The sequence below is a fragment of the Watersipora subatra genome, chromosome 8 (genome assembly GCF_963576615.1).
Source record: "Watersipora subatra chromosome 8, tzWatSuba1.1, whole genome shotgun sequence".
Taxonomy (NCBI): domain Eukaryota; kingdom Metazoa; phylum Bryozoa; class Gymnolaemata; order Cheilostomatida; family Watersiporidae; genus Watersipora; species Watersipora subatra.
This window is the reverse complement of record NC_088715.1, coordinates 34,544,279-34,616,367: the sequence shown is the minus strand read 5'-3', so window position 1 is coordinate 34,616,367 and position 72,089 is coordinate 34,544,279.

Genomic DNA, 72,089 nt, shown 5'->3' with positions numbered 1-72,089 from the left:
TCTTCACCAGACATATATGTGGCTGAACAAAGAAACCTAACAGCCAATATGGAGTCGCTAATCATGGCATCCCAGGAGCATGTGCTCTCAACAAGGTAACTCTAAACAAAAATCTATCACACTAAAGACGATCGTAGATGCAGACTGTGCAAAGATGCACCTGAGACCATCCAACACATCATTAGTGGATGCAAGCAGCTAGCAGAAAACGCATACGCTGAGCAGCATAACCTTGTCGCAGGTGTTGTGTATAGAAGTCTATGTGATGAGTACGGCCTTAATAAACCACAACACTGGTGGGAAGCACCTGATAAGGTGAATGAAAAGGACCGCGCTAAGATCCTCTGAGACTCCTACATCCGGACTGACAAGCATGTCCTAACAAACCAACCAGATATAGTGGTGGTGGAAAAGGAAAACAAGATGGCTACTATAATAGATACAGCAATACCCAATTACTACAATATAGCCAGCAAAGAAAAAAGAAAAGGTAGAGAAATATCTCCCTCATGGAGAAGAGATTGAAAAATGCTGGAATGCAAGAACAACTGTAATCCCAGTAGTCATTGTGGCACTAGACACAATAACACCGGCGCGTAAAATGTGGCTATCTCAAATACCAACTGCAATCAACCCAGGTGAGTTGAAAAAGTGCACTATTGAGAACAGTTAAGATCTTGAGGCGAGTGCTCAAACTCCCAGGTCTTTAGTAGGAGACCCGAGTTAGAGAGCATAAATTACCACCCATACGGGGTATCTGGGGTGAGGAAACTTTTTTTTATATTATATATGTATTATATATATATATAATATTGGTACCAGAGTGAGCTGTAGAGTGCTTGAAGCATATGCTGAGCTATCTGTAAAATTGAAGAGATATTATAAAATGGTAAAATGATTTTATAACTTAAAGTTTCATGTTTAAAACAGCCTTCAGATCTAATCTTCAGAGATATATATATATATATATATAGATATATATATTGATATATATAATATATATATATTGATATATATTTGATGTATAATATTACATATATTGAAATATTTATATGTACATTTATATAAATATATATGTATTATTAATATATATAATACATATATACATAGATGCATATATATATTATTAATATATTAATATATAGGCATATATTATAATATATGCATATAACATAAGATAGAGCAGTATAAACTAGTAAATAGGTAGTTAGTGTAATTATCTTTTTCCAGGTACTGTCAGTTTCTTGCTTGTGCAGTCATCAGGTTGTAGACTTCATCTGAAACAAACTGATAATTTTTAAATAACCCACTCTGTCACGTAATTGGTGGATTATGTCGTGCTCTGTTTGGTTTCCTACTAAAATTACAGAGAAGATAATTCTTAGAATGAGGGCAGGATAAAGCAATTTCTGTTTATTAAGGGTTGTATTACAACACCTAATAAAAGAAATAAAAGAACAGAAGTTACTTCATCCTGTCTTTGTTCTAAAAGTTATATTTTCTATAATTTAGTAGTAAACCAATCAGAGCATGACAGAATCCACCAATAAAGTGAAAGAGGGAATGTTTGAAAAATCACCATCTTTGTCCGGTTGGATTCTACAGCCTGATGATTGTGTGAGCAAGAAACTGTCAGTAGCTAAAAGATAAGTGAACTATTTTATTTTCTAATTTATATTGCTCCATCGTATGTTGAGCACTCTGACTTTGGTTCTAGGGATGAACAGTTTTATTATTCACTTCTTCATATTAGTAATTTTATTTATTTATTTTCACTTACATGTTGAGCACTATTTTTACTGAACTGAATCCTAGATAGTTTAAACCTTCTTTACTCAACAAAAAACATTCCAATTGCGTATGAAGTTGAATACTTGACTAGACTGATAGGAATGACTGAGTGGTTTATAAAAGAAATTAGATTGAGGGCATAATTTCACTTAAACCATAATGTAGAATCAAACTCTTGCAAAAGTTTTGGATTTAAATCACACAATACACAAGCAACAGTGAAAGAGCTCGCATAATTTCAATTAGAGCTTATTTATGTTATACATTATTTGAAGTTTTAAAACACTATCAAATTTTGTTAGGAGAAACTGAAAAATGATTAAAAACAATAGAAAAAGAGAAAAATATACTTGTCAAAGCCGACAAAACAACCAACTACTACAAACTGACACCTAACTTCTACAAAAAAAACTGTTCTAGATAATATTACCAAAAAATACAAAAAACGCAACTGAAAAAATTGAATCCATAGTATTGACTGACCTACAAATTGCTCGTAAACTACACATTGATGACAGAATTGAACAGACTGCTACAAAAGAGACATTTATAACAGTTAAAAACCATAAACCTAACTTTACCAACAACCCTACTTACAGACTTGTAAACCCAATGAAGATCGAAATTGGTAAAATAAGTAAAAAATTACTAGCTAATATAACCCTTTTTGTGCGGTCTAAAACAAAAACAACTTTATGGCCAAAAAAAGGCAAAAGTTATCAACGGGTTTAAAGACATAAGAAACAAAAACAAACACTCCTTTACCACTTTTGACATTTGCGACTTGACCCATCGATTATACCAGAACTTTTACAGAAGGCACTAACTTTCGCTTCCAAGTATGCAAATATCAGCCTTGATAAACAATATTCATTACTGCACACAAAAAACTCTTACCTCAGCCATGACAATAAAACCTGGACTAAAAAGAATCTGCCAACATCTAACGATGTGACGATAGGTAGTTTTGACAGAGCCGAGACTTGTGAACTCGTGGGAACTTATATATTATCTTTACTACCAGATAAAATAAAAAGTAATACTGGACTCTACCGCGATGACGGACTGGCAATATGCAACGACACACCTAAATATGTCGAAAACATCAAAAAGACGATTTGCAATATATTTAAAGCAAACAATTTGAAAATAACAATCGAAGCTAACATGAAAATCGTCAACTTTTTAGATGTGACCCTTGACTTAACCAAAGGCTCATACGGCCCATACACCAAACCTAACAACACCATTTTATATGTACATAGGCTGAGCAACCACCCCCCTTGCATAAGTAAAAACTTACCTCTTAACATTAATAAAAGACTGAACAAACTTTCTTCTAGCAAACATATTGTTGACAAGGTTGTACAACCATACCAGACAGCTCTGACAAACGGTGGATACAACCATATACTTCTTTATGAAAATACAACCTCTGCTAACAAAAGACAAAGACAAACTAGACAATGAACCGTAACCTGGTATAACCCACCATTTAATTCAAGTGTAAAAACTAACATATGAAAAAGCTTCCTGGCTTTGATCAACAAGTGCTTCCGTTGCATTAAGAAATGCAACTGCAGAACAAAATTTGACTGTCCACTTAATCAGAACTGCCTTGAAAAGAGTATATTATACAAAGCACAAGTGACAAGATTAGACAACACTTCTGAGACCTATGTAGGACTTTGTGGAACCGAATTTAAAACAAGATACCATAATTATAAGACCAGTATAAATGATAGCTCAAAAAAGAAATGCGACAGAACTGCGTAAGCATATATGGGCACTGAAAGACAAAAATATTGACTTCAGACTAGACTATACTAGAACATACTAAATCTTACAATAGCTTAAGCAAAATGTGGAATTTGTGTCTTACAGAAAAATGCTACATTATTAAATAACCTGAAATGTCAACACTTAATAAAAGAACAGAAATTGCTTCATCTTGCCCCCATTCTAAGAGTTATCTTTTCTGTAAATTTAGTAGTAAACCAATCAGAGCCCGACAGAATCTGCCAATCACGTGACAGAGCGGGATATTTGAAAAGTCACCATCTTGTTTCAGCTGAAGTCTACAGCCTGATGATTGCACAAGCAAAAAACTGACAGTAGCTGGAAAAAGATAAGTACACTAACTCTTTACTAGTTTATATGTACTTATACATATTTATATATGTATGTGTATATATATATATGTATATATATATATTTATATATATATGTATATATATATAGCTGAAAAAAGATAAGTGAACTGTTATATATATATACATACATATATATATATATATATATATATATATATATATATATATATATATATATATATATATATATATATATATATATATATATATATATATATATATATATATATATATATATATATATATATGTATGTATGTATGTATGTATGTATATATATAACAGTTCACTTATCTTTTTTTCAGCTACTGACAGTTTCCTGCTTGTGCATTCTTCAGGCTGTAGACTTCAACTGTTGAAGTTACCGTTGAAGTCAGGCGGAGTTGAAGTCTACAGCCTAAAGAATGCACAAGCAGGAAACTGTCAGTAGCTGAAAAAATAATAAGTGAAATTGATATTGGCAGGCTAGCAATTCAACTTCCATAGTCCATTGGGCTAGGCGTAAGACTTGTGAACGCCTTGGTCGCAGATTGAATCCTCTTTGGTACTGAATATTTGTTTCAAGATTTTAGCATCTATAGCTGGTCCGACAAACGGACTTTGAGAAATATATAAATATATATATATATACAGTGATGTGAGAGTTGCCTAAAAAAGCTTTATTACTATTAGTTTCATATAACTTAATATATAAGTTTGATTCGTAGCCCAAATATGTACTTAACTACACTTAAATTTCGGACTGTTACCTGTTAGTTCGAATAATCAATGACCAGCTAATTACTATTTATTTTGTGAAACTTGATTTGAAGTTGCATGTTTGTTCCTTAATAATAGTTTCTAGAGTTTCTGTTACCAATAGACCAGCTAATTACTATTTATTTTGTGAAACTTGATTTGAAGTTGCATGTTTGTTCCTTAATAATAGTTTCTAGAGTTTCTGTTACCAACTTAGACAGTTCGCATTACCATTGCATTCATTGGTTGGAATAGCAGTTTTTCACATTTGGGTTAACAAAAAGTTTAATTATTTTGTTTAAAAAATTCTAATCAAAGTAATGTTTTAATATGATTTATTTTAAGTTACTTCAGTCTATCTAAAATACAAAATATAATTCTTAGCTGAAAATAACAGAAAAGTATAAACTACAGCAAATGCTTAGCTTCCATGATAAGCTTTTTTAATACTTTGTACTTTGATTAAACAATGTTTAATGCAAACTTATAACCTGCCAGCAACTTTTAGAGATGCTGCTGTCTACCAACCGAATAGAGATTAGTAAGCACAGTTTTCCTAAGATTCTCATCATACATTATCTGACACTAACACTGCGGAAGTACTCGCTAATGTTTTTCAGTAGCTGATGCTGAGAAAGCTAGCTGCATGAACTAAATTTGCTATCAGCATTCCTTGCATACCTTTTTGCAGTTTTTAAATAAATTTCCTCTTATAATTTTAAGCAGGGTGTCGGTCTAAATTTTATTGCTTTGCACTTTTTGGATAAAAATATAGTTATGCTTCCAAAGTCCCATTGCTTTCACTCGACTGTGCATTTTTGTAACATTTAGTCATGCATTGAAGGTGTCAAGGTGGCCTAGTGGTAGCATCTTTGACTGTCAACCAAGAGGTTGGTGATTTGAGTCTCGCTTAATGCCGATCTGACAAAAAGATCTCAGCACTCTTTCAATACTAAATTGTTGGGTCCCTCAGATCTAGACCATAACTTGGAGGCTCCGCGCACCCCACTGACATTGTGGGCCCATTAAAGATTTAACTCTGCCCTCCTCATATTGGGCAAGTAAAATGGCTACCTGGTTCTTCCAGACGTGTTGCAAAATGCATCCCTTCAGGTTAATTTGACAGTTGTAGAAATGATAGATAGTGAAAACAGAGTCACCTCTACTCCACCATACTGCTCGACCCAAGCATGCACTGCTAAGATGCAAGTCATTGTCGATTTCGATGGATAGCTTTAAAAAATGCCCAGTGTTTGAAGGTTAAGGATACACATTGCAAAAGTAACTGTAACTAACCAATGCGTGTCAAACTGTGAGTATGAGAATTATTTTATCAAAAGATAATTTGTTAAACTAAAATATTGTGATATGGCTTGTATGAAACTCATTTGAGGTACCGCATGTACTTGTATATAAACTTACAGCATGTATTATAGTACAAGTCACTTTTGGTAAAATAGGCCAAAATGTTTAGATATATATTCAAAATATGTATGCAAAGTGCAATAATTTCATGACTGTAGCTTTATAATGTCTCTTTTAGAAGTCTGTACACCTTTAATACCTAAGTGTGTAGATTGTCCGAGTATGCCAATAGCAATAATCTTCGTTGCGGTATTTAAAAGAGAATTATCATGCAGCATATAATAATACTCTAAAACTTCAGCTATTAAATAAATCAAAATAAATAAGAAAGAAATAACAAGACACAATAAGAGGCATATTTGATGCTTTTACCCCCAAATACAGATTAGATGATTTTTAAGAACACATTTGGCATTTTTGTATGAATTTGGCATGCGAAAGTGATTATTTTGACAATGTGAACAAATTTGAAAATGAACACATGCCTTTACTAGACAAAAAGTGATACATTTTTTTAATTTTTATGTGGTATTGGTAGATTTTAAAGGTACACATAGTGAATGCTAAAATTAAACTGGAAATTCTACGTTGACCTGTAAGCATCATTAAATTGGTTATTGAGCCTTTGAAGTAGGTCAAGATCAAATTATGTTAATGCATAAAGTTGTAACCTCAACAAAAACTTTACTTGTGTTTAGTATAAAAAAGTTTTCGTAATAAAATCTACAAAAAATAATAATAAGCATACTAACTTGTTACACAGCTGTTTCAAAACTCAATGACATCCAGTGAATTAGATTGTTTAAGCTTAAGCCATATGACATACCTAAAAAACATAATGGAGAATTGCTCTCCCTGGATTAAACAAGTCATCAATGCCAACAGCATAATACTTGGAAAAAGTAGCTTCTCTTACCAATGATTTATACTAATTAGAAATGCTTCAGGTTTCTATGTTCAGTATTAATACAAACAGCACTAGAAGTACTCAGGTCTGTGTTGGCTGACTGATTAGATTTTTTGAAAAAACAAAGATTAGACACTAGTTTTTTTTTGTTTTAGTTATTTAGAAGCAAATCTGCTGAGCCATTAATAAATTACGTAATTAATTTCTCAAAAGGACTTTAGCTCTGTTTTTCTGCAATTTGTTAGAATTTGTTCTTATATACGGGCCATTCTGAATGCATTCTGTTTAAGGCATTTTTAAATTTTTGTTTCTTGCACTAATTTTGTAGCAAAAATCAAATATTACACTGATTTAAAGAATCGGTGTAACAAAAAATGACAAAATAATTGTTTAAGATTATGTAAATTGTTTTGCATTGCAGTCTCATTTATATCTTTAAAAAAATTCAACATTTAACGGGCTTGTAACTTGTAAAGTTTCCTCAATTAGCAAGGAATCTTTTAAATGGGCAGTATAATTTGCAGAATTTGAAAAATGCAGGTATTGTATATTTTTATTAATGTAATATTTGCTTCTTATTATAAGAAGAAAACAAAAATAAAACTAAAAAAGTTTTTAAAGCAAATTACTTGAAATAGCTTAAAAGTTTACTTAAGTGGTTCAGTGTGAACCTCAGCAAGATAAGCGATAAGCTGACTGGTTAATGTCCCAAGTGCTCAAATTCCTATTCAATTCTATTGTAGTTTCAGTTCTTCTTCTATATTACCTTTATATTTGGTTTTCTAGCCTTTTTACATGATCTGTTTAAATGCCTATAGTTCACAATGTGTTTATTTTGTTAATATGCACAATATGAACAACAAGCAATATGACAAAATGCGTCATATGACACATTGTGTCACATGACACCATGTTTTTTAGCTGAATCGATCATTTTCGTAGTCAACACCTTCCTTGTTTTCCGCTCTATGTTTCTCATTTTTTTGGGGTCTAGCTAAAAATTTCAGCAGGGTATCTGAAGACAGCCTCTGCTCACATGTCAATTGTCTGTATTATCTTTTCTCTTTTTAACTTCAATGTCTGTATCAATGTATCTAAGTCTTTGTCTGTGATTCCTCATTATTTTTCACTTTATTTTATTCATTTGCATTAAAAAAAATTTAACTTTTCAAGATACATGTATGTATAGTCACTGTATCCTAGTTCCTTCAAAATATGATTGCTAGATAGTTTCATCTCCACATCATTCACCTTTTTGCTTCTTTCTATTTTTAATGTGGAACACTTCTTTAGTCCAAATCTAATTCTTACATTGTCTGTGAATATCCAAACCATCTTGACCAGGCTTTCCTGCTCTTTCCATGCAAATTTCAATTATCTATGATTAAAATGATTGCTGTTCCCTTTTTTTATTAAATAAACATCCTTGTTTCATATTCCGTAGAAAAACAGACCCGGGTATAATACAAATAAAAAACAGAACGGAAAATAGTGAACCCCCTTAAAATGTGGCCTTTTTAAATCCTGTGACCATAAATCTTTCTTTATTTGATTCAAGGTTAGCGGTCCACTTTGCCCTACTTTGCTCAAAAAATACTCAAATTTTCTCTGCCGCTCCTGCTATCTGGAGCTTTTTTGATAACTATGTATGTGGTACTAAATTGTAAACTTTTTTGTAACTAATCTACACCATAACCATATTGCTCTTTTTTGAGTTATTATGTTTCAATGTCTATTATCATGATTTTTGGTTCCCCTGAAATATATTTTCTGTTCTTCAACTGAATCATTCTGTTTGAGATATTGATAAATATCAACATATATTATTTAAGTTCTTTTTATTGCTATTATTATTGTTTTTATTGAAAAACGGTTGCAAGCTTGCAAATGAACTAAGTAATAAATATGTTTTTACACATTTGATTATCACACAATTGGAGTGATCAAAAATAATTGTCACTTATTTTTTAGAAAACAAACCAGCGAGAAGTTAGCTTAGGACGCAGTTCATGGAGTCAAAGGCATCATTGCATAGCCAGACCAGGTCTAGATCTGGCACAGCAAGAGTGAAGTTATAAAAAGTATATGACATGTTCCTCTTATTTAACAATAATGCAAAAGAGGTCAGGCAATGCAGTTTGGTTTGGCACCTTCTGTAAAAGACTCCCAAAACACACCATATTTTGAGGTTCAGAAGTATACTGAATAGTCTCCTGCTCTCTTTTGATCGACTGAGCCATAGTTTGTTTGTAATATCAAGTTTAATTTTGTCTGGTGTTCATATAATTATTCTTATTTTTAAAAATTTTATTTTCAATGGTTGAAAAAGTAGGGAACAGGCAGCAAAATTTCGTAAAACAGACGTATCGGCAGAACTTTGAAGCAAATCTTAAAGAGTAAGTTAACAATGATGTTTCGATGATAATTATTGAGCAGGTAATGATAAGACATTTTTAAAAAGTTCATCAAATATAAATTCTACAATTGATTGTAATTTCTTTGATAAATTTAGTTTGTTTTGTTTGAAATAATTTTAAGAGCGGCAAGAAAATTTTTCTAATGCATAAAATCTGCCAGTAGGAATTAAGCCAATAAATTACAAAGCATTGATGAAACCACTAAGCAAAGTTTTGTAATTTTTTTCTCTCAGCTAACTTACACTTACATGTAAGTGCATGACAACACCAATCATTCACATTCCGATTATGCTTTATGTACTAAAGTATGCTAGATATTCCAACAACGAAAATTTGTTTAGTAATAATCTGTGGCCTACAACTCGGACCGACTGACCTTTTTCATGAATTCCTAAAGTTTTGCAGTAGTTAAATTTTGAATAATGAAATATCTTTAGATATTTACACTGCTGGTATTTACCTGGTGTGTAGATAAAGCTAGCCAAGAGTGTTGCAGGTAGGCTTTATTTTAAGAAGTAGCTTTGAATAGTCTACCGCAGAACATAAAAGAATTAGATTTTGTGAACTTGCTTTAAATTTCAAAGTGTAGCCAGGCGTTTGAATACGATACATTGTGCTCAAACTTTAGTTTTTTTGCAAGCATAAGATATTAGAACCTATTTGTGTGGAGCCATTACATAAAGATGCATAAAGTTTGGATTAGTTCTCATCATTTATAAGAGGATAATAAAAATTGTTTTGGCCCGTGGCAAAAACATGGAAATAATCCACCAAAAATTGTAAAAAACAAGTTAAAAATAGTTATAAAAAATAGAAAATTTTAAAAAACATGGATATTTAAGGTTGTTGTTTCACTGAATTTACGAATATCTATTGCTAACAAAATTATTGGTATCAAAATGAGGTACCAATTATTGGACTGGAACAGCTTGCATTTAAGCAGCTTCAGCTTTGCTAATTGCACCTATTAGAATACCTTCTTGAGCCGATGCAGGTGTTTCCTAAAGTTTGGGGAAATTATGATGATATTACCTAGGTATAGCACGAGGGTGTACCAGCGAAGTCAATGTAACGTATGCTTCATTAGCCTCTAGGAGGTAGCCAGTGCCAAGGTCAGCCTAAATGACAACCTTTCCATTTCCAGATGTCTGAGCAAGCTGTAAACGCAGACCTCTTTTTGGCCTCAGCATACAAAGGTGTGCACCAGTTTAAGTAAGCTGAAGAACTGGCTGCAGTATAGCACTTATAGTTTGTCAATCAATTGGGTAAGGGTGGGCATTCTGTTTGATAACAGCATTTAAAGTCTATGTGGGTCACCCTTTCCTGTAATTCTTTCTGACAAGCATTATTGGAAAGTTCCAGCTCTACTAACAGACCTTCCGAGGCTCTTCTGCAGGTGGAGTTACACCAATATTTCTGTTTCTGATTGCTTTGCAATCAGAAACGGAAATATTGCCATGCATACATATAATACATGTGTAAATGATAGGACATCACAACATGTCTCATCATTTACACAAGTTGCTCTTCATAGCTCCGGAACTACTATTTTGAAAGCAGTAATACTTATATTATCTCAAAGCCAAAAAATTACTGCATCAATTTAATTCAAAGAATTTTATAATGGGAGTAAATGTGCATGTGTAGTGGCATCAAATAACTCTAAATGTCAAATTATTATTTATCAACACGTCCATATAGAAAGTTGTACAATGTTCACATGTGTATATGTGAATTTTCACTTGTGAATGTGTGAATATTCACATGTGAATATGTGAATATTCACATGTGAATATATCAATTTTTACATATGAATATGTGAATATTTACATGTGAATATGTGAATATTTACATATGAATATATGTGAATATTTACATGTGAATATGTGAATATTTACATATGAATATGGGAATATTTACATGTGAATATGTGAATATTTACATATGAATATATGAGTATTTACCTGTAAATGTAAACAATTTAAATATCTGTATAAATAATAACACTTACATAAGAAGCTATGCTATGACTTGAGAGGTCTGTTCATGAAATGGGAAATCAATATAAAACCTTAACTTTGAATATTGCTCAGCAGACTCGGAATGTATTAAAGTAGTACCTTTAAATTATCAAAAAATTAAACTCTGGTTATATACAACTTCAATGAGGTTAAACTTAAATAACAAGTCATAATTATCACAGTCAGTAGAGTAGTTTTCAGATCACTTGAGGAAACTGAGAAATGGCTTAGCAATTGATTAACATTTCAGATATCAATGCTTACAAGATTCTGATTAGATGGCAAACATGTGCATTATATTTTAGACAAGTTTAACTTCCTAAAATTTGTATCCATATAATGGTCAAAAAGGTGTTAGGCATTTTATCTACAATTCCATTATCCCAGTAGAGTACAATTTTACACCAGATATCAAAGTTTTGTTGAGCAAAAGTTTCTAAAACAAAAGTAGAAAAAAACTTTCTACCAAACTAACAGTTTAAATATGAATCTAATTACAAAATCTTATTCTCACATTTAGTAAAAGAAATCTACGCTAATTTAAAAAAATTATATTTGCATGGCCATATGATTAATGGTTAAGAAAAGTTCTCAATTAATTTTAAAGTGACATGTAACTTAGAATAAACCCTTAAAGTAGGTCAAAAGATGCAAACTTAAAACCAGAACCAACAAATTCTTAGCTAGAGTAGTGGTACTATTAAACATAGAATAAAAAAATAACTGTGACCACAACGTGTCAATCCAGCTTCAAGAAAAAAAGTATTATCATCTCAGTCAGAATAAAGCACCGTTTTCAGAAGCGTTACTAAGTTGTTATGTAAATAAAACGGTTCAATTTCCAAATATGTTTAAGTTCTTTGTTGGTAAATTTATTACACTCATTGGTACCAAAAAGGTTTTTTGTATTTACTACACAAATTCTAGCATCAGGCACCGACTATGACATTAATTACCATATGTTTTAAAAAGCCAGTTACATCAAAATTGATTGTTGAGCAAATTCAATGGTCACATTTGCTACTGGGATCTGTTGATTTGAAATGCAAACAGAAACAGATCACAGTAGTAAGTTGGACCAGAAACTTATACAGGCGTGACCATAAATAACAACAAACTTATTATTTTAAAATGTCAAGAATTAGCTAGACAAAATCTAGGCCATGACAAGTGATTTATTAAGTTACTGCTTCTACATACTGCTACATATTTTTACCTCATGCCAAACTATAAGCTATAATGAATGTCATAGATAGTATATGAGTCTGGATGGTCCAGCTCTAACAGGTTATTGAGTTGAAGCAAGTTAAAATTGTAGCAGTGGACTAAACAGTCACAGTTGAAATCTCAACTTAACCAATGTCATAGGTCTCTGTTTTGAGCTGTTTTGCCTAGCAACGTAAAAAAATCAATTTAAATTTTATTTCAACAAGAGTTTATTTAACCCTTTAATAATGGAAATGTCAAGTTTTAGTTTTTAAGTGCACAATTATAACTCGATGCAAACAAAGAGGAATCGTTTGTAGAATAAAGATCTATCACTTTAATAGATGTTTCTATTGTATCAGATGAGGTGATAAGAGAACTAGTCTACTTAGAATTGTTAATCAAAGTCATGAACTTAATAACTCAGGAGAACCACAAGTATCTATAAACTCATTTCAATTACAAGAATGTTAGTTATTTGTTTTAATGACCTCATTGTAAGAACATTATACATTTAGATGCTAAGAGTATTAGTCTACTTAGGGTTGTTCACCAGAGTCATGAACTGAACAAGTTATTATAATGACCACTCCCTCTAAATTAAGTTTTGTGTAAGAATGTTAGATGCTTATCCTGATGACATCAACATAAATTTTTTATAAATATAGTTTGTTTGATGGCAGCTGGTTAATGTGGGTCATATGTTATAGTTGAATCTTAATAACCACAGAATCATATGACTCTGTATAATTTAGCTGTCTGTCTTGATGACAGAATCCTTAAAATTTTATACATCTGCTCTTTTCAATTACAGCTAATTCATGCAGGTCATAAGTTATATTTAAATTTTACTGACTGCAGACTTAAAATAGCTCCTCGCTTCTAATTAAGTTAATTGTTTAATCAACTGATCAAAGTCACGTCAACCATTAGATTAGATTTTCTGCCTATTTAAGATCAAACATAAAACTAATCTTTTGACAAAATGTTGTGATATATTGATGGGATTTAACAACATTGCGCATAATACAATCTTGAAAATTTTAAAAATCATATCAAGTAAAATATAAATTGAAGTTGTTACTTATAACTCCTGAGTATTACAATTAACAGGCAAATCTTTAGCATAAACTCTGTATCTTAAGTACTTCTCTTCTTTTACAGTTTTTTATCAGTAAAAAATATTTGTGAGTAAGCTGAACATAGAGGGATCTTACGTAATCTTACATAAGCTGAAGTTGGAGGAATTTTACATAAAATATTTACAGTACCAACTTCCAGTAAGCGCAGGAGGTCAACTGAAGGTCGGCCTGAAAAGTATTAAAATGCTAAGATGATATATAATAGCTATTTCCTCTACATGAGTAGCCGATTTTAGCCTAATAGCAATTTGGCTCTGACATTTGTTATTTGGAGTCATCAGACCTAATACTTGTGCCAGACTGTACCAATAGTAATAATCAAGAACTTGTCATGTGGCACATTGTAAGGTGATCAATCGAGGTGATCAAATCATTGACATTATCAAATAGCTATCAAGGGTAAGCTCAAGGAGTCTTGGAAACAGGTTGTACAAGGAAGAAATCATTTGCCTTTCAAAAATATGTGTCACCTGAAGATGTGATGATGCCGTTCTTTCTAAATAGCTCTATAACTTTGACTAACTGAAACATGTCAATAGCAAGATCACAAAATACTTCATGAGAAACTTTCTTGTTATGGTAAGGGTCATCTGTATTGATGAAATCGACAACTGTATGCAATTTCATTGGATTATTTTACCAACCAGCACCGGTTCGTATGAAATTCTAGCTTTCTGTATTTTTTGTACAAAAGACTAAAAGAAAGAGCTTCAACTAGAGGAGGGCTTTGTTTTAAGGAGCAGACATAATAATATTTGAGACATGTTCTTCAATGAAAAATGACTTCCTTCTGTTGTGCATATAAATTATGTATATTCGGCTTCCTGCCTTGTCTATTAGTCATACATTTAAGGATTGCCAAGATGTGCTCATTGCAACTGATTGATTATAGTTACAGGTATTCATGCAGTCTACCATAATATCATGTAAACAACCTAGAATAGTACATCTTATTTAGAATGGTGCATATTAAAACTATAGAACTTGTCTAGTCACTGCAAAATAATTTTATACATGTATCAGTTGATTATGAACAGCAAGCTTAGGGAAGTTTTCTTAAAACAATATCTAAAAAAATCTACTTTATGTAATTGGTAGTTTTAAAGGGACAAAACTGATAAATAGTAGAAGACTGACTTATAATTCTAAAAGCTTTTCAGTTTTTGACTTTGCTCTATTAAATAGATTAATTTTTGTGTTATCTTATAAAACCTCAAACTATGTCTTGGGTTAAACATTTTTATTTTTATTCCACTAATAGGCTACAGGTGTTAAAAAGCAAGCATGCAAAAATGAAATATTCTTGGTTGGTTTTTTAATTTGATAAACATTTAGTAAAGTGATCGGTAATAGATCAGAAAAATAAAAAAACACTCTTCTGATACTAACGAAAAAAGGCAGATAAATGAATCGGACAGTCAGACTTATGAAAAAGAAACGGGTAACCCAATTAAACCAAATCAGCTGTCATCCATCATTTTGTTTAGGATCAAATTTCTGCACAAGAAAATAGGCTAAAATACCAAAAGGGATAAAACTACCTGTAAAGTTCTGGATAAGCTTGAAAATCGACAGATAGTAATAAATGGTACTGCTGCCGGCAATGAGATTTTTAAACTTGGTTTTGTGATATACCAATCTTCCAACTATAATTTAAAAGAGGAGTCAATCATGGATATTGTATGCTGTTCTGGTTTCGTTGTTCACTCCAATATTTAACCATGGCATACTGTAAACTTTTACAACACTTTGAGTAGAATACTTGTGTAAAAGCTTGAAAATGTCTGCATCTTTTTGTTTTGCCGTGAACAGATATTAACTACTTTTGCAGAATATCAATAAAAGGCTCTTAATGAGCCAAAAAACGTATAAGTGTCCTTTCAGCACTGTCTTCATCCAATCCTTCATCACATATGCAGTCAGCACCCCTGTTTCTGGCTACACCTCTGTGTCTGGCTATGGTTAATCATGAAGCTTCAATAAGCGCTTCATGCAAAACTTTAGAAAAAATTTAAAAAAAATGTAAGATTTGCTCAAAATTGAGTACTACAGTTAGCAGAACTCCTAATCTCTCTTCATCGTTCTAGAATCGAAAGCTAAATTGACAAGTTACAGTCAAAACCTATTTCCACAAAGAGTCTAAAGGCTGATTTCATTAGCTTTTTATCATTGTCATTAAATCTGTTTAATAACAAAGTACTACTTATGCAAATATTATTGTCTAATGACCTCAAGGATCTTAAGAGTCAACTATCAAAGGAAATATCAACTAATGCCACGGTGTGTTCAAACCCAGAAAGTAAATCAAGCAACAAACGAAATATGCCTTCAACTTCTAATCTTACCCTATTGGATGTTGATAAACATATTCTAGCTATGGCTGTCAAGCAACCAGTTTAATCTAAACAACAAAAATGCTTTTGTTGGAAAAAACATAATTCATTCTTCTCCGCATAAATTATTTAACCAAAAGGAAAAGCTACTAATAATAGTATTTGCCAACATCATTAAACTCATAACTCGTTATGACCTCAAGTCAGACAATCATACGTTGATTATCCTGTTCTGATCACAGAGCATCCCTAATGGCATTACAGATTGCTGGAAATCTGATCAATTTGATGGATTGAACTTTAGACTCTCTACTGGTTCGGATTCTCTTAGAATGTTTTTATTGCTAAGGATGTCCCACTCGGCGTAGATTACTTTTACATTAGTCAACATATAAAATATACTGATCCTGATGACTTTATTAAAGTATTGGTAAAAAATGGTGAAAGATTAAGGTCCTAAATGTTAAGTTTTCTTCATCCATATTCTACAAAGATGTCATCTAATGTGAAATAAGTGTGCCATCTGCTTAATATCTATGTAATGCTGAAGCCCCTAAATTGTGGATTTCTCTATAGGATTTTTCACTGCCCGTTTAAGTTTTAGTTGTTTATCTTGCAAAATAAATAAAGTAAGGTATTTGATTTTCAACTGTAAATTTACAATTATTTGTTTTGGGACATTTTTTGTAGCTAGACATGGTGATTATTACTTTAAAACTCCATATACGATCTGATTAAGCAAATTAGAAATATTGTGATGACTTGTTGTTTTCTATTTACCACATAATTTATTTCACAAATTTGAAATTTGTTTTGGAATTTATGCTGACAATTTGTAAATGGAATTGAATTTGTAAATGGAATTGATGCTGGCAGTCGTTCCATTGACGTCAGTCAAGTCATTTTGTGACTTTACCTGCTGTTTTTGTTCATAGACTTCCAAATTCAACATTAGAATAAATAAAAAAACTTTCATACTTTTCAACAGAGTTTTAAAGCAACGATGAAAAAAATTTTGGTTGTAGGTAATTTCAATGTCAACTTTCTAAGCAAAAACAAAGGGTTTAAATGGAAAAGCAAAATATTTAATCAATTGTTTTTAAAACTGTTGATTGTTAAACCACCAAGAGTAACTGCAAATCTTTCGGCATTTTTTGATCATGTTTACACAATTCTTTTCCGGCAAACCAAATTTTCTCAAGTATTTAAATTGGCTATGAGTGACCAAAATGTGGTGTTTTTGCAAGAAACATTGATGTCCAACATAACTAAATTCACCGGAAACTCACTTATATGGATTACTCCGGTTTCGTGCTAGAAAATATTTCAATTATTCTGTTATTCAATATTTTGATTGGATAGAACACTAATAAATGATCAATCTATTTGATTTACAACTTTCTTTAGGTGTCAATGAATTGGCACTTTTTAAAATTAGAATCAAGTCAGAATCTTTACCTATCTAACTTGACAAAGAGGTACAGCAAATTATAGAGTTGAAAAAAAGCTAAAAAACTGCAGAAACTGAACTACTGCAAAAAGCAGCAAACTTTTGCAACCGATCTCGGTAAAAAAGTTAAAATATATTGTCGAACTCGTTCAACAGTTAAAGATTGATGCTAAGCATAAACTTTGACAAACTTTGAATACAAAAACACAACAAAGCTATGACACTTGTTTAGCAGCTTCAAAACATAACTCAATTCTTTTGTCTTTTGCATGTAACTTTTCAAGTTTAGTTTGACCGTCATCTAACCCTTATTTGCCTTTTCAAAACACTGACTTCAAGACCACTGACATTATATGAGTTTTTAAATTTTACTCCTTGAGATATTTTAAAATACTTGAGTAGTATACCCAACACATTACCAATAGGCTTGGGCAACATTTCCCTTAAAATATTAAAAGCGACCCTTCCTTTTGTTATACCTATTATCACTGATATGTTTAACAGAATAAGGATTGATGGTTGTTTTCATTTAACATAGAAACATGCACGAGCTACTCTTTTGCTTAAAAAGCGAATAAAAGCAACTCATAGAGTTTCTGCTCTATCTCAGTACATTACTACGGTTCCAAAAGTCACTCATGCACTGATGCTCTTCATAGACTGATAGCAAACTGTTTAGATCTTAAAACAGGAAATGAAATGGTTTGCTCAAGATTTCTGGAATTCAACAAAGCATTTGACTATCCATCACATAATATTATTTTGCAAACTGAAATTTGCTGAATTTAGAATTAAATATTTTCAAGTATTTTAATCCTATTTTGACAGAAAAAACATCGAAAAGTTTTCTCGAAAGACAAGAATCCTTGATGAAAGAAATTGACGTTGGTGTTTCACAAGGGTCGGTAGTTACTGAAGTATTATTTTTAATATATACAAATGATCTTCTCAGACTTTCTCAAAGAAGCTTTGCATACGTCAATAATACTGTCTTTGAGAGTCATCACAAAGATGTGTAACTTCTTGAGGCAACCCGCCATTTTCTCATGCAAATAATCTGCAACTGAATTACATCAAATCAAAAATTTACAAAAATCTAATTTTCTTATCTGTAAAACTAACAAAAACTTTCAAAAAAGCTTTACTTTTAGGTTTAACAGCCAATCTATCATTTGTAAACGTGAAACAGAATTGCTAGGATTCGTTGTGACAGATCGTCTCTCTTGAAGTAATCGTGCTGACACTGTTTTTAATAAGGTCACTAAGTCATTGACTCGGCTCCAGTTTTGCATGCCATACATGAACTCCAAATCAACCGATCTGCTATTTCATTTTATTATCAGTTTATCTTTGGTCATATTATCAATGGTATACGCATCCATTATATCAACCTTCAAGATATGTCACAAAAAAGAACATTTCTACTAGTAGCAAGTCTACATCATTTTTCAGCATGTCGTATTCCAATAAAGTAATATAATATTATGCAAGTGTTACATCACCGCTTAGCAAAGAAAGAGAGAAAGTTACAGGCGGTTATTACTGTAACAATTAAGTATTTGATGAAATAAGGAAATAAAGAGAGAATTTAAATTTGTTTTCTTTTAAGAAAGAGTAACATTTCTTTTCAACTTAGTTTTACCATTTCATGTAAGTTGTATATGACAGTGTTTTTTTGTGTTTATATTTATATTTTTTTTATATATTTATAAGCTAGTATTTTTTGTCATTAGCAAGTTTAGACTTTTGTGTAAGCATATTTAGTAGTTTTAAAAGCTGTTTTGTTCATAATTTAGACAAAACCTGGAAATGTTTAGTCTACTACTACTAGCCTATCCAGACTCATATAATAAATGTGTTATTTATTAAAACTTAGAGTTTGACACGAGCTAAAACATGCATAAATAATTACATCATAAATCACTTAGAATGACCTAAATTATTTCAAATCAATCCTTAACACACAATGATATATGAGCGTGTTGTGTTATTATTCGTCACGTCTTAATAAAAAGCTGATCGCACCTACACTTGAAATCTGGTGCACCTTTTACACTTTTTGTGGTTGGTGTGAGAAGGCCATGCATTTTGTTCATAAAAAGTATTAGCGCATCCTAATCAGGAATTTGAGAAAGTTTGCTGTATTTTGAACAGCAGCCTTCATATAAAGTAACAGAATCTGGTGAACTGATAGAATACTTAAGAGGGCATTATTAAATTACATTTTATATACAATTAAATCTACCTCAATTAAACGTTTGCTTTAAATACTCTAAATAGCTGTATAGAGAATAAAATAATAGCATCAGAACAAAGTCAATACCACATATTTTTGTGCACTACATAACAGAGATCAGAGTGCTGTACATAAGTTTACTAAGAAAATTGTGGTTATTTTATAGGAGTCAAACGCTATCAACCAATATCTTTGCATTTCCTCCAATAAAATTTAAGTGTTATGTATCCATCTATCTTTTCTTGTAGCAGCCTCTTTTTATTTTTCTTTCAAATCTTTTTTTACTCAAAAACAGTTATTTCTATAAAAGATAAATGAGGAGACCAATGATTAACTATGTGAAATGTCACATTCGGCTTAATTTTGCATTTTAAGTTAAAAATGGTGTTGCATATGTCATTTTCAACATGCTTCATTTCTCTGTTCCTGCAATTATAATTTCCATTATATCTCTGATATTTATAAAATAGTTTTCTGTTCTTATACAATTTTATAATATAGAATAGGATGCCAATATATAGCCATGCCAAGCGTCATCAAGTGTTTACTTTTTATTTTGAGGAGCAAAAAACAGAAATTGTGACACAGCTGTGTTTGGTACAACTAGGATTGGACAGGGTTTGTTTTAATATTACTCTATTTATGTCATATTCAACTTTGACATGACTTCACTTGAAAATGATTTACTGCATTATATACATAACATCATAATATTTCACAACAGATTATCATTACAAGTCTGACTTAACGGGTTCCTAAACCGAACAGGCTCACCAACATGTTACTAGGCTGTGTCAAATGTCACAAGTGTTATTCACTTGGTTACCTATCTCGAGGTGAATTAGAATGAAAATTTACAAGCTTCAGCTATATAAAAAGGAGCTGGTATGATTATTTTTTAAAAATGGTTTGAACTTAAAATGAAGAAGTAGCGTGAATGTGGTATTTTAGTACACTGATCATATTATATAATGGAGAATGAAGGATCGAACATACTGATGCTAGCCAATAAACTAAAGTGTATTTAGCTTTCATATATAGTAATATCCCACTTGAACATTACCAGTGTGGATTTTATAGCTGTGAGTTGATATGTTAACATTTCTCCAACTAGTTGTTGAGTTGGGGTTAATCTAAAAGCTTTTTATAACCAACAAAGTTACATAATCTAGCATGATTGAAATAGGCTCTACTTTCAAAATATGATTGTTACAAAAAAATTATTATAGTGCTTGATTTATAATAGGCAGCTAAGTATTTCACCTATTTAAGCCACTGTTGCAAGCTTTGTTTAGCCATATGACATGATGTGTCATTATTAGTAACTCATGACAACTGGCATGGGAAGTCATGTGTATATGATTAGCCTGATACAGATAATACCTGTAGGAATTCTGATGTTATCAGTCCGCTTCTTTTTCTGCATTAATGGCTTTGGAATGTCCAAGGTTTAAATGGTGCTAGATATTGGTCACGTACACAATTCTGTAGCAGCTTAGCTTTTGTCAAAAAATAGCCAAGATTAAATGGGTGACAAAGAGAGATACATTGAACTATATGTATATTACTTGGAAATTATTTGGAAGAAATCATGTAGAAAGAATCAGTCTTTTAATTGTCGTTTTTGTTTTCATTGCAAGTTTCACATAAACTTACAATGAGAACCTTTTTTTATAGCTTATTTAATTTGATTGTCGCTGTTTGAGTTATATATTTTTGCTTGTTAATTTTCTAAAAGAGTTTTTTGGAAACATTAAATAAACATTTTTTCTTAATTGATGGCATCAGTAATTTACTTTGTCAAGTTATTATTGCTAATTTAGCTGTCAAAGTTTCAATTATTCTGTTATTGAATATTTTTATTGGATAGAACACTAATAAATGATCAATCTTTTTGTTCTACAATTTTCTTTAAGTGTCAATAAATTGGAACTTTTTAAAATTAGAATCAAGCGAGAATAATTACCTATCTAACTTGACAAAGAGGTACGGCAAATTATAGAGTTCAGAGAAAAGCTAGAAAACTGCAAAAAATGAACTACTGCAAAAACAGCAAATTTTTGCAACAGATTTCGGTAAAAAAATTAAAATACATTGACGAACTTCTTAAACAGGTAAAGATTGATGCTAAGCAAAAACTTTGACAAACTTTGAATGTAAAAACACGTCAAAGCTATGACACTTGTTTAGCAGCTTCAAAACATAACTCAAATTTTTTGTCTTTTGCATGTTACTTTTCAAGTTTAGTTTGACCGTCATCTAACCTTTATTTGCCTTGTCAAAACACTGATTTCAAGACCACATTAAGTGAGTGTTTAAATTTTAATCGTTGGGATATTTTAAAATACATCAGTAGGATACCCAATACATTACCGATAGGCTTGGGAAACATTTCTATAAAAATATTAAAAGCAACCCTTCCTTTTGTTATACCTACTATCACTGATATGTTTAACAGAATAAGGATTGATGGTTGTTTTCCTTTAACATAGAAACATGCACGAGCTACTCTTTTGCTTAAAAAGCGAATAAAAGCAACTCATAGAGGTTCCACTCTATCTCAGTACATTACTACGGTTCCAAAAGGTCACTCATGCACTGATGCTGTTCATAAACTGATAGCAAACTGTTTAGATCTTAAAACAGAAAATTAAATGGTTTGCTTAAGATTTCTGGATTTCAGCAAAGCTTTTGACTATCCATTCCAAAATATTATTTTATAAACTGAATTTAGCTGGTTTTAAAACTAAATGTTTTCAAGAACTTCAACCCTATTTTGACAAAAGACATCCAAAATTTGTCTCGAAAGACAAAAAATCCTTGAAATAGAGGTCGGTGTTTTAAAGAGGTCTCTAATTGCTGAAGTATTATTTTCCCACAACCAAACGAGCAGGAGTGAAGTTTGAGAGTTTTTATGATAAATGCATGTGCACACAACTTACGAAAGTTACTCATTAACAATGTCTATAAACCAAACCCTTGTTTCAAAATCTCATCAACAAATTTAACCATCGTTTTGTAGAGTTGTTAAAGTATAATAACGATACAAAACACATATAAACCTATTTAAATATGTTACCAAGTATTTGTAAATTGTCGACAGTCTCTTAAAACTTACCCATCTGATCGGATAATACACAAATAAACAAATTAATTCGGCCGAAATTCTTTACAAAACACTTGACAAGCTTGGTTTAATAAAAGTTAACACCGGAAATTGAAACGCTGAGCAACAGCGAATAGAATCATTAATTCGTGCGCATTTTACGAAGAAAACATAACGTGCACATTTCACCAGTCTATTATAGCATTGTCGAATTGCTGAAGGTTTCTGTAATTAATGTAGAAATACAGAAATCATTTCTTTTTTGCCGATTTCAAAGTAACTGACATTTTGGAAACTTTTGAACAATTTGGCATTCTAACTGATGTCCAAAGCAGTGAAAGTAAAGAAAATGACATTGATAATTTTTTCTAACGATTTTTATGAGATTATTACAATATTTAATTATAAGTTTAGATGACTATTGAAGTGTAATAGTCACACTAACAACATCGATGATCGGTAATATGTTACTGCTATTATTTTTTGTAAATAGTTTTGTTAAATAGATTTTCTAAAAATCTATATAAATATGACAACTTCTTGATATTGTTAGCTATGACGTTTTGAAATATAAACAATATTGTGCATTGGTTTTCTATTATTACTGTAGTACTATATTAATAATATTGGTTATTCTAATAATATCAGAACATTTTACTTCTAATATTGGCCAATATTGCATTTCTCCTTTTGCAGGGAGAGATATAAACATATAATATTTTCCTTTTATTATTGTTGTTTGTCATGACCAAACACTCTTTAAATAGATTTTCCAAAAAACTATATAAATATCACAACTTCTCGATATTGTTTGCTATGACGTTTTGAAATGTAAACAAAATTGTGCATTGGTTTTATATTATTACTATATTAATCCCACGACCAAACAAGAGTGAAGCGATTGATTGGGAGATTTATGATAAATGCTCATGTGCACACAACTCCCAAAAAATTATCTGTTAATAGCCGTCACCAAACCCTTGCAACAAAATCCTATCAATAAATTTAACTATTTTTCAGTAAAGTCGTTGAAGTATAATAATGATACAAAATGCATATAAACCTATTTAAATATGCTAGCAAGCCTTTGAAAGGTTACCGCAAATTGCTAAAACTAACCCACATGATCGGATTAAACACAAATATACAGATTAATTTGGATGAAAATCGCCACAAAATGCTTGAAAACCTGGTTTAATAAAATTTAAGACCGAAAATTGAAACGCCGAGCGACAGAGAATAGAACAATAGTCTTGCGCATTTCACAAAAAAAATGTGCACTTTTCACCAGTCTATCGCATTGTCGAATTACCGAAGGTTTGGGCAATTAACATAGGAGTACAGAAATCGTTTCATTTTTGCCGATTTCAATTTTTTCATTTTCAATTTCATTTGCCGACACATGTGAGTACTTTCGTATTCTAACTGATGTCCAACGCAGAATATGTAAAGGAAATGGCGATGATATTTTTTAACGGTTCTTATGAGATTATTACAATAATTAATTATAAGTTTCGATGACTACAGAACAATGACTACGTTGTACAGCTTTTATAAAAATCTATATAAATATCACAACTTTGTGATATTGTTAGCTATGACGTTTTGAAATGTAAACAGAATTGTGCAATGGTTTGCTATTATTACTATATTAATAATATTGGTTATTCTAATAATATCAGTGCATTTTACTTCTAATATTAGTCAATATCGCATTTCTCTTTTCGCAGGAGGAGAGATATAAACATATAATATTTTCCTTTCATTATTGCTATTTGTTGAATATAATAACACCCACACCCATTACATTGCAGCTACTATTGCAGTTATCCTATTGCGCTGCAGTGCCATTTGACTGCTAATATTGCATTTCTCAACCATCAGTACCCTTTCTTTTTTTCCAATATCATTTTGGCCGTTGGCTGCGTGACAGTGGAAATTCTAGTTAATATATACAAATGATCTTCTCAGACTTACTCATAGAAGATTTGCAAACTCCGATGATACTGCCTTCAGAAGTCATCACAAAGATGTGTAACTTCTTGAGGCAACCCGCCATTTCATCATGCAAACTATCAGCAACTGGTTCACATCAAATCACACGACTGTCAATTTACAAAAACTCAAATTTTCTTCTCCATAACATTAACAAAATCTTTCGAATTAGTTTTACACTTAAGTTTAACAGCCAATCTATCATTTGTAGACGTGAGGCGGAAATGCTAGGATTTTTTTTTACATATTGACTCTCTTAGAGTAATCATGTCGACTTTGTTTGTAATAAGGTTTATAAGTTATTGACTCGGCTCCAGCTTTGAAGGCCATGCATTAACTCAAATTCCACCAATCTGTTATTAAATTTTATTATCAGTATGTTCTCTCACAGTATTTATGTTATACACATTTACTATAATCTAGTTCCAAGATACGTCACAAATGATTTACTTTTGTTAAAAAAGAGCATTTCGACTAGTAGCAAGTCTACATCAGATTTCAGCATATCGTAATCCAACGAATGATGGTTCTACATATTTGCACCTACTTACTTTACCCACGTGCATGATTAATGTTTATTTTACTTCAAAACTGGTTTCAATATCTTTCATGGTTTGTGTTCTCGTGGTCTACAGAACAATTATAGGTTTTCAAATCAATTCAATGTATAAACAAATTGCATACCAACACTATTAACTATTTTGAAAATATCATTACTAGTTGCTTCAACAATCTTTTACCTAATATATGTTCTCTTAGCAGAAAAAAGTTTTTGAAACACTAATTGTGAGACTATTTATTTGATTTTAGTGGCTAGCTGTTGCTCTTTACTGTTGTAAGGTTTTATTTGAAAAACATTTATATTTGAAATGAAATAACTGCCAATAAAGTAAATGTAACATGCAAATGATAGATTTTATTGGTTATATGACTGGTTAAAAAAAGAACAGAGGAAGTTACAGCTAGTTATTATTGTAACTGTTAGATATATGCTCAGACAACAAAACAAAGAGTTAGCTTAGATTTATTGTGTTTTAACCAAAATCGAAATTTCTTTGGAACTTAGTTTTAACATTTCTTGGAAGTTATGTCGCTAGTATATTCTGTCATTATCAAGTTTAGACTTATATGTAAACATCTCCAGTAATTTTGAAGGCTATTTGGTTAATAATTTAGAGAAAAAGCTGAACATTTGTATAGATCAAAAACTTAAAACCTGGAACTGTTTAGTACACTACTACTTTTTAAAACTCTTCAATAGATAAACTGTCAGAGCTGTCCTATCCAGATTAATAAAATAAATGTGTCATTTATCATAACTTATACTTTGGCACGAGCTATAAAATATGCATAAATTATAAGATAATAAATCACTCGGGATGACCTAGATTATTTTAAACCAATCCTTAACACACAATGATATCAAGCATAGGATATATGATATATGAGCGTGTTTTGTTATTTGTTATTGTTGACCACGTCTCTATGAAAAGCTGGTCTCATATACAGTTGTGATCTGATGCACCTTCTACACTCTTTGTGGTAGGTGTGAGAAGGCCATGCATCTTGTTTCCAATAAAATTCTCAGCACATCCTTTTCTATAATTTGAGAAAGTTTGGGAAAATATTTCGACGAATGAAGTGGCATGAAAGTGTAAACAGAACCCATCATTTTCAGCTACGTCCCATTTGAGTCCTTTTGGAATGGGATTCTAATCTACAGCGTTTTCATGATGGCTGCGATTAGCTGTTCGTTTTTGAGCTTTTAAGAGCTTTTAATCACATTCCCACATATTTTGCGCATACAACATGGCGGGGTAAAACATGGTTAACCTTTTGATACCAAATAACTGTAACGTGAGTTTTGTTGCAAGTAAACCTTAAAAGAGCATGACTAAATTAAACTTTAGTATACAAATAAATTTACCTGAATAAAACGTTAGTTCAAGTATTTTGAAAGCTGCACAGAGAAGAAAATAATGGCTTCAGAAAAAAATCAATAATACATATTTTCGTTTTATCAAATAGTAAGTATCAGATTGTTATACAAAAATTTAGTTATGAAATATGTGGTTCTCTTATAATGGCATTTTATCAAACAACTTTTATTATTGTAGTTTTTACGGTTTCCTAAAAGTGGTGGAAACTACCATATTCTGTGTTTGTGTGTGCGTGCATGTGTGTGTGCATGTGCGTGTGTGAGTGAATGCGTGTGTGTGTGCATGTGTGCATGTGTGCGTGTGCGTGTGTGTGCGTGTGTGTACGTGTGTGTGTGTACGTGTGTGTCCGTGTGTGTCCGTATGTGTCCATGTGTGTGCATGTGTGTGTCCGTGTGCGCGTGTGTGCGCGCTTGGGTGCGCATGCGTGTGCGTGTGTGTGTGCATGTGTGTGTGTGTGCGTACGTGTGCATGCGTGTGTGCGTGTGTGCATGTGTGTGCCCGGGTGTGTGCGCATGCATGTGTGTGTGCACTCATGAGTTGGTTTTCTAATGTTGTGGTTTTATTTTCACAAAAGATTTGTACAACCATCTAAAACTTGCTAAAATTGGACCAGTTAAGCATACATTCTTTAATATTTCTACTGTTGTAAGGTGACATGTTGACCTTTAGTCTATAGCATCTGGTATCTCTCTCCCATCATTGATATAAGTTAATTTCACAACAACTAACTTTAAACATAATTAATCACTCTAGCAACTTGAATAATTTAAACCTATTTTAACGTTTCAAAAAAAAATATTAATTATTACTAAAATTATAAAAGCATTAAATAATTGTTTCTGTATTTCAGTTTTAGTTCTGTAGTAGTTTTTCATTCTGTTAGCTAATATTGTGTTGGCTTCTTTAATTTTTAGCATTACTAGTATTTTTGTAAGATGGCATGTTTATCTTTAATTCAGAGCATACAGTCTTTCTTTCTATTTCCAGTGATCTAAATTAGTTTTGCCACAACCAGAAAGTGGCTTTTTCTGTAACTTTAAAAAGTCAATTACAGTTATGTTTTCATAGTTGTTGCTGAGATTAAAAGTATTAGGCTAATATACTCAATATATTACAGCCTGATAGTTTGGGGACGCTTTATTTATCTACCTAAAAGCTTGAGTCGCTAGAGGAACAAAAACAAGCTAGTGTGATTGACAATGGTCTGCTTGACAATTATGTTATGCAGTTTATAGTTTTAACATGCAGGTACAGGATGTGATAAAATGGCATGAACAAAGTGGCAAATAATTGTCTAGATACTATTAATAATACGCATACTGTTTCCTATGTTATTTGATACAAGTTGTTATCATCTAGCTATCATTTTGTTTCTGTCTGTGGATAGTGGTTTGAAAAAAAAACTTTTAATCGGAAGAGCTTTTGTGAGGAGGTGCTGAAAAAGTATCTGATAAAAAAAATAAAATGTGGATACACTGATTCAACTTTACGAGCCATAAGTATAAGTCTTTGGTACACACGGTGTACCTAAAACTACTGTGGAGATCTGCAGCTCTGTCTGACTGCAAAAAGTCGCCAATTTGTCAAAAACCTGAAAATTAGATTTCATGTAGTAGTTCACCAGCATCGAGATTAGTTCATAAAATTTTATTTTTGCATCTATAGTCTTAACATCAATGCAATTATTTTATGTTATTTAAATAGAGGGTTATTAGAATGTGAGCTATGCTCAATAAAAGCATAAATAGCCTAAAATAAAAAATATAAGTTTGACAATTCCTGTTTTTTATTTCAGTAAAACAATTGCTTTGAATATGCCTAATACAGCCAGAAGTACACCTTCATTTTATCAACTGAAGAGTTTAATAGGTAAAACTGCTTATATCATAAAGAAAACAATTTTAGATATTATTAGTTAGTAACATAGTTTGTAATTCTGTTGCGTTATCAACAGATAAAACGTTAAACTTCACCAATAAGACTTATTAATGGGAATGGTTCATCTGCTGCAGATTTAATTTTTCTTCAAATAGTTTGAGTTTGTTATCAAGCGTATACTCATACTGAGTTAGTCAATCAACATTATTATCCTTATTAGCTCGGGTGAACCTGCAGTAAAACGCTGTCAACCAATACCATGTTTACCTTTGCATCTACTCAAATAAAATTGAATGGTTTTTATCCATCTATCTTTTCTTTTTTTGTAGCAGCATCTCTTTCTTTTTCTTTCAAGTCTTATTTATGTTAAAAACAGTAATTTCTATAAAAAATAGACAAGGATACTAATGTTTAACTCTATGAAGTGACACATATGGTTTAATTTTGCATTTTTAGTTGAAAGAAAAAGGTATTAATACACAGCTGAGTTCAGATTTAGCATTAAAAGGGTGTTACAGATCTTATTTTCAACATGCTTCATATCCTTGTCCTTGCAATTATAATTTCCTGAATATTTCTGATATCTACAAAATAGTTTTCTGTTCTTATACAGTTTTATAATATAGAATAGGATGCCAATATATAGCTATGCCAAGCGTCATCAATTGTTCACTTTTGATTTTGAGGAGCAAAAAAACAGAAATTGTGAAACAACTGATGTTGGTACAAATAGGTTCTTGCAAGGTTTGTTTTAATACTATTACATTTATGTCATATTCAACTTTTACGTGACTTCACTTATAAATGATTTACTGCATTATATACGTAACATCATGATATTTCACAACAGATTATCATGATATGTCTAGCGTAATGAGTTTCAAAGCCTAACAGGTTCACCAACATAGTACCAGTGTTATTCTTTTGGTTACCTATTAAATGTAAATCAAAGTGTCTTACTCAATCATATGGGTAGCGCTTTCAGAAAGTGGGATTAAGTGGGGTTAAGTGAGGTTAAGTGGGGTTAAGTGAGGTTAAGTGGGTTTAAGTGGGGTTAAGTCGGTCTCATTAAGTCGGGTTAAGTCGCGCGCGCGTATTAAATATGAGTTAGATATAGCAATAGCAAATTAGTAAACTCAAAGCCATGTGCATTTGTTGTGTTTTTAAAGTTACATTTTTAGGCCAATCACAAATGCTCTTTCAAAATCTGAACTCTGCTTAACCAATAGAAGCTTAAACAGCCCGAATTTTCCTCACAAAGTCGTTGATATGCAGACCGGAAATAATAAAACATGGCGTCACGTAAGTCATTCAAGGGGGGTCTTTTCATTGACTTGATGATAATAAAGATAATTTCCTTATTAAATACACCTTCTGAGATCATGATCCATATTAATTGATAGTTTTAGAAAGTTTAACAAAAAAAGAATACATTTTGAAAAGTAACAGTATCTTCTTTTATAAAAGGTCTTAAGCTGCTTTCTCAATCCCAAGTATTTTTCTGTTTATCGTTATAAAAGGAAGCTCAGCTTTACAGCTACCGAAAAACCACAAAAAGCTAGAGGAAAGCTAAGAGTAACCTTGTGTTAATTAATTACCTTGCATGTAATTTGACCTAGAATTTAGAAACTGTATTCACTCAAGGGCGATGAAAAGATCTGTATGCTGGCACTCCGCCAAATCTATTTCTATTCCAAATCTATTATTAATGGTTTGTTATACAAACCAGAAATAATAGAACATGGCGTCGCGTAAGTAAAACGAGCATTTTTTCTTTATTTTATCTATTTACTTTTTCATCGGCACAATTGATAATAAGGATATAAATGATATACTTTCAAAGAATACTTTGGCAATTTATCTCACACAGAGTTATCTGCAAAAGAGGAAGGTTTTAATGTTGATGATTATCCATGTTCAAATGATGCTAAAGGAAATTATATAAAAATAATTACGCAGTTAGAAGAAAAAGAAGCTGTTTGAGTTAGGACTGCGCTAGGAAATTTCATTCTCAAGCGTGAACTTCACGCTGGTAAACAAAAATTTGACCTTCCTAACCACTTTATTTTTATGTAAATGTTTTTGTAAATTGGGTCCAAGAGGCTCCATGTGTATAACTCAATTTTAGAGCAATGAAATGTTCAGATACGCAGATACCCTATGCAGATACGCAGATACGCTATGCAGATACGCTATGCAGATACGCTTGCTCTGAGCTATCCAGTACTGAGTTGGATATTGCTATCTTATTAAAGATTGAATGCACATTTTCTGCTAGTAAGCACACAGTTTCTGCAAAAAATGTTAGTCATCTACTTAGACAGAAAGCTACATGTAGAACTGATCATAAACGCCATAGAAGGCCAGTATGCAGACTTATGTTTGCATATATGCGTCAACACACTGGACAAGATTGTAAATCACTACAAGTCAGTCCAGTCAATCATTCCAAGAAAGCTAAATTTTCTAAGCAAACTAGTATCACATATGAACAGTCTGTATGCTTTCAAACCTTCAAACTTTCAAACCAAAATTTCTGCAACAGCAGTTTAGTGCTACCTGGTGGTTTGATTTGAATATCCAAAGAAGTAACAGAAGTGTTGCTTTTAAACATGACCAAAAAAAGCCTCTACCGCCAATACTTTGTCGCAAGTTCTAACGCTCAATCTTTAAAAGTCAGCATCTCTAGTATAAAACAACTGCGGAAGTTGCTGTTCCCTGGAGTACGCTGCTATAAACCCATGTCAGGTCTGTGCTGGAAAGAGGACTAAAAAATTAACAGTGAAGTAGCCAAAACCAGCAACATATTTTGTCCATTGATTTTGACTCAATATGGATCTTTACTAATATGAATCATTACTAATGAAAAGATTTTAATTTAACAAATTAGATGTAGAAATTAGAATTGCTTATAAAGTGAAAGGTATTTTATGTTAGTTGTTACGGTGTTCTTGTGCAATAATAAACAATTTTTTTGCAGTCAACAAAATTTGGCTATCGACTTGTAGCTAGTAGTAGCTAGCTTCTATCTATAGTCATAAAAAAATTAAAAGGTTGTAATTTAAATATTCAGATTCAAAATAAAATTTTGTTCTAGAACCTGTGTGTTCATGGAGTTATGGCTACATTTAATAATGGTTGCTAAAGGGATTCTAACTGTAAATAAATAGTTACGTCACTCGAAACTTCAAACGCAATTTTATTGTGTTCCCGTTTCAATCGTTGTAAAAAGATACATGTAGACTTTTGACTATAAAATCGGTTCTAACCAAAGTAAAAACAAAAATTGTTTTGCAGAGAAACTTTTAAATTTTCATTTTTTAAGCTGATCATTTTTGTAAATTTTGATATTTTCTAACTTGACCCCACTTTCTGAGATCATGACCCATGTATTCATGGAACTTTTCTATTTTTATTTTTTTAAATGGCTAAAATTTAAATAAAAGCAATCATTTGAAATATGTTTGCAATACTTGAAAGCCTTTGTTTACAAATTAATATAATACAGGTTAAAAATCTAAATGATTGTGTTTTCAAATTGAACATGAATCTAATCATTAAAGAACTAGACAGGATGTTGACAGATGGAGTCTTAAGCAAGAATATGTATTGTGTGTGTTCTATTTACTAGGAGTAAAACATTCAATTTTACCAGTATTCCCAACTTTGTCGATTAATTTAATTGTGTTTAACGAAGCAGGAAGTTTGATTATTTCAGTAAATACTTTCGTCAATACATTTTTGACTGTTTGACTGTAATATGTTTTACGTGCTTTTAATATTGATTACTAGCCTATTTCATATTGTTTTTTTATTATATTCTAATTATATTACATTCTATATTGGTATTCTATAAGCAGACTGCTCAGCATTTCTCATTTAAAGTATAAAAAGCAAAATATATGCTGACTGGAAAGAAAAACCTTTTTATTAAAAATGTCACATTTTTAAATTGTTGTAAATTATACTAAAAATTTACTGTTAGCAGGTGGTTAGTTTTTCTTGTTTCACAGCAGTTTTCAATTCTTTTAGGATTATATTTACTCTTTTTATTAAAGTTCAAACAGTTTTAAAACTTTTACATAGACAGCAACATAACAAGACATAGACAGCAACATAACAAGACATAGACAGCAACATAACAAGACATAGACAGCAACATAACAAGTTTATCAAAACTAGAGTTTTCACTGATGCCTACTTTGATGCAGCTTTTTGAATAAACTTGAAACAGCTTCACAACAATGTGTGACACTAGCGTCAAAAAAGCATTAATTTTTTTTCTGTTTTCTTCCATTATTTGGAAAAAATACCTTCAAAGCATTAACTCTGTTTCAATATTTTTTAAATCAATCTAATCACGAGGAAAAATAGTGATAATATAACTCTATGATTTTTTACTAGGCAGAGTGAAGTTTTACAAGTCAAACTATAAAGAACTTTATTGTCGATTTCCGATTGTAGAAAGACAGCTAACATGTTATATTAGCTGATAAGGTGCCTAGAAATTGCTGTTAGAAATATAAAAAAACTTCTCTTTGTCAAGTTTTTAGGAATTTGACCAATAGTCATCATTTTACAAAAATATATTGAGATTTATCTAATATCATAATATAGCTGTCCGACTTATGCAACTAAACCAATAGAAGAAGTTCAAATCGCAATCTGAAAGACAAAATAGTAAACTAAAACTATTCGATGTTGACAAAAATATTTTTCAAAGTATTGTTAAAGAATGAACACCAAAACAATAACAAATGTCAATATATCACCAAAATGACTCATGATGTTGCGAAATGTTTACGATTTTCAAAAACGGTAGCAAGTTGCCAAGGGAAAAAAGCTAATAAAGTCGAATTTAATTGAAAAACAGTCTTGGAATTGCCAGACCAAAATCTAGTGGCAACTAATATTTATAAGAAAACTTTTCAGAGAAAAACCTGCTGTCGCTTGACACTCCCTGTCACTTCTACTATTTACAATTTGTCTTATTCTATCCTCTGTACTACTCAGACAGGCAAAACAGAGGTAAAGTTTTAGCACACCATAGTTAATTATGATTAATGATCTGTTCTAGATAAACTAAATGAAACTATTTTATGAAGTAAAAAAACATTCCAGAATCTTCATTGGTGAAGGTAAAATACATGTATACATATTAAATAAAATGATACCTTTTAGATTTCAGAAATAAGGCTACAGTTGTGATGACAAAGTTTAGAAGTGCTTGCCAAGTTGAATGGGAACGGAAAACTTTGGTAAAAAATAAGCGCAAGTACATTGCATTCAGAAATTTAATTTTAATAGATGATGACATTAAAATCAATAATTTAAAAGAGATAACAAAGTAATATACGAAAAAAAAAGCTGATATTACAATCAAATTTAAATAAAGGGTTTAAGATTCAAATGTTTTGCACACAACCATGGACTGTTTCTAAGCCTTCAACAGATATTCCAAACTAGACTTTTGTAACTGGACCACTGTAGCTGCCAAGGAATACATAAAAGAGGGCTAAAATATGTAGCTTTGAAACACAAATGGAAGAAGAAAAGGTTTTTAGACTACATTAGCAATAAAGGTAAGAGACATGATAGATTGTTGAAAGCATTACATAAGAAATAACAGTAAAATATAGTATTATAACCATAAAATAAGTGAAATGAACAACAGGTTAAAGGCTAAGAAATAAAAGCTGTAAAAAAAATATCTGGAAGCTGATGGAAAAACATTAGCAAGAAAAACAGGGTAAAAGGAAATTACACGTAAAAACAAAGTTGTAAAGAATACTGAGGAACTGATAATAGCACAAAGGATCAAGAGGTTTGTAGTAAGATGCCAAAAACTCTGTGTAAAAAAAAGAGAAATAACAACGTTTTCGAGGTAAATGGGAGAAATAAAACTAGAGTATACATCCTGAGAGTGTGCCAAATACATAAAAATACAAGGAGCTAGTATGATTATTTTATTAAATGATAGACAAGTCAAATAAAAAAGTACGTTGTGTGACATTTTAGTACACTGATTATATGAAGTAATACAGTAAAAAAGACCCGACATATTGATGCTGGACAATAAATAGAAGTGAATTTAGCCTTTATAGTAATATCTCACTTGAAAACTACCAATATAGATTTTATACCTGTGAGTTGATATGTTAAAATTTCTACATACAATTAGCTTCTGAGTTGAGAGCTAGTTCTTTAAGCTTTTCATAACCAACAAAGTTACATAGTCTAGCGTTATTGAAATAGCTTCAGCTTTCAATATATTCGCGTCGCATAAAAAATCTTGTATTGTGCTAGATTTTTATAATAAGCAATGAAGTATTTTGCCAGTTCAAGCCACTGTTGCAAGCTTTGTCATAGAGAAATATGGCATGTGTCATTAAAAGCAACTTATGACAACTGGCATGTAGAGTCATGTTTATAATGAGCCTATTCCAGATAGTATCTGTAAGAATTCTGATCTTATTATTTTGTTTCTTTATCTATATTAAGGGCTTTGGAATGTCTGAGCTTTAAATTGTACTGGATATTGGTCACGTACACATTTCTGTAGCAACTTAACTATTGTCAAAAAATGTTTGGGATTAAATGGGTGACAGAGAGAGAAATTTTGAACTATCTGTATATTACTTGGTGACTATTTGCAGGACATACTCCCAGTAGACTGGATCTTGATATTTTTTAACGAAAGTCACATTTTATAACATCAGCCTTTTATAACAACAGTTTTAGCTGCTAACATTATCTTAAAACCTGTTAACAGTTGCTCAACACTTCAATATACCGATATAACTTTACATTTGATCCAATGGCTATTTATATATATATATAAAAAAAAAATGGTTTCCTCACCCCGGGTACCCCGTATGGGTGGTAAATTCTGCTCTAACTCGGGTCTACTACCAGAGTTAGGACTAGCTATATCCTATATCCTAGTCCTATATATATATAAGTGTATATATATATCTATATATAGATATATATATAAGTGTATATATATACATATATACATATATACATATATATATATATATATATATATATATATATATATATATATATATATATATATATATATATATATATGTATATATATATATGTATATATGTATATATGTATATATATATATATATTTATATATGTATATATATATATATATACATATACCCAAGATTTGACAAAGAATGTGCCAGAGACAAAAATTAGAACCAAATTCATTGTGAACAAAACCACCTGACAAGTGACACCATGAAACAGATTTGCAGCAATGCTATAATTTGAATAATTCCACATTTCAGGTAAGTTTCAGTATATATACATATATAAGTATGCATTATATATGCATGCGCATAAATATAAATATATTACCTTATATATAATATCAATATTATATATACTACTTATATCATATACATGTATACATATATAATTGTTTCCTTGCCCCAATTATTTTCTGTAGCTTTTAATGTCTATTCCCGCTTTGGTCTTGTACTAAGAACCTGGGAGTTTGAGCATTTGCCATAACCGTAACCGTTCCCATTGGCACTCTTTGTTGCAACTCAGGTGTGTTAATTGTTGTAGGTATCGAAAAAAGCCACATTTGTTACGCATGTGTTTTTGCACTCAATGCTCCAATGGCTAACAGAATGGCAGCTGTTCTCATATGTCAGCATGTTTAATGTCCCCATCATAGGGTGGCATCTTTTCCTTTTTCTTTTTCTCTGCTGCCAACATTTGTTCATCAGCTATATCTATTGCAGTAGCTCTCTTGCTGTCTTTTTCCACTACTAGAATACCTGGCTTGTTTGCTAAGACACACTTGTCAGTTTGAATATAGCATTCCCAGAGTAGCTTGGGAGTGTTTTCATTGATCTTATTCAAAGCTTTTCACCAGTTTTTTTGTTCATCACAAATAATTCTGTACACTAAACCTGTCACATGATTGTACAATAAGACTGATCACTGTATCCGTTCTCAACTAGCCGTTTGAATGCTGTATTGAATTTTCACAGATGCCACTTTGCATAGTCTGCATCTAGGACTGTTTATAGTGAGATGGATCTGTTTTTGGAGTTGTCTAAGTATGATTAGCGACTATGCAGTGCTATATTTTTATCTACATGATAGTAATTAGCCTAATGCTATTCTTCACATTGATTCATTAAGGCCTACAATCTCAGACTACACTATCTGCTAAAATACTTTCTATGCCATACGTGTTTAATACCTTTTACAGAGGACATTTGCTCGAGTAAAGTTTTTTATTCGAAACTCTGACCAAAATTAGCAAGATTGTAGTGATTATTAAAAAAAAGTGTTTTAACTTTCATCAGTTGCAAAAAAACACATTAGTTTTGACAGTGATAGTTGCCAAAAACAATGGCCTTCCCAACGAGCCACGCTTTAAATTGATAGTTTTCATTCTGAAAGTGCATTGGTTCTGTCATTTTGTCTGACTAGATAGTTTTTGAATGTCATCATTTAAGAAAATATAAATTTTTCATAATAATACTTCATCTGCAAGCATTGGTAGCGGTAGCTATCAATGAATATACATTTGGTATATGATGCTAACAAATTACTTTCTATGAAACATTCTCTGTGTTCTACAATTTATTTATATATACAAGAATATATATTTTAGAGTAACATATTTCAATCATGTTTATCTATTGTAGTTTGCTTCAACCACACTGTTTGTTTTACAGCTACGATTGTTTTAGCAAATTTTAACAAAATATAAACTACAAAATATTTTATTAAATTCTAGTTTTGCTTGAAAAATGTAGACTTTCATAGTGAATCAGTAATTTAATTATAACTTTTTGTTTTTGCTCTAAGTTTCACATACCTTTTTATAACTTATTTGATTTAATTGTAGCTTTTTCAGCAATATATATTTGTTTGTTTATTTTTAAAATTAACTTCTTATAAACATTAAATAATTGCTTTCTTCTCAATTGATGGCAACAGTAGTTTAATATGCTAGTTATTAATGCTAAACAAGTTGTCAAAATTTTCATAGCAGTCACTATTATTACCAACTCTCAATACTCGGGGCAGTATTTTTAAAAAAAATAAAATATATTTTATAAAATAACAACTTTCCGTATTGACTGGGTATTAAAAAGTAGTTTTTACTTATCAATACATGATGGTTATCTGAAATAAAAACTGGTTTTGAAAGTTTGTACTTGAAAGCTTATATTATGAATAAAACTGAAAAAATTTATTTAATAAAGATTTAGCTCTTTTATAGATGTCTTTTATAGATGTCTTTTATAGATGTCTTTTATAGATGTCTTTTATAGATGTATTTTATAGATGTCTTTTATAGATGTCTTTTATAGATGTATTTTATAGATGTCTTTTATAGATGTATTTTATAGATGTCTTTTATAGATGTCTTTTATAGATGTATTTTATAGATGTCTTTTATAGATGTCTTTTATAGATGTCTTTTATAGATGTCTTTTATAGATGTCTTTTATAGATGTCTTTTATAGATGTCTTTTATAGATGTCTTTTATAGATGTCTTTTATAGATGTCTTTTATAGATGTCTTTTATAGATGTCTTTTATAGATGTCTTTTATAGATGTCTTTTATAGATGTCTTTTATAGATGTCTTTTATAGATGTCTTTTATAGATGTCTTTTATAGATGTCTTTTATAGATGTCTTTTATAGATGTCTTTTATAGATGTCTTTTATAGATGTCTTTTATAGATGTCTTTTATAGATGTCTTTTATAGATGTCTTTTATAGATGTCTTTTATAGATGTCTTTTATAGATGTCTTTTATAGATGTCTTTTATAGATGTCTTTTATAGATGTCTTTTATAGATGTCTTTTATAGATGTCTTTTATAGATGTCTTTTATAGATGTCTTTTATAGATGTCTTTTATAGATGTCTTTTATAGATGTCTTTTATAGATGTCTTTTATAGATATCTTTTATAGATGTCTTTTATAGATGTCTTTTATAGATGTCTTTTATAGATGTCTTTTATAGATGTCTTTTATAGATGTCTTTTATAGATGTCTTTTATAGATGTCTTTTATAGATGTCTTTTATAGATGTCTTTTATAGATGTCTTTTATAGATGTCTTTTATAGATGTCTTTTATAGATGTCTTTTATAGATGTCTTTTATAGATGTCTTTTATAGATGTCTTTTATAGATGTCTTTTATAGATGTCTTTTATAGATGTCTTTTATAGATGTCTTTTATAGATGTCTTTTATAGATGTCTTTTATAGATGTCTTTTATAGATGTCTTTTATAGATGTCTTTTATAGATGTCTCTGGTGTAGATTTTGGTGTGAAATGATAAAAGCATTAGTTTTCTAAGCGTTATTAATAAAAGTCATAAACTGTATAAGTTATCAGAATCAAAAATCCGTCCAAATTCAGTTGAATTATAATAACTTAAAGGTCGTTGTAACATTCTTTGTAACATTATCATAAAGTGTTTTTTTTACAAATTTCTTCTTTAGCTGATTCATACACAGCAAATGTTATTACTAATTTTTAATGACTACATAAGTTATGCAGCTCTTTGTATCTTTAATTACATCAACAGGTAGTTTAAGTCATCTAAACCTTTAGATTCTTAGATTATCTTTAGGTAAGATAAAACTAAATAAAAACTTTCATGATATAATCATGTATGGTAATGCAATTTAACTAGATAGACTTTACGCTGTGGAACTGCAATATAATATTTATGTTAAGTAGGATATCGATAAAATATTTTGTAAAATGACTACTTAACAAAACATTTTATGTTTTAACATAGGCTCTGTATTTCCGGTTTGTTTTCTTTTATCACAACTTATTGATAAGATATGTGTGAATAGATTGAAATTGAAGATATCATACTATAACTGTTTGCAGTATTATCCTTCAAGAAGTATTATAAGTCAACCTTAAAAGTAATAAAAAGTTAAAATAAGATCAAATAGCTATTCCATATACTTGACTAAGAACTCTTATCATGATACAGATTTTGCTGTGTTATTTGTCATTCCACTTCACTTTCATTTCACAACTGTCATGTAACGCTATCCAAGGTAATTAAATCATACACATTATCAACTGTCTGACGCTTAAAAAAGCAGAGAGTCGTAAATACAGCCTGTAAAACAAGGAAATCATTTATCTTTAAGGAATATGTGTCAACTGTCACGATGTCACTAGTTCCTTATAAATAACTCTAGTTCTGTGACAAGCTTAACTCTCTATGATACAGGATCATCAAGAAGGTTTGTGAACAGCCAATGCTATGAAGTATTAGCACTGGGAGACAAACCTGATTAAACAAGCAAAAAGCAACCTGGTTATTCTCTATCACATAAACCCATGACTTGACTGTGCAGCCTAGTTTTGTTAAAATTGGACGGCTTTTAACATTTGACCTTTTAGGTTGTTAACTTTTCAAATCATGCAGCTAATTGTTATAGCTGGAGTGCAAAGAAATAGTATTGAAATATAAAACAACGATCTTTCAAAGATCCCACTAATAATATTTATGTACTACTATCAACAAAAGCATTAACTTTCAACTAGCAGTCTACAACTAAGTTTACATGCAGAGTCATTAGTGCATACAAAAAAGTTTTGACGGCCTGATTCTTAAACCTAAAGTATAAACCCATAAATATAAAATCTAAACTATAAAACTATCAACAAGCAATGGCTAACTAGCAAGAGGGTTTTACCTGCAGAAACCAACTGTTGAAACCTAAAATTTTAAAGACATGTTTTATTATTTATTTTATTTAGTTCAGTAAGAACTTGAATTCTTTGACGATTTAAACTGAAAATTGGAGAACATTTATGAAAATAAGCAGCAAAGGTTTTTGTCAATTTTTCACACGCGTCCGATTTTGACAAAACGTACCTAAACCAAAGCATTGTTCTGCAAGCAATAAAATGCTAGAAATCTTTATAATACAAGTTTAGTTATTGATTATAGGTTTTATAGTGAGAAACTTCTTTGCTATGATGAAAATCCTATTGATGAGAACAGCTATCATTTTTTAATTCGTATAGGCATTTGAGTCACAAGCGAAATTTGCTACAATCTAGTTTCTGCGTTTTGATACGTTTCTGTGATTCTAGTATATAAGTACTTAAGATCACTTTAATATAATTTTAGAAGTTTTGGACTTTTTGTATAGTAACTAGCAAAATAGTTTTCCAAGCATTCAATTTAATTACAAATGAATACAAAGCCCTTTTTTTACAATATCAGCTATCGCAGATTCTGCAGATACATTTTCTTCAGAACAATTTTATTTACAATGAATGTTACAGTCACCACATAGGTTTATGCCAGCTTAAAGAAAGTAAGACTTCATAACCTCAACTTGACCTTTAAATTAAAGAGGCTAGGCGATTGATTGCCATCTAATTGAAGCAAAACAATCAAGCTGAACGAAGGTTTTTATGTCTTTCAGAAAAGGCCTCTCTGTATACCAGGTTAGCAGCTCAATTTTTTGCCCATTCTTAACAAACTGAATGTTTTTAAACCCAATTTTTTATTTTACCGTAAAACTGTTCACATGTTTTTGATTGATTATACAGGGTAATTTTAGTACTTCTATATTTGTAGTAAACTAAAAAGTTATAATAAATTCTGCAGGTATTTGGAACGCTTCTATATACTAGCTCATTTTTTTCTTCATCATCAGTTTTTTTCATCAATACAGATGTTGTTGTTCTCTTAACAAGAAGGTTTTATATTCTATAGACTATAATCTACAAATAATTGAATTATTGTTATTAAGGCTTTGTAACAGTTTATTGCTTGCTAGGGGGTGATTTGGATGGCTCATGTCTTGTCAAACATGACTGTAAAAGTTGTCAATAACCATTGTCAAACTTTTTATAAAACTTCAGCAAGCACGTGCTTTCAACATGATTGTCTCAAATCTGAGCTAAGTAACTTATTATTTATATTCATTATACATGCTGCATTAGAATTGCGTAAGAAAAAGAGGTAGAACTGTAGGTGATAGCAGTTACTGTAATTATTTTTGGCTACAACATGTTTTTAGGGTTAACAAAAAGCTAAATTTATAAAAACCTGTTCACTTTTCAGCTTTTCATGATAAAAATTAGCATCTAAAGTTGAACCGAATTGTTAATAGACATGCACTTTAATGTTAGCCATTAAACAGAATATGATTATTTAAATGTTCACAAGGTGTTTGAGGTAAGAAATTCTCACACTTGAACTGAATCTATATGGACTGGTATGATTTGGTAGTCATTAAAATAAATGAAAAGTTAGCACGCCTCTGACCATCTGAGTAAATAATTAACGTTGTGCAAACATTTAGCTACCAAACTTTTGGTAAACTTATCATTGTACTTTTATCAGGCAAACAATTTATACTTTAGTTTTTTGTAGGAGTCTAACATATTATGTGGTGGAAACATGTATATATAATATATAATGTGCGTAAAAGTCGTATATGTAAATTATTAGTTATGTAAAGATTGTATTTGTAAAATATTATATATGCAAAGTCTTTTTCCGTAACGCATTATGTATGAAAACTCTGTCTATGTAACATAGTATTTGTGCAAAGTCTATATACATTTACAGTATGTAACATGTTCTATGTAACCTGTTTGTGTAACATATTGTGTGGATAACTTGCTATTACTCTGCTCACTATAATCAATTACACTGAAATTTTAGCAAAAAAAACTTATATATATTCTACATTAAAACACCAGCAATATTGCATTTAAATTTAAGCTCAAGTTAACTTATAACATATTTGAAGTTACTCTAGCTGAGTACTCTATGGGTACATGCATTATTATTGTTGTTATTATTATATGTGTTACCTAAAAACTAAATTTTCTGACAACTACTTTGGGATAGAAAATGATAATTTGAAGAAAAATATATCCTTTGAGCCTACATGGAACATTCACACAAAAAAGCAGTCTGATGGACTCATTAAAATCAAGAATGCCTGTCAAAAATGCAGATATCTAAAATCAACTGTTAAAATATTTAATTATCCGTAACCTCTTTACTTTCATGGTTTGTCTTTTGGGAGTAATATTTTTGCGAATTGTTTAGATTATGCTACACATTGACTCTCAATCATCTTCAGCAAGTACAACCAGAGACTCTACTGAAACCACAGTACTTATAAAACCTAAACGGAGCCAATAAAAACAGAAACCTCTATAGCTTTGGACTAAAAACAATATATGTTTTGGTCACACTTTATTTAAATAAATCTTATTTACAGACCAAAAATATATAAATAGCAAAATTATGTTGTATAAATAACTTAATAAGTTGATAAATACAAGCTTTAAGATGAAAGTTAAAAAATATTATATTATACGCTTGAAACATATTTACATGAAGCATACAAAAATTAAACTGCTACAGAATATCTGCATTGCAGAGCTGAATCACATGAGCAAAATAAAACAACGCAAAACTACATCAATGGTTATCAACTGTTGATTACAGTAGCAAATCTCTGCTATGAAATTGGGAACAGGTTAGAAAAAAGCTTTCCCACTAGAATTATGAATTGTAGTTGTTCTACAGTTTGTCTTAGTGCATATAACAAGAATTAACAAAAAGCCATAAAAGTGGATTTTTTTCAAAAACATTTAACAAAATTTATTTTTCCTAAATCTGAAAAATAATTTAACCGATTTTTATTTTTAGTTATTAACTTATAAATAATATTTAACCAATTTAATAGTTCTGAATACAGATAGTCAGACATTGTCAATGATACAGCTGTAAAGGTTCATTGTAGTGGCAAGAGCGCAAAGTGCGTGTGGCATGGTGATTCCTATAAAATGATAAAGTTGATAAAGAAAGTTGACCACAATATGCACAGAGTGTATATGTTCACAGTAGCTCCGATAAGATTTGAGATATAATGTGGTACTCAGTATTTGTGGTACTTTAATCTATATTAAAACATTTAAAATTTATTATTTTACTATGGATTTAAACTATAGGTATACATCTCTACTTTAGTTAGATATTTACCTTAGCTAGACAAAGTTTCAGCTGGTTTTACACCAAGCAGTTGACCTGATATATTAGCTCCTTTCACATTGGGCGAATTTCTTTAAAAATATACCATCTGTTTTTTTGTAAAATCGTACAACAGGAATTTCAGTAGTAGGAAAATTACTTATATATGACTTGTTTACCACAGTCTACTACATCGATGAAACAATGATTAATCATTGTCACTGACAGAGCTCTTACCTTGACAAGTCTGCCCATGAGGGTTGTTCAATAGCCCTCCTCCACTTATGTTGTAATATCGTACATATCCTCCAAGGCTAGAGATCATATGTACATTGTATATTAGAAAGTCACGTCTATCATCAGTGTCCAAGATACCATATGTGTGAAGACAATTTGAAAATTTATAGTGTTCTTGAGCCAAGACTTCTGCGGTCTGCAAACAAATGGAATACTCAAGTGTAAGGTGTAGCCTCAGGTAATATAAAAATATGGTCTACAATATGTCCAAAACTGTATATGATGAGGTTGTTTTAGAGCAATATAACAACCAACAAGCAGCTATCACTGTATTCATTTACAGCATCTCCTAATTTATCCGTGTAACCCAGCAAAAACACAACTGGCTGTACCCATCCATTGGTGATTGTGATTTAATCTACTAACTAGGACTACTAAAACTTCAAAGTAACATTTTCATTTTAACAAGTGTAATCAAGATGTTAACCAGAACATACAAAAAAGTCTTATGTGTCTTAATATGAAAAATTGCATGTACTATAAGATAATGTTTGTAGTAAAAAATTAAAAAAAAAAGGTAAACTGATAAAAGATGATGAAGTTACTAATAAAGATATATTATAACGTCTATGAAAATATTAACTTTTGTATTCGCTAAATCGAAGAATCAACAACTTCAAGTTTGATATAAACATTTTGTTTATTAATTGAATGCAGTAAAAAATTAGAAGTATTGTCAACTTTAATAACAGCTACTTAAGTTTTGCTAGTAGAAAAGTCAAAGTTATAAGTGATAAGATACTTTACTTATACCTGTGATATTGGGGCCTCCAGAAAAACTGTACAATTGCAAGATTTGCATGATTTTATAAAAGAAGCCACACCAGCTTGCAACTCCTCTCCCTACAAAAATATCAAGCGGAAATATATGAACACTTCCCTCCTAAATAGAATATACTAACTTCATAAATGAATAATATGTACACATGTATGTATATATAATAACCCATAGATTTTACGATAATCTACTGATGTAAATCATAACTTTAAAACTAACAAGTCAAAACATATATCTAAAGTATAATCAGCTAAGGTAAAAAGCAGTTAAATATGTGACAGAGATAAAGAGATCAGTTTTGCTTCACTTTAATTAAGTTTTTAAAGATTTACAATAAAACTTTAGAAGTTTGATTATTACATGTTTATTTTTATGATATTGAGATAAGCTGCCTTTGTCTTTGTAGTCACCATGTATTTCTTTTATTGCAACAAGAAGTAATTCTGTAAGTAAATCTACTTTACAGAAGGTGAAAGAAAATACCATAGATGCAAATTAGTTTATTACATTTTAACCTATACAACAGAACAAAATCTATGAAAAAAATGTTTTATGTATTACTGGAGTTGTACTTAATTGACAAAAACTTTTGTAGTGACACCACCAAAAATAATTTAACAGCATGGTATCATTCTACATAAAGCTAATCCTTATTGTAAACAAATCTGGAAACGAAAACCGGCTAGTCCCATAACACACATGTATATGCCTAAGCTTTTTTCTTTATGATTAATACTTTTAACATTGCATCGCTAAAAATAGACCCAGTAAAACTTGCTTGAAATTTACTTGACTATAAAATTTAACTTATAATTGACAGCTGGACACAAAAGGAAACAGTTACAGCAGCGTGACATGTCAAACCATCTTGCTTTAAGTTTAAATCTATGTTTGACTGGTTCTGTTTTGTTAAATATAAATTTAACATGCTAAACTACTTTAATGGAGCTCAAATTTAGTTTTTCAAAATATATAATTGACAGTTATTTAGTCGATTTTATCAATTTTTTAGTCAATTTAGTCAATACATTTCAGTATTTAACATTGTTTGCCAGTTTTACAAACGAACCAATAATCCTTCATTATCAATTACAGACAAAGATTTTAATGTTATTAGCTTTGTGTTGTACATCTATGTGCATGACTACTCACCAACCAGCTATCAATGTAGCTAAAAAGAACCAGACTCTCATAGTATGATGTAGTTCTTCGCTCAGAGAAGAATCTTCTGGTAGCTATTCCTTGCACTAAGAAATGTGTGAGAACGGAGACCAGTAGAGCAAATACTACAACAACAGTTGATGTTTCTGAATATAAAGAAAAAAATGATTACATTTAATAATGTTAGAATTTTCTTACATTCAGTTATCTTTTCAAAATTTTACACTAAAATTTGCTTAAGAATTTTAGTTTGTCTACCACGTACTTGCAGTTTTTTTCAAGCATTTTTATAAATTATACAAGTAAACTAAAGTTTCATAATGTTAAAATTGTTAAGAATGCATTTAGTTAATTAAAGAAGCGATCTCAGAAATCAAACAAACAAAACCATACTTAAAACATAAAACCAAAGCACTTAAAAAGTCACAATCAAATCATATAAACTCAAAAAACATTTGTTTGTGAATATTTCTAGAAAAACAAAAAGTTATTTGAACTGAAAATTCCTTTAGCTTTCATCTTTGGCATCAAATAAGTTTGGAATTTAATCAAATACTTCGAATTTTAATTTATTTTAATTCAAAAAAGTTTTAATTACCGCAGTGTAGTTGAACCAAACTAGAAAGTAGTACCATGGTTAAACTAGGTTTCTCTAAATATAGAATTTTATTCTCTGTGATAATCAGCTGTACAATGCATAGGAAGCTTCATAGAAAGTTAACATTTGAGATTTTCTAAACAAATTTTACTACCTGCTGTATGTAGACACAAAGATAACTTCATTGTCAGCTGCAGCTATCGATGTTGTTAAATGAGCTGTAGCTGTTTTCTTCCTTTTTATTTTCTTAGCCGATGACGCTCAAAAACCGCCCAGCCAAACAAAATGGCTGGACCAATACGCTCGCCGAGAGAAAATGACAAATTTATAGCATGGCTCAAAGTGAAAGCTGGTGTTTTTGGCAACCATCACTGTCAGAACAAATGTGTTTTTGAACTCATAAAAACTGATATATTTTTATTTTGGCATTAATCAATACACGGTAATTCTAACTAATTCTGATCAGAGCTTTGAATGAAAGCTTTCTACATGTAAGCCTTCCTTTTTACAGCATTAAAACAAGTGTGGTAAAAAGACTTTTGACAAATTCAGATGGTGAAGTTTAAAATCATATGACATAATAAACAGACACAAGCATGACAAATAATGTAGCAATAATTACTACAACGTACATAAGAGTGTAGCATTAATGAGACTGTAATCATGGCAGCACTGAAGCTGTGCTTTAAACTACACAACTTCAAACACAGATATATAACACTAGAAATAGTGTTAGCTAAAAATACATACACTAATTGGCATAATCACGTTGCATTTGTAGTGTCCAGAAGTCTATGCAAGGAAACTGACCTCAATAAATGACAAATTGGTAGGAAACTGTTGATAAGGTCAATAAGAACAACAGTAATAAACGTCTCTAGAACTTGTATGCTTGGACTTATAGACTGTCTTGGCAAAACAGTCAGATATTGCATTGTTGGAGAAGGATAGCTAGTGGACTACAATATAGCAGTTCCAAATGACTACAGTTCTAACTGCTTTTGGATGAAAGGTAGTAGTATATTGATGTGTGTCAGTGTTAAACTACTATTAGAAAGGTTTAGAATAGTATTATCAGCAGGAAGTCTTGTCCTAAAATACTGCTGACATATATGAGGCCACTTTTACTAAGAAATCAAAATCCTGTTGACCTGGAGTATGTCTTCCAAACTCTATATCTATAATTACCAAGTAGTAGAAAGGCATTTAAAATCAGACTAACAGGCATCTCTTTATTCCCATAAATTGTAGCTGTTTTGAAACAAGGGATAAGCCGCTACAGAATGATGTACATGACCAATATTTAGTACCATTTAGAACTGAGACATTCTACACGCATAGATAGACAGGTAAAATAATAACATCAGACCTTCCAACAAATCTTTTTTGTATTAGGATTAATTTATACACATGACCTCACATGTCAGTGATTATAAATTAATGTTATTAACATGTCATAGCATGTTTCTGCATAGATAGAAAAAGCTTTTGAAAGAGAAAGACAAAGCAGCCTAATATACACATCAAACATAATAATACATGTATATTTTTAGTTACTCTATTATTTTAAAAGCTAAAACTATTTCATTATTTTTATTCATTCATGATTTGTAATCTAACCAGTCGCTTTAAACTAACCACAGTTCATAAAGTAGTTGTTGTAAATATGCTAGCAATAAAGCTTGCGTATCAACATACTGCTATAAGTACTATAAAATATGAAATGTTAATATTTAACTATTATATTTCAATATCCATAACTCAAACACACTTTGGTTTATTGTCTAACCTCAATATATATATTTTTGTATTATTTGATCAGCATACTGTAATACTACACAGCGTACTTTACTTTGAGTTTTTTACTATATTGTTTGCTATATGATCCCACCAGCTTTTTACATGAGGCAGCTAACACAGTTTTACATCTTCATACATACAGTATATGTACATCATTCTTAACTTATAGTATACAAGAGATGCAACATTACTGTAACCTTTTGTAGTCTTTTACTATCTTTTACTGTTGTTTTGTAAGTGTAATACCTTCATCAATATGCCATATCTCTTATTTTATTTTCAATGTAGTCCAACAAGCCTTGTCAACTACGTTGGGCTGTCAACACTGCAGATTTCAGTTTTTTTTTTTATTCCTTGACAGTTGTGACAGTTTAATACTTGATTCAAATTAGACTAATCTATTTGTAGTCACCTATTTGCCTACATATTTAATCCTTTGCGTTTTTTCATAGTCTATCTTTGCATTTAAGCTAAGGAATTGAGAGCATCCTATTGAGGTAGGCTGATGGTTTTGATTTTAAACTTTTCATTCAAAGCTCATTGGAGTGTGAACTTTTTCTTCCTATGATATTTCTTTTTTTTTATTTCTATTTTTAATGTCACTGTATTTTGCAATTTTGAATCGAATCTATTTTTGGTCATTTCACCAAAGGTCTGTCATCACCATTCAACCAGGCAAGCATTTTCCAACCTTTTCATCACTACTGGAGTCCACATTTTTGATTCAAAATGCATATTTATGTCTATCATACAAAGTTTGAAAATACATATATCACTCACTGGAGATTGTAGAATGTTCATTGCTTCATTAAACAGCTTTAAGTAAGTCATGTAGAACATATTATGAACCATATCAAACTGAGGTGGGCTAAAATTGTGTTTCTGCATTGCCTGTATAAGTAACACAGATGGTAGAATTAGACAAACTGCAAATAATAGTTGTGACAGCAAGTGGAAAGTGACAGCGTGTGCCTTTGAAAGGTTTTTTATGTAGGTTAGTCATTGCTATATGTTTAAAGGGCAAATCCAATGTTTTTGTAAAGAAGATTAGGTTATAACTGATTTTTAATTAATTAACGGTTACCTTTTTATGGCTTTTGTTAAATAATAATCATGGTGCAAAATTTACAAAATTGTGGGTCGTGTTGGTAATCTATCTACCTTGCTTTTTATTCAGTTTTCCATGCTGATTGGCTTACTTTGTATGAACATATGATAGATGAAAGACTGTTGAAGTGTTTGAAGTATAAGAAGTTTGCAATAGATGAGTCATTCACATTACCAAGTCTTGCTGTTCGTGTCTAACCTTTTATTTCTTTACAGCACAGCAGTTCTACAACAGATGTATAACTCATATTACTCACTAAGGTTATCTTATTATATTCTCTCTAAGATATCACCAGTCTAACATGTTCAACTTATCTAGTTTATAATGCAAAGGTGTAGTTTTCAGCATATCAAATCATTATTTCCAAAACTAAAGAATATGATGATTTCAGCCTTTGCTCCTTTATTTTGGACTATGTATATGTCTATCTTAAAAATGCTCACATATTGATAAGCTTTCAGTTGATGGCTTTCGAAACTAGCTGATGGTTCTAATACTACAGCTGACAGAATAAAACTTGACTGTGTCAGGCTAGAGGTTGGCAAATTCTTATTTAAAGTCTACTTGAAAATTTTTAACGGATCAGGGGCTTAATTTTATTAGAGGTAACTGATGTTTTTTTCATCCACTGCTGCCATAAGCTTTTTTGATTACAAGTCTATTCAAACTGTTACAGTCAAAGAATAATGACATGTTAACTTGTTGATAGCAATTTGTGACAACGGACATAGAAAATAGTGTGCAAATTAATAGCGGTTATGAGAGAATTGTTTGTCAATCTGTTCATGCTATTTTATCAGCTTCTTATCATGCATGTCAAAACTAAAACTGCACAACATAAATGTCACATGTACAATTTGCACTTACACTAGCTGGCTTTCTATGACTTCAGATAATCAAAGGAAAGTTAATAAGGAGCCCTTATACAATACGGATTTACCAATTGAAATATCCTGGTCTACTATTTTGTAACAACAACCACTATGATGACATAACTCTAATTGATCACATTTTAATTTGTTAAAAAGACTGACATCTTATAATGACAAAATTCTAGAGTGTCAGTTATGTTTTTAATGTAAAACTTTTCTATAAATATTTCAATAGTATGACCAAATGAATTAATTAAATTTAGAGTATTGTGACAGAAACAAGCTTGTGAGCACACATCAGGTTGCAGCCTTATCATTTGTTGATAAGTAGATGTGTGCATCTGTTGATGCACACATCTACTTTTTGCAGTTTAAAACAGCCCAATATTTGTCACATAACACATTGTAATAGAGTTTTTTAAAAAAAAGTATATGTATACATATATGTATGTATACATGTGCATATATATATATATATATATATATATATACATATATATATATATATATATATATATATATATATAAATATAATATATTTGTATATATGTATATGTGTATATACATGTATACACATTTTGATACATCTTAACATGTATATACATGTTAACATACAATATATACAATATTGTATATACAACATTTATATACAATATTACAATATATATACATGTTTATATGTATATACATATATATATAAATTGTTTCCTCATCCCAGATACCCCGTATGGGTGGTAAATTCTGCTCTAACTTGGGTCTCCTACCAAAGACCTGGGAGTTTGAGCACTCGCCTCAAGATCTTAGCTGTTCCCAATAGCGCACTTTTCTGCAACTCACCTGAGTTGATTGCTGTTGGTAATTGGGCAAGCCACATTTTATGCGTCGGTGTTATTGTGCCCAGTGCCCCAATGACTACTGGGATTACAGTTGTTCTTACATTCCAGCATTTTTCAATTTCTTCTCCAAGAGGGAGATATTTCTCTACCTTTTCTTTTTCTTTGCTAGCTATATTGTAGTCATTGGGTACTGCTATATCTATTATAGTAGCCCTCTTGCTCTCCTTGTCTACCACCACTATGTCTGGTTGGTTTGCTAGGACATGCTTGTCAGTTTGGATGTAGAAGTCCCAGAGGATCTTAGCGCGGTCATTTTCATTGACCTTACCAGGAGCTTCCCACCGGTGTTGTAGTTTATTAAGGCCATACTCATCACATAGACTTCTATACACAACACCTGCGACATGAATATGCCGCTCAGTGTATGTGTTCCCTACACTCTAGATGAGATTAGTGATGAACAGTTTGTTCATTCTCTTGTTATCCCGCTCTTTGGTGTACCGCTTCAGTCGTGCTGAGAGTGCTACTAGCTGCTGTTTGGCAGATTCTAGAGCTTCTATTGTGGCTTCCCTTTTTGGACGCTCCAAACTGTGGTTAGATCTCTCACTGAGCCTACTAACTTTCTTGCACAAGTCCTTGATCTTATTTTGTAGCCTCAGCTGCCAGGATGGAATTGCTTGAAGCCTTGTTATATATATATATATATATATATATATATATATATATATATATATATATATATATATATATATATATATATATATATATATATATATATATATATATATATATATACATATATATATATATATTTATACAAATCCATACATATATATACATATATATATATATGTATATATATATACATATATATATATATATATGTATATATATATATGTATGGATTCGTATAAATATGTATACATATGTATACGTACAAATGTACATGTACATATGTATATATATATGTATGTATATATTTATACATATGCATATATGTATATACACATACATGTGCGTATACACATGTATACATATACATTGGTATATGTACAACTGTATACATATTCATATGTAAATGTATACAGATATGTATACATATGTATATGTATACATATCTGGCTTATATACGTTTATCTGGTTTTTGTCAGCAACTGCTACCATAGACTTCCTCAATTATAAGTTTATTCAAACCATTGGAGTCAGAGACAAGTTACATGTTAATTCATTGATAGCGAATTTGGATAAAAAACATAGAAAATAGTGTGAATATCATCAGCATACCGATATAATTATTTGCCACTCTGTTAAAGATATTTTCACGTCATTTTTAAGCACATCCATAGTATAAACCGCACAAGATATTTGTCACGTAGACTCTTTTCAGTCAGACTAGCTTGTTTTTTCCCTCGGACACTCAAAGTTTGTAAGGATGTAAATATGGAGTGCTCATATAATACGGTCTGACTCTGTTTACTATCTCAGCCTACTTTACTGTAATCATTGCAAGAACCAGCAGGACATAATTCTAGTTAATCACATCCTATTTGTTCAAGAAAACTGACCGTTTATGGTGGCAAAACTCTTTGGTGTCACTTTTAGGTGCTATATAAAATTGTATTTCCTTTTAATCATTCAAGAGATTTTAACGTAACCCTTTGTCTTATCTAAACAAGTAAATATTTTACTCAGTCAACAAGCATAAAAAACATACAATAGCTATATAATACATAATTTATACTAATATATTTTCATAGTATTACAAACATTTGCATAATATAGGTATTGGAGCTGTCGTTATATAGAATCATAGGCCTTTATTTCCTGTTTTATTAAATCCTATCCAATACTTATTTAATAACACTCTAAACATTAATTGCTACTAAGGGTTTGTTGCTAATTCTGATTAAGAGCATCAGTGAAACTCAATTTTATTTAAGTAATTACAGAGATATAGATACTATTCATCTTCAATGGACAAATCAGTGAGGTTCTCTATGAGAATAAAACTAACCATCAAGCGTGTTATAAATTTTATTGAAATATAATCAGAAATATAATAATATATTATAGTATAATAAGATTATAATATAATATTATATTGTAATAATTTTGTATTATATTATAATATTATTATATTTTAATATTATATTATATTTCTGATTATACTTCAATAAATATGAAATATATTATATTATATAAATATAATATAATATTATTATAATCTAATTAATTATTCTAATAATTATATTATAATATAATAATTTTATAAAACCAATCAACTATAATATTTAAGATTGTATGACTCATGATTAACATGTTAACCATTGTTAGCATGTTAACCATGGTTAACATGCACTAGCAAAGATAATAGTTTTGATTGACTTACTCAGTATGAATATATAATAGATAAAACAATGTTCAACTTCTCAAAGTACAAGAAGTCTGCAGTAGATGAGTTATTCATATTACTAAGTCTTGTTGTTTAGGTTCAACATCTCATCTGATTGTCACAGAACAACTTTACAACAGACGCATAACTCATATTACTAGCTCAGGTTGTCTATTGATATTTTCTTTAAGATATTATCAGTTTGAACTAACAATCTCCCCTAGTTCACTCTGCAAAGGTAACTGGATAGTCGTACCTTATATATGCTATATATAGGTATGGTATTGTAAAGACACAATTTACCAAAATTAACCACGAAGTTAAGAACCAGTAGCATACACAGATTTACAGAGCACACATGGAGCTATTCACCAGGTCACCACTTACAAAATATTAAACATTTTTAATCTCTTTGTTTAAAATACATCAAAACAATCTTAAGTTTTTGTAGTTCATATTTCTTTCCGTAAACTCTAAACACAAAAAATGAAAAGGCAGTTTTAATGTTTCTAAATGGTTGTTCGAATGAATTTAAAATAACAGTGGTTAGTTTTTGTCTATTGCTGAAAGATAACTGAGTGACTCATACCTATGGCATTTGACGCAGGCTGGTAATATTTTGGTAACCTTATCACTTTTTTAAATAAGCAGTTGGTCAATTTTGACTGTTCTTGTAATAAACCGCTGTGAAATTTTATCAGTGATAGCAATAAATCCTTCGTAAGTTATGACATGTCAGAGTTGAATATGTCATAAATATAACAACGTTGACAATGACTCACCAGAGATCCTGTTTTTATAAGTCTTAACTTGGCTACTTTTGCATCTCCGGTGTTTAAACTAAAATAGCAAAATCAAACCATATTTGAAATTTTATACCATTCAACATTGATGTCCCTGTTTATTATACTAAGAACCAGCATGTTTCCGTAAGTTAAAATTGAAAGAAAATGAAGCAGACTAAAGCAAAAATAGTTGGATACAAGTGACTTAATTTTATTTGAGGGAATGCAAAGATTAGAATGACATAAGTGAGGAAGATTAAGACAGTCGTAAAAAGTTTTATAAATTTTACAAAACTTTTTCAATTCCTGATTTTAGCTAAAGTAGCCGATTGGAACTTATTGAACAATTCAAACATTGAAACTTTGCATGGTTAAACAATGGTAACCTCGTCTAACATAATAAAAGTCTGCATAGTTTTTCAAGCCATCTGAAGAATTTGAGGAATGGGAGAGAGAAGCAGACCAGATCTCATATTACTCACTAAGGTTATCTTATTATATTCTCTCTAAGATATCACCAGTCTAACATGTTCAACTTATCTAGTTCATAGTGCAAAGGTGTAGTTTTCAGCATATCAAATCATTATTTCCTAAAACTAAAGAATATGATGATTTCAGCCTTTGCTCCTTTATTTTAGACTATGTATATGTCTATCTTAAAAATGCTCACATATTGATAAGCTTTCAGTTGAATGAAAACTTTCGAAACTAGCTGATGGTTCTAACACTACAGCTGACAGAATACAACATGACTGGGTCAGGCTAGAAGTTGGAAAATTCTTATTTAAAGTCTACTTGAAAAATTTTTAACAGATCAGGAGCTTAATTTTTTAGAGGTAATGCTGCCCACAGCTTTGTTAGGCTGTACACAGGGTGTATCATAAATTAATATTCATGGTTTGTACGGTTGAAGTTGAGTATATGTGTTTGTTTAACTTTGCTTTTTTCATCCACTGCTGCCATAAGCTTTTTTGATTACAAGTCTATTCAAACTGTTACAGTCAAAGAATAATGACATGTTAACTTGTTGATAGCAATTTGTGACAACGGACATAGAAAATAGTGTGCATATTATTAACAGTATCGAGAGAATTATTTGTCAATCTGTTCATGCTATTTTATCAGCTTCTTATCATGCATGTCAAAACTAAAACTGCACAACATAAATGTCACATGTACAATTTGCACTTACACTAGCTGGCTTTCTATGACTTCAGATAATCAAAGGAAAGTTAATAAGGAGCCCTTATACAATACGGATTTACCAATTGAAATATCCTGGTCTACTATTTTGTAACAACAACCACTATGATGACATAACTCTAATTGATCACATCTTAATTTGTTAAAAAGACTGACATCTTATAATGACAAAATTCTAGAGTGTCAGTTATGTTTTTAATGTAAAACTTTTCTATAAATATTTCAATAGTATGGCCAAATGCATTAATTAAATTTAGAGTATTGTGACAGAAACAAGCATGTGAGCACACATCAGGTTGCAGCCTTATCATCTGTTGATTATCACATCTACTTATTGCAGTTTAAAACAGCCCAATATTTGTCACATAACATATTGTAATAAAGTTTTCAAAAAAAAATGTATGTATACATATATGTTTGTATACATATACATGTACATATATATACATATATTTGTATATATGTATATACATGTATACACATTTTATACATATTAACATGTATATACATTGTATGTTAACATACAATATATACAATATTATATATACAACATTTATATACAATATTACCATGTATATACATGTTTATATGTATATACATGTATATACATATGTATGCATTCGTATACATATGTATACATATGTATACGTACAAATGTATGTGTACATGTATACATATATGTATATATTTATACATATGCATATATGTATATACATATACATGTGAGTATACATATGTATACATATACATAGGTATACATACACATATGTATATGTATACAGATATGTATACATATGTATATGTATACATATCTGTATACATATAAGTATATGTACACATATATGTATATGTACATATATAAAATTATACATATACATTAAACAGATTAAAAGTGAATTCTCAACAGAATTTACTTTTACTCGGTTTGACAAATTGGTTATTTTATGTAGTCGGAGCTGATACTGTTGACAGGATTTTAGGTCGTATGCGGTGTATACCGAAAGTTAATGACTATGGTTTGTAGGGTTGATGTTGTGTATCCAAGTTTTGTTTTGTTTATCTGGTTTTTGTCAGCAACTGCTACTATATACTTTCCCAATTATAAGTTTATTCAAACCTATGGAGTCAGAGACAAATTACATGTTAATTCATTGATAGCGAATTGGGATAAAAAACATAGAAAATAGTGTGAATATCATCAGCATACCAATATAATTATTTGCCACTCTGTTAATGATATTTTCACGTCATTTTTAGGCACATCCATAGTATACACTGCACAAGATATTTGTCACGTAGACCCTTCTCAGTCAGAATAGCTTGTTTTTTTCTCTTGGACACTCAAAGTTTGTAAGGATACAAATATGGAGTGCCCATATAATACGGTATGACCCTGTTTAGTATCTCAGCCTACTTTACTGTAATTATTGCAAAAACCAGCAGGACATAATTCTAATTAATCACATCTTAATTTGATCAAGAAAACTGACCGTTTATGGTGGCAAGCAAAATCTTTGGTGTCACTTTTACATGTAGGTGCTATATAAAATTGTAATTCCTTTTAATCATTCAAGAGTTTTTTTTAACATAACCCTTCGTCTTATCTAAACAAGTAAATATTTTACTCAGTCAACAAGCATAAAACAAATGCAATAGCTTTATATTACATAATTTATGCTAATATATTTACATAGTATTACATACATTTGTATAATATTGGAGCTGTCGTAATATAGAATCATAGGTCTTAATTTCCTGTTTTATTAATTCCTATTCAATACTTATTTAATAACACTCTAAACATTCATTGCTACAAAGGGTTTGTTGCTAATTCTGATTAAGAGCATCAGTAAAGCTTAATTTTATTTCAGTAATTACAGAGAGATAGATAATATTCATCTTCAATGGACAATTCGGTGAGGTTCTTATGAGAATAAGACTAGCCATCAAGCGTGTTATTAATTTTATTGAAATATATTCAGAAATATAATATTATATTATAATGTAACATAATTATATTATATTATGATATAATATAATAATTTTATAAAAATAATCAGCTGTAATATTTAACATTGTATGACTCATGGTTAACATGTTAACCATGTTAACCATGGTTAACATGTTAACCATGGTTAACATGTTAACCATGGTTAACATTTTAACCATGGTAAACATGTACTAGCAAAGATAATAGTTTTGATTGACTTACTCAGTATGAATATATAATAGATAAAACTCTGTTCCACTTTTTAAAGTACAAGAAGTCTGCAGTAAATAAGTTATTCATATTACTAAGTCTTGTTGTTTAGATTCAACATCTCACCTGATTGTCACAGAACAACTTTACAACAGACGCATAACTCATATTACTAGCTCAGGTTGTCTATTGATATTTTCTCTAGGATATTATCAGTTTGAACTAACAAACTCCTCTAGTTCACTTTGCAAAGGTCAACTTGATAGTCGTACCTTAAATGTGCTAGACCAAGGTATGGTACTGCAAAGACACAATTTGTCAAAATTAACTCAGAGAAAACAATTCTAACCAAGTTAGAACCTTAACAAGTTAAGAACCAGTAGCATACACAGATTTACAAAGCACATATGAAGCTATTCACCTGGTCACCACTTGCAGAATATTAAACATTACTAATCTTTTTGTTTAAAATACACCAAAATAATTTAATTTTTTGTAGCTTATACTTTTTTTCCGTGAACTCTAAACACAAAAAATGAAAAGAGCAGTTTCAATGTTTTCAACTGGTTTTTTGAATGAATTTAAAATAGCAGTGGTTGTTTTTTCGTATTGCCGAGAGATAACTGAGTGACTCATACTAATGGCATTAGATGCAGGCTGATAATATCTTGGTAACCTTATTACATTTTTAAATAAGCAGATGGTCAATTTTGACTTTTGCTCATACTAAACTGCTGTAAAATCTTATCAGTGATAGCAATAAACCCTTCTTAAGTTATGACATGTCAAAGGTGAGTGTGTCATGAATATAATGACGTTGACAATGACTCACCCGAGATCCTGTTTTTATGTCTTAACTTGGCTACATTTGCATCTCCAGTTTTTAAACTAAAATCCAACCAAACCAAAATCCAACAATATTTGACATTTTATTTTATTCAACACTGATGTCCCTGTTTATTTTACTAAGAACCAGCATGTTTCCGTAAGTTAAAATTGAAAGAAAATGAAGCAGACAGAAGCAAAAATAGTTGGATACAAGTGACTTAATTTGATTTGAGGGAATGCAAAGATTAGAGTGACATAAGTGAGGAAGATTAAGACAGTCGTAAAAGGTGTTATAAATTTTACAAAACTTTTCAATTCCTGATTTTAGCTAAAGTAGCCGATTGGAACTTATTGAACAATGCAAACATTGAAACTTTGCATGGTTAAACAATGGTAACCTCATCTAATATAAGAAAAGTCCGCATAGTTGTTCAAGCCATCTAAGGAATTCGAGGAATGGGAGAGAGAAGCAGACCAGATCAAAGATAGAAGTATATAAGCAGCATAACATTGCAGAGATAAAACTGTACTTTTTGTAGTTAGAGAGTTTTGTCATACCCTGTCAATTCCTGAAGAATATTTCAAGTTTTTGTCTCTTAGAAATAACTAATGGCATAATTTAATAGTCCATGGCTCAGGTTTACCCTGAACTAGCTAAGATAATATTGTTGCTTGACTCCCTCAGGGTGAATGTGTGATAGATTACTGACAGTCAAACTTTTTAAAGTACAAGAAGTCTGCAGGAGGTGAGTTATTTACTATAGCTAATCTTGCCTAGGTTCAACATCTCATCGCTTAGAACACAGCAGCTGTACAACATGTGTATAGCTTATATTACTAAGTCAGGTCATATATTGATATTCTCTCTAAGATATCAACAGTTTAAAATAATGAACTCCTCCATTTCCTAATGTGAAGGTAAACTTGCTATTGAGTGAACGCATGTGTGTGCACGTATGTGTGTGCATGGGTGCCTGTTTGTGGGATGTGTGTGCATGCATGTATGCATGCATGCATGTGTGTGTGTGCGCGCGCGCGTGCGTGTGTGTGTCTGTGTGCGTGCGTGTGTGTGTGCGTGCGTGCGTGTGCATGCGTGCGTGCCTGTGTGCGTGTGTGTGTGTGTGTGTGTGTAAGTGCGTGTGTGCGTGTCTGTGTACGTATGCACGTTTTTGTGTTTGTGTGTTTCTGGTAGTCTGCAGTTTCTAGCTTCATCCAATTTACTGCAAGCTCTGCAGTAAATTGGAAGGCAATCAATTAGATCATTCAACAGAGGGTTGATCTACTAAGCTATTGGTATGAGCTGGCATTTTATGCAAAAAGATCTACATATTTACCAAGCTGTTTAATTATAGTCTTGTCACACTAGAGGGACAATATAAGGAGAGATCCATGTTTTATAGCTGTAAATACTTTCTAGCTTTGCAAATATTTTTATTGTGATAAAAGGGATGTTTCGTAATGTTAAAAACTTATTTTGAAAAAGTTCAAATATAAAAGCAGACTGCGAGACCAGCAAAGGTTGTGTAACTTAATGTAAAAGGCAGGTACAATTCGAACAATGCCAAACTCAACTGGCACAAACAGTTTCCTTCCAAAAATATGTTTGTGCATTGATGTCGCAAAGGCAGTTCATTTTAAATGTCTATGCATATGCTGTACGGTTTCTTATTAACAATGAAAATAATCCTAGGAAATTCTGAGGTTCCTGCTAATTATGTAAAGGGTTTCTATAGAGCAGGCTGTATAACTGATGATGAGACTCTGTAGAGGCTGCATTGAGTTAAAAAGTTAGGAAGTTGAATAGTTAGAAATTGAAAGATTAAACATCATCATCATGTATTTTATATGAAAACAATAAACTAGATATTTCTAAAACCTTAGCTAAACTATAAACATTTGATTCTAGATCAGCTGGTCAATAAACTGTTGGTGACAATGTGTATTCCAGTGTTTTGGTTGTTCAATCAGAGCTGTTTGCCACCGCTACTACTTGACAGCTTGAGTTGTTCATAAACCTTATTGATGATACTGTTGAGATATATCAGTTTGCTACAGAAATAGAGCTTATTTACGAGGAACTGATGTCATCATATCATTTGACACATATTTTAAAAGATAAATGATTCCTTTATTTTATAAACTGTATTTAGGACTCTCTGATATCTCAGTTGAGCACATATTTGATAATGTAAAAAATTTGATTGTTCCGGACTGTCTTACATGACAAAAGGTTGATTATTGACTTTTTACTGAGTCATGCTAGATGTTGTTGAGCTCTTGCAAACAATCTACTTTCAAAGTTTTTGAAAGTTTGGTGACTTTATTTCATTGGAACTAATACTGTTTAAAACATTTTAGGTTGACTTATCACCTAAGGCTAATAATCATGGTTGATAGGCTTGAAGCTGTGTGTGTATTCATGTTTTATTTTGTTTATCCAATGCTTTCGTTTACAACGGTTGCAAAAAAGCTGCGAGATTAGAAACATCCTCAAACTATTACAACAATCAAGATGGCATGTTAATTTATTGATAGCAACCGTTGACAACTAACATAGGAGACAGTATGCATATCCTAAACGGCAACTAGATAATAATTTGTCACGCTGTCTATGTCATTTTGGCACGTCCTTAATATGCACGTTCGAATTATAAAATGCATGATATATTTGTCACATACACAATTCTCACACGCACAATAGCTTGTTTTTATTCCTTCAGACACTCAGGCTTTTAGGGCGGAAAATATGGAGCCCATATACAATCAGGTTCTGCCCTTTTTGAATATCCTAGACTGTTATTTGATGATTTTTAGCCACAAATATGGCTACATAAACCTAGTCGATCACATTCTAATATTCTAGAAAGACTGATAGCTTATAATGCAAAATTCTATGGAGTCACTTTAGGTTGTACATGGAACTTTCTTTTCTCAAAATTTCTTAAAAGAATCACCAAAATAAGTGGTAGTACACATATGAAGTAACGTCAGACATAATTTCACTATCTGTTGATTATTGTATCAATTTATTATCATTAATACATATAGCCTAATATCTGCAACATCACACCATTTAATCAAATTTTTAAGAGTTACAAGGCTGTTTGCACCCCACACAGTAGTTTTTATACTCTGCTTGAAATGTCAAAAAATAGTGAAGTGTTATTAACATCAACCATCAAATACATTTTTTGTACTGAATCTGAACTTAGCTGAGTTTGCATCTTCTTCTCTTTCAACTAAAGTTACAAAATTGAACAGTATCTGACATTTAATTGAGGTAAACGCTGGAGTTTAAAATACCATATTATAGGAACCATCAAGTTTTTTTAAATAAAATTTGAGATTTGAAAGTAATGCAATTTAAAGTAAGATAATGAGCCTTTACTCAAAAGTGTTGATGATCTTCCGCATGTTTTTATGTCAAATACTTTTTATAAGCCTTCCAAATAACACGTGTTGACTGAATACAGGCATAGAAATATTAAAAACTAAAAACATTACAAATGTTTATATTTTTATTTCAATTTTTTAAATGTAATTTTTGTCAAATGAACATTTGCATATTCAAATGAATAAATATTCCTCTCAGTCAACATACACTGATAGACTATTCAGCATCTATAGACTATAGCAGACTATAGCAGCATATTATAGCTCAAATGCTTACTTATAAATATAAAATTTAGTGTTTACATGGTACAGTATCCCTGTAATATAGCTAGTCGCTTATATTCCATACTTTGCAACAATTGAAACACTGCCTGCTACCAACAATTTCTTGTTACCGCAGAGCGGAAAAACGAAAACAAACTTAATTTTCCTTAAGTGAATGCAGCAATACATGTGATATAGATTATATATGTGGTAGAAAAATTTAGTGAGGCTAAAATTATTGAACCAATCATTTTAAATGTTACAAATTTTATCTCCTTGAAATAACTAATGCTATTATTTAGCTGTGTTTCACTCATGTCTACCTTGTACTAGCAATAATAACAGTGTTAGTTTGATGGTTTGTTCAGTATAAATATATGATAGATAAATGATTAGTCAACTCTTTGATATACAGGGAATTTAAGAGGTTAAAATGATAGACATTCCTATCATGTATTTTATACGAGATCAATAAACTATATTTATCTAAAACCCTAATTCAGCTGTAAGTATTTGAAGCTGATCCAGCTTATCAAATGCCTGTTGATGCCAATCCTTGATTCAGTTGTCTTGTTTATACAATGAGATCAGTCTCTCATCGCTACTACTAGGTAGCACGTGTTGCTCATAAACCTTAAAGACGATCATGCTATTGAGATATTTCAGTTTGTCATAGCAACAGAACATACTTAAAGGTTGACTTGCAACCAAATTCACATCACAGTTATTTGGTATCAAAAGATTCGCCATGTCTTACTCTGTTGTGTAGTAGGTGCCAAATATGTGGGAATGTGATTATAAGCTTCTAAAAGCTCAAAAACGAACAGAAAATTGCAGCGACACGAGACCGCCCTAGTTTGGATTCGTTTTCCAAAACGGCTAAAATGTGACATATGTGTGGGAGATGGTTTATGTTTACACTTTCATGCATCCTTATTCGTCAAACTATTTTCACAAATATACTTCACGCTTGCGATAAAAATCATGTCTATTGTTCTTAAGCGTCTATTTTATTGGCATCGTAATGCTGCAACTTTGAGCACTGATATCTCAAAACATAGCATAAAAATATGTTTAATTATTTAAACTTAGCTTGAACGATTGCATATCATCCTCTGATGAAAATGATGAGTCTTTTGGTTCGCTATGATGGTCGAAAAATGCTGTAGAAGTTGTTCGCGCCATATGGCAGGAATTGTATGTCACATGATCAGATAATGTTAGTTTCAGTTCAAGTTTGATCTATCGCAAATAACAGATACGCTTTCTCGTATTAAACTTGTTAATTTCAATTTGTCATAATCTCTAACGCACCACATTGTTTTTGTGCAGCTGGCAAGCTGAGAATCACCTTTTTTCTTAGCCAAAAGCAGAGAAAAGACCAGACCTTCACCGGGCGTGGAGCAACTGGGTGAAGCTGGATGTGACAAACTTTATTTGTTCGCCTGCTTACTTTTACCTTTGTTTTCGCCATTTCAAAGACGACATGTTTTCTAACCTGTTTGCATACTCCACATTCCACCAAAGCACGTGAGTAATTTATTTTATGAACCACTTGTATTAGTAGTGGTAACTCGGGTTATTTTCTAGTATTCACCAAATACTACTGTATTAATCTATATTTAATATTACAATATTAATGTCATTTAATTGTAATATGATATTATTAGCATTTTATCTTTTTAATTATGTGTATTATTCTTATTATAATAACAAAACTAATTCATACTGCATATCTATCTGTAAAACGTAATATATTAATCTATAATTGATAAAATAATGTTATAAGTTTCACGATTACTTTCGCCAAATTTCTTAACCCCACTCACTTATAGATATGTTATATAAAATAGGTATTGTCATTTTCTGGTATCATCATTAATAGCACATTAGTATTATTAGATGATTATTATTAGTATTAGATGATGAAGAGTTTGCGCCAACCACTGAAGACTGGGAAGAGTTTGAGCGCTATGTTGGCCAGCGTCAAACACTCTCCAATTACATGTAAGATAGAGCTGAACTTAACCAAACTTGACAAAATATAAAAAATATCCATAGAGTTTTTACTCACATTCTATGTTTACAATATCATGGATTCTGATGAGGTTTTGTAAAATCTGTGTCATGATTACATGGCTATATATTTATTCTTTTTCTGATCAAGCAAATATGATATAATAACAGGAAATGATGTTGTACAAATCTCATTGCAAGTCAACTATTGTGTTGTGATTTCAGACCTGAATCCTTCTTCAAAGAGGAAAAAATAATAGTAAGTGTGACAGCACTCCAGCGACTATTTCACTGTCACGCCTGCGCCCTCCCCTGCTCATTCATGATGGTGCGAGAAGGCGGGTGGGTAGAGTTCAAGGTTACATGTGCCTCCAGTCACCAATTGTACACTTGGGAAACAACTGCCATGGTGAACAGAACTCACTCCATCAACCCCCTGCTGGCAGCTGCATCACTCTTTTCTGGCGGAGGCCTTACGCAGAACCTCCGTTTTCTGTCGCTCCTGAACATTGCGATACCAAGCCACAGTGTTTGCCTCTACCAACAAAGAGAATACTTACATGGTGTGAGTGTTAATATTTACCCTAATACCCACTAATTGAATAACGACATTTAGAAACAATTTTTTTCTTGAAATGAAAATATGTCATCCTTCAAGCGAAATATATTATAATTTGAAATTCAGATTCTTCATCATAATATAACACAAAAAGGGGGAAGAGGATTTTACATTCTTAGACTAATGATAATGATACAAATTAATCTTGTATAATGAAGTTTTACAATATTTTACAGTGTACTGCTGAGCAGTACACCCTGCATAACGAGGGACTGATGGCAGCAATCGATTGGGAGCTCGATTTGGCAGGTGACAGTAGATGTGATAGTCCGGGGCATTGCGCACTATACGGGGCCTACACTATGATAGATCAGAGCTGCGGATTAATAGTCAGCAGCCATCTTGTCAAGGTAAAACTTTGACAGCTTTTATTTCACATCCTGACAAAAACCGAAATTTTTTAGTAGTTCTTAATATAGCTAAATAATTCATTCAAATAATGTAAAAGTGATTGTTGGTCGTAACTTTTTTACTTTGCAGTCAACGGAGACCACCAGCTATAACGCCATGGAGCTGGAAGGCTTCAAGCGATGCCAGTCCGATCTAATTTCTCACGGCCTGAGAGCAAAGTCCATTACAACGGATGTTGTTACAAAGGTTGTGTGCATACCACAAGCTCGTGTTTTGGCTTATGACGCAAATTCATCGCGATGAGCAACGACTTCTACCTGCCTGCTTGGTGTCTAAGATTCGGGCTCTTTTCCCACCAACGGATAATGAAAAAGAGTTTGCAGACTTGCAAACAAGATTTGCGACATAAACGTAAACACAAGATTGCGGTATGCACACAACTTTTTTCCGAGCATTTGGCGATGGCACTCCAAATAGGAATAGATTGATTATCTACCAAAACAATTATTGAAAAACAATAATTGCTGATCATCAAAATAATCTCGAGCTTTATATAATAAAATCATAAAACTAATACACTCTCTACTGTAGCAAATGTACAAGTCAAATATAACAATTCTCCTTGTGTTCCACGAGTTCAGAATATGTGTGTTCAACTGATGCATTAAATGTGTAACACAAGAATTGTAGATAATGCATGACACATTAGCATAGCTTTGGTGTTATTGGCATTAAATAAAAATCCAAATCATTATGATATCGCAGGTAATTATTCCGCCCCAACTCAAGGGGTCCAGGCGCCACAAGTTCGTCCACACCAGGATGCATACACGGGCATTCATGCTCCCCGCGGTCATGGAGACGATGCGCAAACTCAACATCATGGCAGCACAAACATTCAGGAAGAGATGGCATGTCTTGGCAGCGCTTGCAGATACACCACTCTGTAGCCGGTTGTATTAGCTCCTAAAGAAATGAACAGATATGTCTATGCAACCATAGCTAATACATCAGGTCGATGTTATCCAACAGTATATCAGTGCAGCACTAGATTTAAATATTAAAATTGTTAATGTTGTCATTCGAAAAAAATGTGTAATTATTTTTTCGCAATATGAAGCGATAATTATCATCATTAAAATAATATACATGTATATAATAATAATATTCGTTCTGTAACTCTCAAGCTAGAACTATTACTACTAGCTAGCTTGGCACATAAGAGCTGGCTAGTGGCGGTGCTTACTTGCTTGGAGGTTTGATTCTGTTGAGGATCTTCTTCAGATAGAGCGTCAGGCTCAAAACGCCACGGTCTTTACTCTTCAGAATTTGACATTTTTATAATCGCAACTCGGCCATGTACACATATGTTGAATAGTCGGACGAAATAGCCAAGCTGAAACTGTAAAGTAGCGAGCATCTATATTTGATACAGGGTCTTAGGTAAAACCCGAAGTGTTTGTCATAAACTATTGCTACGATAAGTTTGATATTGAACTTTGTATTGGCCTTTCAATTCACGCGAGAACATCACGTGACAAGACAATAACCAAAATCCGTGGATACGTCATCAAAATCAAGAGATTCCAATCTACGGCGACTTTTTGTTTTTGAGGTTTTAAGAGCTTTTAATCACATTTCCACATATTTGGCACCTACCACACAACAGAGTAAGACATGGCGAATCTTTTGATACTAAATAACTGTAATGTGAATTTTGTTGCAAGTCAACCTTTAAGAGAGACTAGTGTCAGGATATAAGGTGACACATATTTTTAAAAGATGAATGATTTCCTTGTTTTACCAACTGCATTTATTTGATGATGATCATGATTTGATTGTCTTGAATTGTACTGCATGATAGTTGATTTATTTTACAGTCTGGCAAAAATGTTGTGTCTAAAGACTTTGCATAACAACAATCACAGCAGAACTTGCATGATAGAAGTTGCTTGTCAATGAGGAGAATTAGAAATTTTATTTCATCTTTGCATTTTATTACTCTTTAGCTTGACATTCAATAGTTTTTTAAATATGATACTGTCAATATTTTTATCAAGATTGTTTTATCATTAACTCATTCATTCACAAGCAGTTATATTGATAAGTTATTGTAAATGAAAAAGGAAGCTTGAAATACCCAACTTTTGATGAAAGCTTCAGTGTTGTTGTAATATTTAGTAATCACCTTGCAAAAAATATTAGCAGTATTTTACTTGCTTCATTCATACAAAATGCTTTAAATTGTACGATTATATCATATTATCATTATTATTATTATTATTGTTATAGAAATTGTTATTTCTTTCTATCTTGTGTGTCGTAAAGATGAAAACCAAAAGTTGATATGATTTCAACTATCGGATTTTATAATTAAATATATAAAAATATTTGGACGCAAGATTTTGTAGTCATTAAAATTTAGCAAAGTTGGTGTATATATTTTAGCTTTTAGTGTATATAAATTAGCAAAAGAGATCAGGTTAAAAAATTATTTACTAAGTTCTCAGTACAGGCAGCTAACATTATTTTGTTTGCACTAAATTTACACAGACTGATAATTTTAATAACTTGTTGAGTTTATGACTCTGATTAACAATACAAAGGAGACTAGTTCCCTTACCATCTTAAGTGATATAATAGAAAACATTTTAAAAAATTAGCTATTTGAAGGATGACTAGATTAGTTTTTTATTAACATATATCAACGCTATATTGTATACTTTTAGACACAATTTAATATTTTCATTCCCAAGAGTATAAATAAATCCTTGTTCAAATAAAATTTAATTTGGGTATGTAAACTCTCTGGGTTATGTTAACTCTCTGGGTTATGTTAACTCTCTCTCTCTCAACCTAAAATACAAACCTAAGATATTAAAATACTTAAGATGGTTTATCTAGGCTGATATATTATTTATGATGTTTATTCAAAAAGATTGTTTATTTATTTCAAATTACAACTGTTAGATAGCTGTTGGGCAAAGGGTTCAACCGTGACTGTTTAGTGCACTGCAACTGTTTAAACTTGTACTTTACCAGATAACTTGTAAAAGCTGACTTATCCATACTCATATATACTGTCATTATTACTAATGTTGTTTCTAGTTTGACATGACCTAAAATATATAAAAAATAATTTGATTAATCACTTGGTCTAGCCTACATTTTTTCTAGTTAGTTCTTAACATACCAGAATGTAGGTAATGATATTTTTCATAAAATCGTCTGCATGACATCTGGTCACGTTCACGTCTGTGGTTTGGTGTCACATTTAGAAATTTCTGGGAGATTGCCTAAAATATCAAACTCTGTATATGCAGAAAGGTATTTGTATAGATTTTGTGTATATTTAACATTATATGTGTAAAGCATGTAGATGCAACATATTATCTGTATAAAGTCTATATATATAACATATTCTATATGTAAAATATATAGATATGTAACATATTATGCGAGTAAAGTCTGTGCATGTAACATGTTGTGTCAAATGTGTAAGAAATGGAATATGTATAAAATAACAATATCTTAATGTGTAGAATATTATAGTGTGAAGTCTGTACAAACATCATATTTTTCAACAAATGAAAAATTCCAGCACCATAACTGGTCCTTTTAAACTACTGTCTCTATAACTTAAAGATTTATATTATATTACATAATTTACGACATTAAAACTTCATTTTAGCATTTTATCAGGCAATTGATGTCCATTGTATGAGCAAAAATGATTTTTCACAGTTCATGGTGCATCAATGCTATACTTTAATTTATTAAATTGCACTTACATTGCTAAATATGATTTACCTTACAAAGTAATCAGTATCGGTATTTTGTTTTTGAAAAGAAAAACTATGGAAAATATATGGTTTTAGCAACTTAGTTACTTCTGGGATATGAATAATGACAATGCAACAAAAAGATAATAGTTGAGTCACTTAAAATACACATGCAGTAAATAATAAATACAATAACACAAGATATTTGTAACATATTAAAACCACACAAGCATGCTACATTAGATGTAAAATTAGATCATTGCTTCCAAATGTCATGTGATAGCAAGTACACTGAGGTATGTGTGAAAAGAGGTGAAAATGTGTTAGTAACGGTAAGTACAGTATATGTGTTTATGGTATGATAATATACGTATATTTTTATGATTACCTACACAGTTGCAAACATGTTATGTAAAATAGAAAACTGTTTACAACCATGTTACTAAAAAAATAAAAGTTTTGCTTTTTAACTTATCCGAGTATTTTTAATAAAATAAGTGAATTAATTCAAAAGTCGTTATATTTCCGCTGTATATAAAATAATCATCTATTGTTTTTATATCTAAGAAAATATTTGAAATTTGTTTTCACTTGAGAATTTATAAATCAATCGCATTTAATTACTTCAATGTGGATCATCAGATATTGTCAGCTATATAGCTGTAAAGGATAATTGTAGTAGCAAGAGCACATCCTGCACGTGACATTGTAACTAATGTAAAATATGATTAATGTGACATAAAGAGTTGACTACAATATACACAAAGTGTATATGTTTACATCTATGAAAATTGGACTGTAATGTGACATTCAGTATGTGTCTGATTACTGTTAATATATTAGTCAAAATTCTATAAAATATTTAAACTATAAATATACTTAAGCTTAAGCTCTACACTAGCTACATAAAGTGTTCTGATTTTTTCTGATCCAGCAGCTAACCAGATATGGCAGTGTGTATCACAGCGTCCAAAGTTTTTTCACTAAGTCCAAGTGACATATGTGACATCTTTTAATAAGAATCTCTGTTGTTGAAAATTTTCTCATGTATGATTATATGCATATGTTACATATTATACCATATATGATGCAAGGGTATACATTTACAGAGCCAAGGATAGGGGTTCAAGCTATAAAATAACACTTTGTGTATGTCTGGGCTCTATTGCTAAATTTATCAAAATACTAGATTGTAATTTTTGTACAATTTGTTATAATCACAATACTTATTGTATCAAATCTTTATCAAAGCTCATAATGTTACATAGGAGATTTTTTCCATTCCAATAAGCTTTGGTTGTTTTAACACAAGAGCTGCTACAGAATTGTGTATGTGACCAATATTTAGTACAATTTAAAACTCAGACATTCCAAAGCCGTCAATATAGACAAACAAGTAAAATAATAACACCAGAATTATTACAGATATTTCCTGGACCAGGCTCATCTTATACGCATGACTTCACATGCCAGTTGTCATAAGTGATTTTTAACGACACACTATGTCATATACTTCTGTATGGCAAGACACAGCTTTAGACAGAGACTTGTATTTTTAAAAGACAGATCAACTAATATAAAGGTTAAAGTTATAAGCTGTCACTATTGTTAGGATGTCAAGATGCTATTAGTCAGAAGCATTTCCTCAGACATCTGGTTATGATCATCAATAATAGGCTAATATTTAAACATTTTTAGATTGCTAGATAGAAACATCACTGCTAGCCCCTTTAATCTTGGCTGCTTTCAAACAAAAAGTAAGCTACTGAAGAATGGTGTATATGACCAATATCTAGTGCAATTTAGAACTCAGACATTCTACACTTATTGAAAGACAAGTAAAATGATAACAGAATTTCTACAGATATTATCTGGAATAGGCTCATCTTTTACACATGGCTACTCATGACAATTGTCATAAGTTACTATTAATCACATACCATGATTTCATATTTCTGTATGTCTCGACACAGCTTTAGGTAAAAGCCTTCACTTGTAAAAAACAGAGCGGTTTAACATTACAAGCAAGATAACTATGCTGTCGTGTTAGAAATCACATAAGTGGTATATGTATTTTGGGCATATGAGCTGAATAAGGCAGCACGCTGACATTGAATTGATGAAATATTAATATTTTTATTGGTTCTGGCATTGGGTACAAACTATGTCTCAACTTAAAACAGTCACTATCTATGTATTTACTGCCTTGATGTCATTTTCTGCCTTGCCTTGAGTTTTGATTCTAATACTAACTTTGTTCTTAATGAAAAGATTACTTACTGTCAATATGAGTAAAGAAGGCAAACTTGACTAAGAGACTGTACTTATCAGATCTGTGTCAGATGGCTTTTAAAGACAAATATGACTGCTGCATGGAAGAATCAGAAATAGCTTTATATGATGAAATATTAATATTTTTATTGGTTCTGGCAATGGGTACATACTATGTCTCAAATTAAAACAGTCACTATCTATGCATTTACGGCAATGATGTCATTTCCTGCCTTGCCTTGAGTTCTAATACTAACTTAGTTCTTAATAAAAAGATGACTTACTGCCAAGAGGGCAAACTTAATTAAATAAGAGACTGTACTTGCCAGGTCTGTGTCAGATGGCTTTTAAAGACAAATATGACTGCAGCATGGAAGAATCAGAAATAGCTTTATATTAACCATTCTATAATGTTAAGCTTTCCTTTTTCACTCTCTCAACTTTGCTTCTAATTACAGTGTGTGTGTGTGTGTGCGTGCCTGTGTGTGTGTGTGCGCACGTGCGTAAGTGCGCGTGTGTGTGTATGTGTGTGTATGAGTGTGTGCACGTGTGCGTGTGTGCGTGTGTGTGTGCGTGCGTGCATGCGTGTGTGTGTGTGTGCATGCGTGTGCACGCGTGCATGTGTGTGTGTACTATATGGCTGGTTCACGAAGCCTGCTTCAAGTGTACATATGACAATTTCACAGTTTCCTTATTTTTATATCCTTGTACGTTTATGTCGCAACTTTTTCCTTATTTGTGTTTTATTAGATCACCCACAAACACTTTAGTTTATATTCCTGATTCAATATGTCTGAGCTTACTACTTATGTTA